General features: G+C 44.0%; 1 protein-coding gene and 1 long non-coding RNA gene across 3 annotated transcripts; one reads left to right on the top strand and one right to left on the bottom strand.

Moving 5' to 3' along the window:
* The first annotated feature begins 12,202 nt into the window (after positions 1-12,202).
* On the top strand, positions 12,203-26,901 carry LOC129342461 (uncharacterized). Its single transcript, XR_008598219.1, has 4 exons — positions 12,203-12,392; positions 18,217-18,467; positions 20,336-20,425; positions 26,547-26,901. It is a non-coding gene; the product is annotated as an uncharacterized LOC129342461 (long non-coding RNA).
* A 60-nt stretch (positions 26,902-26,961) lies between these two features.
* TMEM268 (transmembrane protein 268) lies at positions 26,962-61,200 on the bottom strand. Of its 2 annotated transcripts, XM_054998242.1 has the most exons (9): positions 61,145-61,200; positions 49,130-49,324; positions 45,431-45,540; positions 42,775-42,882; positions 39,385-39,534; positions 36,740-36,850; positions 35,143-35,223; positions 30,177-30,362; positions 26,962-28,783 (listed from the first exon to the last, which is right to left on the bottom strand). In XM_054998242.1, exons 2-9 carry the CDS (start codon positions 49,236-49,238, stop codon positions 28,604-28,606), a joined length of 1,035 nt encoding a protein of 344 aa, XP_054854217.1. In that variant the 5' UTR covers positions 49,239-49,324; positions 61,145-61,200; the 3' UTR covers positions 26,962-28,603. The 2 variants fall into 2 exon arrangements, with proteins under 2 accessions (XP_054854217.1, XP_054854215.1); XM_054998240.1 differs by lacking the exon at positions 61,145-61,200 and having other exon boundaries at positions 49,130-49,467.
* Between the last annotated feature and the right edge of the window lie 10,889 nt (positions 61,201-72,089).

The raw sequence follows: 72,089 nt of genomic DNA, 5'->3' as shown, positions 1-72,089 counted from the left end.
TGTAGAAAAATGTGGGGTGTGGGAGCCTGTGTTGCAGAATGTGCATAGGAAAGAGAAACAAACTTACACTCAGAGCCTTGGTTAAGCTTTAGAAAGGATCTGGGAGTTCTTTATTGTAGAAACTCCATACACGATAGGAAAGATGAGAGATAGATTTCTATCTAGCTGTTTAGTTTAAGGATGACAATGGATGGCAGGACAGGAGGTCTTGCATCCATGATGCCAAGATGGAGAAGAAAGCATAGAGAGGAAGATGAGGTGTGAAAAAGTGCAAGTCCTTGAGAATGGCATTCTACACATCAAAGGATAGTGCCAGATTTTGGTTTTCTCGTCGAGCTAATTGGTCCGAGGACTTTTCCATTATGAAATGATCCCATATATGGGCTGATATTATCATAAAGAATAAAACTACTCAATTGTAAATCTAGGTAATTAAGTTAAGCAATTATTTCCTTGACTATCATACATGGCTTCTCTTATGTGCACTAAACTACAAGATGGGAGGCATGTTGTTCATGTTGTTAATTGTTAAACTGTATTGTTATTTATCTGTTACTGTTGTTTTGAAAAAATTGAAAAAAATGAATAAAATATAAAAATAATAAAAAAAGGATAGTGCCAGGGTAGTAAAGAGCAAAACTCTTTGGTTTGTCCCCCTCTGAAACCTGAGTAAGGGAATGCTAAGTCATCCTCTTCGTACAATCTGCTTGTTGCATTATGACACACACTAACTAGAACTGAGGCAGGTTGAAAGAATATCTTCACAAGGTGTCCTGAAAAAAATATTACTCTCTTAGACCATGTTTGAAAGACTATGAGCAGAACTACAAGTGACAAAAGGCACAGATTGGACACTTGTCAGCTTCCCTCAAGTTTTGATGGGAAATGTAGGCATCCTAGTCTTGCAGCTTGGCTCTCCGACTGCTGTCCAATGGACTTTTCAACTGTCACTTGTCCAACATTCCACCAAGCTGCCTACATTTCCCATCAAAACTTGAGGGAAGCTGACAAGTGTCCAATCTGTGCCTTTTGTCACTTGTAGTTCTGCTCTATGTGTAACACTGCCATCTAGTGACAACTACCTTCTTTACTCTATTTTTTAAAAAACATACAGTCACCCTAATGGAGCGGATGTATTGCCTTGCAGAAGAGATCCGAATGCCGGGGTTTGTTTTGAAGGCATATGATGTCCGAATGTTCCTGAAGCAAAATTAATCTGGGTTTGGTCTATGCATGCCCACCCTGCGTGTGCCCACTTTGAGTTCCATGGAACGACGGAAGAATAATATAATGAATAAGTAAGTCTGACATGAAGGAAGCCGGTGGAACGATAAGGGAATGAAGGGATAGCCACCCCAGTCCTCTTAACTCTGGACACTGATCTCAGCCACTCCAGCGATCAGGCAGGAGGGACATGCTCCCTTTTTGTTTGTGAGACCAAAAGCTCTACCTGGCCCAAAGGCCTGGGATTTCCAATCTCTAAGTTCGTTCTGGGGTGTACTCACACCGAGTCATGAATTTTCAGCTTAAATAAAAATTAAGTTTATTAGCTTAAGGAGTGTTTGCCAAAGCATAAAGCACTCTTACACAGGCAATAGACAATTTGGTGTAGTGGTTAAGAGCAGCAGGACTCTAATCTGGAGAACCGGCTTTGATTCCCCACTCCTCCGCTTGAAGCCAGCTGGGTGACCTTGGGTCAGCTTCTTGGAGCTCTCTCATCCCCATATACCTCATAGGGTGATTGTTGTGAGGATAATAATAACATACTTTGTAAACTGCTCTGAGTAGGCATTAAGTTGTCCTGGAGGGCGATATATAAATCAAATGTTATTATTACTATTGAAACAAGAATACCTTACTGTTGCTACATAAAATCTGCCTATCTAAAAACTTAAGAGCTTGCTACTTAAGCATCTGCTTGACATCCATCAATTGCTTATCTCACCGTATATTAGAATATGAGCCCTCTCCCATGAACCAATCAGGGCCAAGCTGTTAATTAGCATTTCAGCTGTATGAAAAACTAGAGAGTGATCATAGAGCAACTCTAAGAGCCAAGCTACAAGTGACTTTTTTCACACGTAGAACACTTGATTGTTTTCACAAGTTTTCCTGGGAACTGAAGTCCAAGTGTCCTTCCCCTCTCTGTTAGAATCGCTGCCTGAAAAGCCAGAGAAAGCCGGCTGCAGCAGCAGCTTTTGCAAATCCAGAGCAGCTCCCCGGGAGCAAGACGCCCAGGGAGAAAACTGCAGCTGCCCGCCCCCAAAGATCGTTGAGAGCAGGCTTGTGACTGGAGGAAACGATTTGCAAAAGCTGCTGCTGCTGCCGGCTTTCTCTGGCTCTTCAGGCAGCGATTCTAACAGAGAGGGGAAGGAAACTGGGACTTCAGTTCCCAGGAAAACTTGCAAAAACGATCAAGTGTTCTATGCGTGAAAAAAGTCACTTGTAGCTTGACTCAGGGCCAAGCTACAAGTGACAAATGACACTTGAACAGCAAGTGGATTTAGTGGAGGGCAAGTGAACAGGGAGAAATACACTTGCCATTCAAGTGTCATTCGTCACTTGTAGCTTGGCCCGTAGAATAGTCTCCCAAGGTCGAATCACTGGGGTGTTCCACAGGTGTTATTAATCATCCCAGCCAGTACATGCCTAAACTAGGCCAGAGCCTGACAACCAAAGTACAGCCATTTTTACCAAAACCTGGCTTTGGCCTAATCCTTATAGCGAACTCTGTGAGATTCTGGCAAACCCCCAGTCCAATGTGAAACAATTGCGCCACAAGAAGACCCAGAACTGAAATGCCAGGTTTTAATTTTCCTCTAATTTAATGTATTGTCAGACTATTGTCAGACAGGACTAAGGGGGGAGGCTGGGAATGGGTGTTTGAAGTGTTACTTTCATTCTGTGTGTCATTTTCAACAAAATGTCAGACTATGGAATCCCAGTGATCTAGATTTCGTCTCCCCCCTCTGCAAGAAGCACAAGGTTTCTTGGTTTTAAAGGTTTATTGGAAGAATATGTTCAGGATACAGGTGTCCACCATCCAAGAGCTTGAGGCCCTTGGCTGAACGAAAGCTTTGTTGAGAATGACACATAGAATGAAAATAACAACAAACACCAGTTCCCAGCCTCCCCCCTTAGTCCTGTCTGCGAAGGCATGAGAATCTGAAGACAGCAAGGTCGTTGGCAGGAACGGACTGATAAGGATTCTACTCTCCCATGGATATATGCGGCCTGGGCACCACCTGGGCCTAGAGGGAGGCAAGCTAAACAACTACAGATTATAGTAGGTTAAAATGGCGTGACTCTGGCTAGAGCTCTGACAAGAATACCGACATTCTGACATATATATTCTGGTTTCTCTTCAGATATTTTGCTCATGTCCACTATTATGCATGAGCATAATATTAACAATGATGTCCTGAAGCCATTTACTCCAGAGTAAGAATGGAAGAATATCTATTTCCCTTGTTTCTGTATGCTGACATTGGGAATGATTTTGGCCTGCCCGTTTTCTTTGATGGTACTGAAGCTGGACCTGATGGTACTTCTTAACACATTTTTAAATGTAATTTATATGGAATTTACTAAGCATGCACAAGCAAGGATTTTTGGGTGTTGTTGCTGTTGAATACTGATGCCCCTTTTCAAGTGTCTCCAAATCCTGAGGGGGGAATTGGTGGAAACTGGTGCAACTTTTATAGACTGCAACTATATATACCGGCAACTTTTTAAAACAAACAAGTGTGGTCAGATACTCATGAGAAGAATGGATGGGAAGGTTAGGCCCAAACCAAGCGATTCATTCATCTATTCCTTGTCTTAGAGTTTTCCTCAGTGCTCAGAGTGGGACAAGATGCCGTCTCACTTCCTTTTCAATGGATGAAGACCATCCTGGATGGATATTGCTGAATGTTAGGCCATGTTTATCAATATTTTGACCTTTTATAATAACTCTTTTCTGGGTCATGATCAGTAAGTGACTGTCTTTATTTTGAAATGCAACTATCAAATTTAGACTTTTTGCAAATATATTATGCAGCAACAAAGCCTGCTGTGTGAAAAAATAGGAGCTCTAGGAAACTGCTGTTGGTGAATTTCTTTTATTTTTCATGAAACATAACAATCAATAAAGCTTACTCCGAAGAAACTGCCTTCAGCATTGCAGCCAGGCTTCTTTAGAGAGGGGAGAATAAGCTCCACACGATCCAGTGTGGACCCTTCCCAGGCAAGCGTGGACAGGCATCCAGTGCCACCAGAGCTTCCACCTTTTCCTCAACGACCCTTAGGTGAGGTGCAGGGAAGAGTGCTTCGGCCGTCAATTCTGTGGGCCCCCTTCTGGCAATGTGCCTGTGTGAAGATTAATTTGTGTTTTGCTCTTCTACCCCTCCGCACCCTACCACTCTGACCTTGGGGCCACTGCAAAGCGCCTGCTTGCCTCTGCAAGGAGGCCCAGCGAATTGACAGCCTGAGCACTCCTCCCAGCAGCAAGTAGGCACTTTGCAGCGGCCTGGAGACCAGAGTGCGAGGGCACTGAGGGGACGTGTGGTAAAGAGTGCTTAGGCAATTGATTCAGCACACACCCTCTCGGCAGCAAGTGGGTGCTTTGCAGCAGCCTCAAGGCCACAGTGCGCCTGCATGAGGATAAAAAGCGAGTCGTCACCAATACCACTTGCCTTTTATATAGCAGGATGGTGACTAGACTGCAGGCTAAACCCAGTCAGGCCTAATCTGAAACAAAACCACTGACTTGTATGTGTGTGTGGTGAGGGGTCTTCCACTTTAAGCATTTCTTTTAGTCTTATGTTCAGGAAGAAACCCAGATTTATTCATTCAAATGTAAAATGTTGCAAATGGCACCATTGAAAAACTGGTAATTTCATCTCTCCTGGAGGCTATTGTTTTCATGTCAGAGTTGCTGCTGTGTATTCCATGGCAAAAACAGTGGTGTTCTCCCCAGGACAGCTACGATTAAATTGGCCAGCCTCAAGCAAGCACATGGAAAAGACACAGTTGGTATAAGCAAAAGGAAATTCACTGAACTCCATCCTCTACTAATTATTTCCTATGGAACTAGAAAAGGACAGCTTGGCTTCTTAGGAAGCTAGAACTAATAGTCCAAGTGCATTCCTTCCCCCTTCTGTTCAAATTTAACTTCATATTTTAGAGAAAAAGTGGGAAGCCACCATTTTTGCAAATCTAACTCTATGTAGGTTGCCTAAATATGGGACTATATCACTCCAGTCTTTGTCCCATCTCCAATGGCTCTCAATTTGTTTATGGGCCCAATTCAAGGTGCTGGTTGTAATTCTTATAGAGTTAGAGACCAACATAACTTAAGAACTGCCCATTCCCATACAAATAGGGTTGCCAGGTCCCCTCCCAGTGGAGGGGGAGGACTTGGCACTTATCTCTAGTTTCTTCTCGCGCAGCGAGATCTAGATGGACAAATGCTTTGAGATGGTATAAGGCAGCTTAATTTGTCCAAAGTATATACAGACTTCAGAAGAAACAAAAACCAGCCAGTGAATAGCAGTTTCATGTGCCCATGAAAACCTTATTTGGTTAAACAGCACCAGTCATTTCAAAATTCACAGATTCAAAGTACAGCATCTCATGTGGTTGTTTTGACAGTCAGCATGTCCTGAAATGCTAGGAAGAGACTCCAAACATTCACAGATTGACCTAACCTCAGCAACCAAGCCACAGTGGTAACTTAAGTTTCCATTATGCCGATGCAGTGATGCTCAGCTGTTTACGGGAACCTCTCTCTCCGTGACACTAATCTCATCGGAAGTGACAGCGATGTACATTTGATGGTGAAGGTGAGGGATGGGAATTGCCAACCCATTCATTTGTCAGCACTGTGACGATTATTCAGATATTTAGAAGAAGAAGTGTTAATGATGGGAAGGAAACAACCAAAGTATTTAGGCCTTATCACGATTTCTGAGTATGTGCTGAACTAATGCAGCAAGTTGTCATAGAGAACCATTACTTAAAAGATTAAGGTCAGATTGACTCAGCAGATATGTGCTTGAAAGACACACTGCTCAGCCCACATTGACAAATTTGGATAGACAGGGGTGATGGGGAAACAGGAGGTGTACTGTTCCACAGGTGTAATGCAACTACCATTCAGACCCTTTTGATTATTACCATCTTGCTGCTTCTACCTAGTTGTTTGTCTTCCCCTGTCCCTCCACCAAACTCTTATTTCCCTTCTTTATCCCATTACCTGCACTTACACCTTTTCCTGTGGCCATCATATTCTGGTTCAAGTAAATGTCTTGTGGTTGCTAGGCAATCACAGGATGTGTCTCCTGGGAGATTGTAGCAGTTGTATTCTTTTTTGTTTATTGAGTGGTCAGCTCTCTCAGCCTCCCCATCTACTATTTCACCTAAAGGACAGAGGCTACCAGATACGCTATTCAGTTGTAAATAGTTTGGCCTCTGAGTTTTTGTTCCCTTGTTTTACAAACCATGGCCACAGAGCCAGCAAATCAAAGTGGATCGTCAGCACAGAAATGGTTAAGGATTCTTAACCATTTCATCTCATGTTGTTTTTCCACTAAAATTGCTCCCCTAGAGCCGCTTATTGACACACAAAGAAAAGTATATGGACCTCTATCTTTTCAAGAGGACATTTTGCCTGGATTATCTGCAGCAAATACAAAACTAATCACAACTAGTATTAGCAAAACTAATCACAACTAGTATTTATTAACAGAAGAGAGAAAAGATGCTTTCCTGAACATATTGCTGATTTTATTTACAACTTTACTGCTGTGTTTTTGTTTTCAGTTATTATCAATATATTTTGATTGTTTCAATAGATTATTTGGGGGGGCATCTGAAGAGCTTAATAGCTAAGAAATGGGTTACAAATGAATATACACATAAAAATAGATTAATTAAAAATATGTGCAATTCTTAACATGGCCCCATCTGTGGACACCTAAATCCAGAGCCTGGAGCCATGAATGGACAAAACCTGAGAAAAGCCCCAGGTATACAGAAAAATCTGAAATCTAAAAAAAAAAAAAAGCATCGGGTTTTTTAAACCTCCCACAACAACAGAAGCAGAGCCTATACTTTTAAGAAATGAATGCCATCTGAGATCTCAGTGGCCATTGGGGAGATGCTAGGCAACCTTGGTTTGTGAAAGTAAAAAGAGGAGGGAGGTGGCAGGTCCATTTCCACTCTACACTCATGGCCATCATTACATCCACTGTCACAGTTTCTTGAGAGTAAGCCCAATTGAACACGGTATGATTTATTAATTTTATTATTTATTTATTTACAAAGCTTAAAGCCCACCTTTCTGCCCAAAAAAAGGAGCACCAAGATGGCTAACAAATAAAAGCAAAACATTATAAAACACATGATAACAAACCAATTACAACAAAAAGAAAAAATACAGATATAAAAACACAAATCCAACAATTTAAACATACAGCAAGAAGGAGGGACCATTGAAGGGATGCTAGCCTATCAAAAACATCTTCATCTACTGGCAGAAGATAATGATAGAAGGGGACAGTGATAGAAAGGGACACACAAATGTGAGGGCATTCCACAATCATGAAAACACTTTTTCAGGCTATCTGCCTAACCTTAGAAGGCAGGGTGGGGTTACTAGCCAGCATCTGGAAACTGGTGGGCATCAGGGAGTGGGAACATGGGGGAGCACTATCAGGCAAAGGGAAAGCTGGAAGTGCCTCCACACGTCTCTAGGAATCGCTAGAAACTCTGTGGTAAAGTTTCTCCATGGTAGAGTTTCTGGTGGACTGATGTCACTTCTGGCATCACCTGGAAGTGATGTCACACTGTCAACTGATGGTGATTTTTTAGCATTATTTTTCTTCCATTGGCCACTGGAATAGCATTGGAGAACAGAAGCTGGGGCAAAGGACCCCCACACACACCTTTAGTTCAAACTTCTCAAGTCTAATGCATGGACACTTGAAGTGGTACTTCAGAAAATGAGTGTAGTAGTTTGGTAGATTTGTACATACAGTTACTGTTCCCCTGGTCATGGTGGTGGATCCCCCACTCCCATCCTCCTTTCCCCACCACCACTCACCTGTCCAGCAGGGGAAAAGGCACAGGAATGGGCCTCCTGGGTGTACTCCCAGTGTGGTACAATGATGCCACTCCCAGGAGAGATGTCATCATACAGGCCCCATAAGTGCTCCCATGCTTTGCGCTGGGCTGATTTGGACCATTTTGGAGCCCAAATCAGCCTGGTGTGAAGACCAGGAGCACTTCTGGGGCCTGCACAATGATATAACTCTTGGACCGCAGCTCTCCAAGGTCTCAGGCATAGAAAGGTCTTTCCGAACACCTGCTCCCTGAAGTGCCCTCAAATGGAGATTGAAACTGGGAGTTTCTGTGGCAAACCATGCTTGACTACTTCCCTCTCCACTCCAAGGCATCACAGCATACATGTACAGCTGGTCCATCTAGCTAAGTTCCATAATAAGAAGAAATACATGTTTGTGAGGATGTCTGTCCTGAATCTATTGGTAATGATCAGAGGTGGGCACAAACCAAAATATGAACTGAATGTCATGAACTGGGCTGGTTCATGGTTCATGATTGGCAGCTCATGGGAGCTCATTTCTCATGAATCGTGATGAATTTTAGCCCAGTTCGTCTGGTTCATATTTCAGTTTGTCACTGCAGACAGCCTGGTGCTGATCAATCAGTTTCCTAGGCATTGGGGGATGGGCTCTCTGCAGGTCTTCTGCGGACCCAGAAGTGACATTTTCACAAATCTAACAAACCAGTTCACGAACTGGGGCCAGTTCATGAAAGTTCGTAGTTCGTAGTTCATGAAACGCGATGAACCACGAACCAAATGGTTTGGAATTTTCCTGGTTTGTGCCCATCTTTACTGATGATTATAACATCCTGATATGCCCTCAAAGCCCATTACATGAATCAGCACTTAAACGTGAGCCATTCAGCCTCACTGCATCTAGATCTCTTCTAAAATACCAGATCTCTTCTAAAATACCACATGAAGTCATTGACACTGAGTCAGGGCAGTCTAAAGGAAGTACTCCTTCACACATTGTGTAGTGAAAGTATTGTATTCGTGTCTGCAGGAAATAGTGGTCATAGACACAATCTTCTTATTTTTTAATAGAGTTTCAGAGTAGGATGTGGGAGAGCCAGGTTTGAATCACCACTCTGCTGTGGAAGCCCACTGGGTGACCTTGATCCAGTCACACACTCAGCGTAACCTACCACTCAGGGTTGTTCTGAGGATAATATGGAGTAAGTTGTTTAGTGGGTTTGAAGGAGAGAAAGATGTAGGGAAAGGTGAGCATATGGAGCTTGCCAGGAGGAAGAGGAAATAGTGTGGGGAAGGGGATACAGGGAAAAGTGACGTACCCCCTGCAAGTCCTTGCAGGTTCCCCACCATGCAACTGGGCCATAGAGTAAAGGCTGCTGGGGGGCAGGAGGAGGGGAAGCTGAAGACAGTTTGATGTAGTGGTTAAGAGCGGCAGGACTCTAATCTGGAGAAGTGGGTTTGATTCCCCACTCCTCCACTTGAAGCCAGCTGGGTGACCTTGGGTCGGTCACAGCTTCTTAGAGCTCTCTCAGCCCCACCCACCTCACAGGTTGTGGGGATAATAATGACATACTTTGTAAACCACTCTGAGTGGGTATTAAGTTGTCTTGAAGGGTGGTATATAAATCGAACGTTGTTGTTGTTGTTGTCATTGAGCAGACAAAGATGGGTGAGAAGGAGGGAAGGAAGCAGGAAAAGTGGGAGAGGCTATGAGGGACAGGGAAGGGAAAGAGGACATGATGGGGTGGGGGGAAATGAGATGCCACCCACAAGTCCTTGAGGGTCTCCACCCATGTGTGTATTAGTGATGTACATTGTATTTACAAATGCTGTATAAATTGTATTCAATTGTAACAAAAATTAAGATACTGAATTAGAATATTTCTTGGATGGCATGATTATTTGAATGTTCTCGCTGTGGGTGTTTATAAAATGGTGGTTTTTAACCTCCAGCCTACCTATGCCATCATTTCCACACAGTGCTTCAAATTAAAGCCTGGTAATTAGTGTTCAAACTCCCCGGAAAACTAGTGTGACAAACCCCTTTAGGTAACTCTCTTCATTTTTTTTAACAGCTATCCCTCCTGTGCCTTTTACAGCCTCTGCTGGCTTGCAATAAAACCCAAAAGGAATACTGTGGCAGTGTAAAGATTATTTCATCAGGCGTATGAAGCGTATCCACGATTGGCGGATCCCGATATTCATGGGGAGAGAGGGAAAAATGTCAATTATGGGGTCAAAAGCCCAAAGTACAGAAAACCACGAGGGACATGGGAGAGTGGAGCGACAGTCCGTCTAGACTCTTATGTGCCCTGCCTCTGCTCAGTGACAGGAACCTTCTCCATGCACATCACTGATTTTACCCTGCCTTTCCGCCATTTATACCATTCAAGGCAGGTTTCAAAATGCTCACAAGACAGAAGGCAGAGAGTTTTTCAGTGTTCTCTCACCAGTCCTCACGGTCTCCCAGAACACTGCCGTTAAGAACAAACAAAAGTACTCTTCAAATATGGTACTGAATCCAAGTAGGGTGGAAGGACATTTGGCTGCTACCTGCCTTCCCCATCCATGCCCTTTGGAAGTTGGAGGAAAGGGGTCCTCGGCTGCAGCCAAACATGATGGAAGGGTGCCTGGCTCCTAAATGCCTCCCCACTGATGGCCCCGTCAATGGCACTTGGAAGATGGAGGAGGGGGAGCTAAAGTTGTTTTATAAAAATCTCATATTGTAAATAGATCCAGAGGAGTTAGCTGTGTTAGTCTGTAGTTGCAAAATAGTAAAGAGTCTAGTAGCACCTTTAAGACTAACCAGGGGTCATTTCGTAGAAAAAGAGCTGGAGGAACACATTAGCATAACTCATTAGCAAACTCATTAGCATATGCCACACCCCCTTGTCATCGCTGAAAGTGTGTCATTAGCATAACTGATTTGCATATGCCACACCCCCTGGCATCACCTATTCTGGCTGTTTTGGACCCAATCCTGGCCATTCACGACCGAAATTGGGCCCAAAATGGCAAAAAGGGGCTGAAAATGGCCGAAAAGGGGCCCAAAATGGTCAGGATCGGGCCACTGCGTAGTGGGAGAGTGATCCACCACCCGTCAGAGGTCTGATCTGGGCTGTTTTGGCCCAAATCCAGGCTGAAATGGGCCCAAAATGGCCGAGAGTCAGGTAGGAGGTGCCTGGACCTCTTTAGGGAACTGCCAGAACTGCGTTCCTGCGCGTTCCCCCTCGAAATGAGCCCTGAGACTAACCAACTTTATTGTAGAATAAGCTTTCGAGAAACACAGTTCTCTTTACTATATTGTAAATATACTAAAGAGAACCACAGTCCTGATGCAGGACTTGATTGTCCAATCCAGAAGCACTTTTTAAATGGAAGTTTGGCCAGTATTATACACTAATAGGGTCTGAACTTGTAGTAACTAAACAGGAAAAAGATCTTGAAGTTAACACCTTCAAGGAAAATCATAACTCAGCATGCAGCAGTGGTGGAGGAAAAAATCCTATAGATAGTTAGATAAAGGATTGTGAATAAAACCTTATTATATAAATTGACAGTGCAGATGCACTGGAAACACTGTGTACAATCCTGGCTGCCACATCCCCCCCCCAAATCATAGAGTTGGAAAAGGTGCAGGAAAAGGCAAGCTCAAGGTGATCAAGGGTTGGAGCACATTCTTTACAAAGGTAACCCTGGAGCTCATGCTGTGAGGCTTCAGTTACCAAAACAGTTTACCCACAGCTCTGCAAACAAATAGAAAACCAGAGTAATAAATCAGTACCCAGGGCCAGCTGGCAGGGGATGTTCCGCACAGGGGTGTACACCCAAGTACCATCCCACTGACTGTCATCCCATGGTGTCCGTCCCCCCCACTTAGCCTGGGTCTGAGGAGTTGTGGTCCATCAGCTGGCTGGCGGGTCAGCCGATGCTCGGATCTGTGCCCTATGCTCCTTGAGCTGTAAATCAATAAAGCTGTGGCCTCTTTAACTCCATCATAGTTGTCTGTGTATTTTGTCGCCTTGCCTCCTAGCTCTCCTCCCCTCCTTTATGCTGACTTGCAACAGTTTAGCCACAGCTCTGCAAACAAATGGAAAAGCAGAGTAATAAATCAGTACCCAGGGACAGTCTCATGTCTTGAGGACCCCTGTGCAGAGAGTGAGGGAAGGCAGCCTGGTCTAGCTTGATCTCGCCAGATCTTGGAAACTGAGCAGGGGCTTGAATGAGGGACTGCCAAGGAAGACTGTGGAGGAAGGCAATGGCAAACCACCGCTGCTTTTTTCATCTGCCTTGAAAGCCTCTTGAGGAGGTAGAGCTGGCAGGGTGCAGGGCATGCTGAGACTAAACAGTCCGAAGGAAACCTGCTTTTGCTTCTTTCTTCTCTTATTTGGAACACCCTTCTCCCCAGCTTTCTGTATCCTGTTGCTTTTATTCTCTCTCTCACACACACACCTTTCCTTTCATTTTTTTTTAAAATTTCCCCTACTCCTCTGCACTTGGATTTCTTCTCTGCATGTGTGTGATCCTGTATTGTGTTGCTTTTATTTTCTCTTTTCCCCACCCCTTTCCTTATGCATTTTTTAAAAATTACCATACTGTCCCCTATGCTTCAGTTTCCTGTGTGTGTGATTCCCCCTCCTGCTGTGTTGCTTTTATTTTCTGTTACCTTTTCCCTCGTGTATTGTTAAAAATTTCCCTTCCTGTCCCCTGCACTTGGGTTTGCTGTGCATGTGATTCCCCACCACCACCACCCGCCTTTGGCTTCCCTTCTCTTTTTTTAACCCCCCTTCTCTCCTCTCTAATGTTAGCTCCCTTCTTATGTAAATGTGTGTGTTTTATTCCCCGCTCCACACCCTTTGGTTTTCTCTCTCTCTTTTTGTAATTCATCCCCTTTTTTCTTCCTGCCCATTAAGTGCCAATATTAAATACTTCAGAGGAGTTTCATTCTATCCTCTCTGTTAAATCATGGCACAGATCTGATTTGAACTGTTGATGTAATGCAGACAGTTACTTTATGTAAAGTGCTTTACCTGTGCAGGTACCAGAGTGATATTTTTAAAACATAGTGGGAATTGCTTCTGACTAAACATGTTTGGGCTGCATGGCTAAAATGCCTAATTGTCATGGTTAGGGGTGTGCATCTAAAAAAGATTCTGGTTTCCCCGAAACGGAAAAACAATTCGGGTGTTTAAATGCTTTGCCAAAGCTCAAAGCAGCAGTCCCTCCTCCCCCTCCCATTGGCTGAAAAAAGGGGCAGAGAGGGAAGTTTGAAATTTTTCTTGCTGTTTGAAAATGAAGTAAGCATGGCAGCAGGGCAGAAGGGGGCACCCAGAAGCAGCAGGCTGGAAAAGGGGCCCAGCCCCATAAATCTGAAGTCATTTAAGCACCTGTTGGCCTTATACCCTAGACAGGATGATGTCCAGTATCTTTTAGAGGGGTTTACAATAGGGTTTCGAATCCCATTTCAGGGCCCCAGGACCCCTTTCATGGCAGCTAACCTGTGCTCTGTTGCTGGCATGGAAGGGGTGGTGAGGGAAAAACTAGCTAAAGAGTGTGCAGAGAGCAAGGTGTTGGGCCTCTTCCCCGTCCCCCCTGTACAGAATTTTCAGGTCTCTCCATTGGGCGTGGTGCCCAAAAAGACAGGTGAGTTTAGAATCATTCACCACTTGTCTTATCCTAGGGAAGGTTCCATAAATGATGTCATCCCCAAGCACTTGTGCTTGGTACGGTACACATCATTTGACTAGGCTGTCAAAGTTGTTCAGTGATGTAGGGCTGATGCAGACATGGCCAAATGTGACATTCAGTTGGCATTTCACCTTCTTCCAGTTCATCCCGAGGATTTCGAGCTGTTGGGTTTCTCCTTTGAAGGGCAGTTTTACATGGACAGGGCTCTCCCAATGGGTTGTTCCATTTCCTGTGCTGCCTTCGAGCATTTCAGCTCTTTCCTTGAGTGGGCGTGGCATCACTGACTGAGAAGCCAGGACACAGTGCACTACCTGGATGAATTCCTTTTTGTGGGCCCTGCAGGATCTGGCCAATGTGCCAGGCTTCTGAAAGGGTTTGTTAGTTTAGCACAAGAGCCAGTGGTCCCTTTGGCTCATGAAAAGACTGGAGGTCCTTTAACAGCCCTGACATTCTTGAGGATAGAGCTCAATACTGTGCAGCAAATGTCACGTTTGCCGCATGACAAGCTGTTGGACCTTCAGGCCCTCCTGGCATCCTTTAAGGGACAGAATAAAGTCTCCTTTTTGAAGCTTCAGCAGCTGCTAGGTCATTTAAACTTTGCTTGCAGAGTCATTGCACCTGGGAGGGTGTTTTTGCAAGGTCAATAGGGGCATGCCAGGAGGACTTGGAGGTGTGGGAGCAGTTCCTGGATTCCTTTAATGGAGTAACCTTTGGGAGGGAAGACTTGCTTTTGGAGGCTGAGCTCCAGGTTACCACTGATGCCTCAGGATCCACTGGTTTCAGGACATATTTCCGAGGTCATTGGTGTGCTGAGCAATGGCCTCTCAATTGGATTGACGGGGGTCTTAATAGAGATCTCACCTTCTTAGAATTGTTCTTGATCTTAGTAGCAGTTTACCTGAGGGGCAAGGACTTGTCTAGCCACACAGTGCATTTCTGGTGTGACAACCAGGCAGTGGTCCATGTTATTAACTCCCTCTCATCCAGGTCCCCCTTAGTCATGAGATTAGTTCAGCTGCTTATGCTCCGTTGCTTCCAATTGAACATTTTGTTCATGACTAAGTATGTCCCAGGTACTGATAATAGTGTAGTGGATGCTGTCTCACCTGAAGATGGAGCGTTTTTGGCAGCTTGCCCTCGAGGCCAACTACCAGCCAGCCCAGATGCCTCAGGAGCTGTGGGATCTTGGAAGATGGAGGCATACAGGGCTATTCACCTAGCCATGGCTCCCAGCACTCAGAGGGCATATGACAGATCAGTACGCCAGTTTGTTGGGTTTAGGTAGGTGATGGGACTGCAGCAGGCTTGGTCAGTTCCTGTGGAACGCCTGATGCAGTTCTGCATTGAGCGGAGAGATAAGGGCTTAGCAGTAAAGTTTATTAGGGAATATCTGGTGGCCCTTGCCTTTGCCAGCAAAGCCCACAGTCTTGCAGAGTCCACAGCTAATTTCAGAATTAGAAAAGTGCCGGAGGGTTGGTCCCAGGAGACCAGGACTCGTCAGGACAACAGGCAACCGATTTCCCCAGCCAGTCCTGCATGGGCTAAGGTCAGTCTGGAGTAAAGTTTGTAGCTCCAATGGTTGTTGGGGGTTTTCCGGGCTGTATTGCTGTGGTCTTGGCATTGTAGTTCCTGACGTTTCGCCAGCAACTACAATGCCAAGACCACGGCAATACAGCCCGGAAAACCCCCAACAACCATCGTTCTCCGGCCGTGAAAGCCTTTGACAATACACTTTGTAGCTCCAACTTTGAGGAGACTTTCTTCCATGTGGCATCTTTGATCACATTTTTGGTGCCCTATGGGTGAGCAAATTAGTTGCTCAGTCCCATAAGGATGGGTCAGAAAAGGGCCTTACATCAGGACATCAAGTTTTCAGGGGACAAAATTACTTTTAAGTTACAACATTCTAAAACAGATCAGAGGCAAAAGGGGGTAGTAATTGAGTTTGGCTCCTGTGCAGATAGGGTGCTATGCCCTGTACAGGCATTGAAGTGTTATGTTTGAGCCTGGGCTGATAGTGTTGGGGTGTTTTTTCACCACAGTGACAGCTCACCCCTTACTAAATACCAGTTTTGGTTGGGACTCACTCCTTTAGGATTGGGGCAGCCTCCACAGCAGTGGTGATAAGTTGCCCAGGGCCTGCCATCCAGAAGGGGGGCAGGTGGTGGTCCTCTACCTACCATGCACACATGCACCCTTTGTCTGGGTTGTAACCTCTTTTGTTGTTGTTTTCTTTTAAGAGCTGCCAGGAGAGGCTGAGGATACTCATCTGTGGGCACAGCAAGGTATTTTGGGCTGCCCGTCAGGCTAAGAGGACACAGATTGGGTCCCAGCTTGGTTTGAGTGAGTGGGCTAACATTGAATGGCAGGGACGCAGAGGCCTCAGATGGCCGGGCCTGTTGCTACTCTTGTTTGAGGGGAGGAGTGGTCCTCATGTTTTGGTCATCCACATTGTAGGGCAGTTTCATGTGTTCATTTGTTCTGTACATTCAACCTATATTCTAGTAGATTACATTACAGGAGATTATGTATCTTCACAAATAGGCTTTGTTCAAAGAAAGGCTTAAATTGGTGAATATTCAGGGTAAAGCCAGCAACTGTGACCCCAATCCTCTTCCTCCAATGTTCATTTCTACTAAAACTGAATGTCTGAACAGGGCTATCGAATGTAACTGCAGCCCCAGTTGATGACATCACTTATGGCATGTCTCAGAAGTGGCAGCATCATACCAGGGCAGACTGTTTAACACTTGGCCCAAAACATAGAGAAAGCACTATGTTTTGGGCCAAGTGTTAAAGAATCAGTCCTGGTATGCAAGAAGTGGCATTGTCAGCCGGGGCCATGGGTGTCCATGCACACATTTCCTTCAGCTGGTTTTCTCCTGCTAATCTGCTGATCGGCAGGCAGAGGCATAAATTTCTATCAAATTCACAGGGTTATAGAATCTAAACATGTTTATTGACCTGTGGGTTGGCAGTGCTGACTTGCATTCTGCTCCTTTGCATGTTTACTCAGAGATAAACTCTGCTGAGTTCAATAAAACCATATTTCTGAGTCACTGTGCATTTGAATCAGGCCTTACTAAACATTTGGAAGTTGCTCTTGTTTAATCTCATTGACCCCCACTCCTATATCTGTAGTATGGGGTTAATTCACACCTTAGAGTGCTAAAATAAATCAGTGTTCTGATTTTAATGGAGAAAACTATCCAAGAAATGCCCTGATTTTTCCCAAAGCAAAAAATATGTGCAGGAGTTAGTGAGGAATTGGGAGCGCAAATTCGTGTTCATCCAGCATTGCACAAGGCCCTCTTTTGCCCAATTTCCAGAAATGTGGACAGAAGCTCCGTTGCTCATGGAGAGCGGGTCGTAAGTCTCAGACCTTGGAGGGTTGATTGACAAAAGCCAGTGCTTGACTGGTTTGGCCAGTTCAACCATGTTCTGTTCAATAATGAATAGAGGGGACTCCAGACAAATTAAATGCAGTCATGCAAATCATATATTCCATTGCTCCATGTACACATTATTATTTCATTAAAATTATATTGTACTGTTATGTATGGCTACAGCCCTGATGCTATTTCTTACATAGGTGGAAGTACACTAAGTACATTTTCCTTTCTGGTTGTGCACTGCTGGATCCAAGCCTTGGTCTGGACTACTAAACACAGAGCTCTCTAGGCATAGCCAGTTAATTACAATAAGTTTGTATCCTGTACAGCTTTATTTACATATTGGGCTGGATCCAGAATAAATTTTACACCAGCATAAGGAACTCTCTTTACTCTCTCTTCCCATTGCAGCTCATTGATCTCTACAAAATACTGTTCCTAGGGGATGGAGGACCCTTAGGAATTACATGGGGGAGGGGCTGCAGTAGGAAGGGAAAACTGGCAGAAATGCAAATTTAGTCTGGACTCAACTTATTGTACTGTTATTAATTTCATCTATTGTCTCATTGTGAAAATCTTCCAATAAGGTTGCATCCTTATACAATGGGTTAGCACTAGACATGTTGTGGAAATATTTTGTAAGGTGCACTGCAAACAAAAAAATGTTGTTTTGCACCCTTGTTGTCTTCTGTTTGAAGTGTGAATAACCAACAGTAAAAAGAACACCAGAGTAGAGAAGACTGCTGGACTGACGCCAAAATCAGCAGCAGGTTCTAAGGGAAAACTTGGTACAGAAAAAAACAACATGCAAGAGATTACAGATGAGGCTGCATGCCAAAAAATAAGGGCATCTTTCTACATCCTCTCCAGGTTTGCCAGGATAATGTTCAGTCAAATGAGCATTGTGCCTCCTATGCTCAAAACTGAGTTAGATAGACCAGTGCCTGACACTGTGTAAGGATACTTCATATGATTATGAAAATGTTAAGCTTTACTATTGCAAAGGGACTATCCTTTGGCCCTGCCCTTCAATTATTACCTATTTGATCACAGAGCGCAGGTTCCGAGGCACCTGACCCAACAATGAGGCAAACATTGAGTCACAAAGCTCTTCCTGCTTGTCAGTCACCTGACTTGGGCTACTAGAGTAATGCCCAGGAGGGATGTTGCAATAAGAGAAGGAGGAAGAACCATTATAAACCAGCTAGGCATACGGGAAAGCGGAGACACTGTCTGCAGGAAAGAAAGGGAGGAAGTCAGACTGTCCGTGACCTAAGGAAACATGGTCTGAGTGATCATCAATGGTAAGTTAAAGATGGGCTTTCCTTAAAGCAATGCTATGACTGGCTGCCAAGAGGCTTCTGTGAAAACCAAGGCTGTGGGTCCATAACAGCAAAGGGCTTAGCGTTCCGACTGGCACTTTTCATTACTCTGGACTTTGCCCCACCAATAGGTCAAATTCTTGCTTCTTCACTGCTACTTGATGCTTCCCTTTTTATCGGGCAGAATTATAAGCCTCTTTTCTACAAGAATTGGTTCCCATAAGAACATCAGAATACCCTGTTGGATTAGACACATTGTCCAGCTAGTCCAGCACCCTGTTTTACACAATAGCCAACCAGGTGCCCCCGGAAAGTTTAAAAGCAGAGCACAGAAACCAAAGCCGCACCCTACTGCCGCTCCCTTCAGCAACTGATACTCAGAAAAATCTTGCTTCCTACTGTGAAAGTTCCATTTAGGTGTTCTGCTAATATGTATTAGTGGACCTTTCTTCCTTGAATCTGCTTAATCCTGTGTCTCTGGCAGTAAGACAAACAGCCCCCCCCCCCGGCCCTTTTCTGCTTGCAAAAGCATGCTGGGTGGAAAGGAGAGAATCACAAATTCCCTCTTGCAGCTGTACTTGTGCTCAGGAGTTAGGGTTGCCAGGTCCAGTTTGGGAAATTCCTGGAGATTTGGGGGGGTGGAGCCTGGAGAGGGCAGGGTTTGGGGGAGGGGAGGGACCTCAGCAGGGTATAATTCCGTTGAGTTGACCTTTCATAGCAGCCATTTTCTCTAGGGGAGCTGATCTCTTTGGCCTGGAGTTCAGTTATAATTCCAGGAGATCACCAGCTACCACCTGGAGGCTGGCAACTCTATCTAGGGTTGCCAGCTCCTAGTTGGGAAATTCCTGGAGATTTGGGGAGTGGACCCTAGGGAGGACGTGGTTTGGAAGAGGAGGGACCTCAGCTGGGACTAATGCCATAGAGTCCATTTTCCAAAGCAGCCATTTTCTCCAGGGGAACTGAGCTCTGTCACCTGGAGATCAGCTGTAATCCCAGGAGATCTGAAGCCAACACCTGGAAGTTGGCAATCCTATCAGGAGTCTATTTCCCCCCACACACTGTTTTGAAAGTGAGTGCCACTTATACATTCAGCACAAGTTCCCCCCAACTTGATTCATATTTAATCTTTTGTGTAATCAGACCCAACCCATACCACATGAGATACTGGGATTTTTAATGTATGTAACTCCCAGGGTTTTTTCTATCTTTTAAGTAGCTGTCATGAGGGTCTCTGTTCAGAGAAGGGCCATAGTGTGGTGCCCCCAAAAGTGTTTCAAGCCTTCCCCTGCAATGTTTTTCTTTGGGAGGAGCAGCAGCTTAGTGGTGGAGTATCTAAGAGCCAAGCTACAAGTGATGAATGACACTTTCCTGGCAAGTGAACAGACTCTCGTGTATGCCTCCCTGTTCACTTACCATTCACTTGCGCTCCACTTGATCAAGTGGAGCACAAGTGGAGCGCAAGTGAACAGGGAAGAATACACTTGAGTCTGTTCACTTGCCGGGCAAGTGTCATTCGTCACTTGTAGCTTGGCTCTAAGTGATGGCTCCAGGTTCCAGGTTCAACCCCAAGCATCTAAACATAGTAGGTAGCGGTTGATGTGAAAGACTCTGAAGAGTCTCAGGTAACAGGTCTGAAGAGACTCTGAAGAGTCTCAGGTAACAAGGGACAGCATTAGTCTTCCTCTTCTTATAACACAGACTCTTGTGCATAGGATAACTTTGCATCACATGACAAAGAACTGCTGTTTGTCTGTCCTCCTGAACCTTGCTTGGAGACCATACACTATGTACTCCACTGGTGTGTTCTTCATGCAGTGATTTACATACAAGTGTCTTTCCTTTGTCTCCAGCCTGCAGTTATGTTTGGGCAAGAATTACACGTGTGTGCTGCTGCAAAGGAGAGCAGGAAGAAACGGATTCACCCCAAGCAAAGGAACAGGGTAAAGGGACTTTGATGCAGGGACCTGTTTGTGGTTTTGGGGGAGTGGCAAGTTAGTTAAGATCAGGGCGTTTTTTCAGCTGGAATGCAGTGGAACAGAGTTCTGGCACCTCTTGAAAATGGTCACTCCCCTCTGTCTGGAGATCATTGGGCGGGGCCACCAGCCATGCGACCGTTTTCGCCGAGGGCGATTTAAACGTTTTAAAACTCACCCCCCCTTGTTTCAGATGACCCAAAGTGACGTCATTGCACGGTCTGAGAAGCGTGCGTGTACTTTGCATGTGCGCATGTGGTACCAGGGGCACCACCTCCCACCAGGAGTTGCCCCCTGTGCTGGCAACTCACTGAGTTCCACCACCTCTTTTCCCAGAAAAAAAAGCCCTGATCAAGATGATTCTCCTCTGAGATGTCAGCGTCTGATCTGCCAAAGTTATGTGCAGAAGAGAATCAATTGAATCAATCAGTTGAATCAATGCATTTGTACCCAGTTGACTGGAGAGTTAGTTAGGTGTAGTGGTTAAGAGTGCAGGGCTCTAATCTGGAGAACCAGGTTTGATTCCTCACTCCTCCACTTGAAGCCAGCTGGCTGACCTTGGGTCAGTCACAGCTCTCTCATAGCTCTCTCAGCCCCACCCACTTCACAGGGTGTTTGTTGTGGGGATAACAACATACTTTGTAAACCACTCTGAGTGGGCATTAAGTCATCCTGAGGGGCGGTATATAAATCAAATATTATTATTATTGTTATTATGAATAAAAATTTAAATTTTAAAAAAAACAATCTCCTCTGAGATATCAGGGTCTGGTCTGCCAAAGTTATGTGCAAAAGAGAAGCCAACGAAGACCAGGTAAGAAACCCCATCCACAGTGATTTCTGACACCCGTTGCCAGGTTGTTCAGCATCTACATGGTAGGATACTCTGGTACTCCCAAAATCTTCCCCTCCAATATTCTATCATCTCTCACATTTGAGCAGGCCAATTTCATCATTCATTTCATAGAGAAGGGTTATCTTTAAACTGGTTCTAAAGTGGCCTCAAACATTGGCTGCTTCCACACACGTTGGATAATCCACTTTCAATACTCTTTAGTGAACATTTGAAACTGATTTTCCATGTGTGGAACAAAAAATCCACTTCAAAAGGGTTGTGAAAGTGCATTATTCAACTTGTGTGGAAATGGCCATTCTGTGCCTCTTGGAGCTTAGCCTGTCTTGTTCGGGCCATCTTGGGGTGGTTTCCTTTCCCTTTTTCTTAATTCATGTCCATTTTTTTCTGCATAACTAGGAAGTCTCCCTTAAGTATGTATAGATCATTGTCTACGGGCATCTTTGTTTTTCTGTTTTTATGACTGACACTTTACCTTCAAATCTACTCTTAACTATATTTATATACATTTACACAAATTCCCACACATCCATAGCCAATTCTCTGCCCTGCTACATGTAAACCTTCATTTGTATCCTGGATACAGTTTTAAAAGTGTTTACCTTCCCATGTCCCCAGAGAGTTCTGAGTGGCATGTCTGAATTCTCCCAGTAGTGCCCCATCCAGGTAACAGATAATCCCTTAGCTTCAGAGATGAAACAAGGTTGGTATCATTCATTCAGGCTGTTCTCTGGACCCACTGCTATTGTTTATTGCATTAAAGAAATGTACTCCGTGCCTTTCTCTTGTTTTAAAAAATAGAACTTCTTCACAGGCTGAACTGCCATGTCCTACATCACCAACCACACCCTCTCTTTAGAATTTCCAGGTCTCTCAGGTGTGCGGTGAAGATATATTCTTCGGGCCACCTGATCCTCACAGGGACAGAACTTATATTCACCAGGATAGTTTCTCCTGTGTTTATATGCTACCTGGCACTGGTTTTATTACTCATTGTAATGCACACTAGAGTCAGGGGGAAAAACATAACAAGTTTATTTAACAAGTAAGCAAGACTGGTTCTTCTTCAACCTCTTCAGAGTTTAGTGTCATATAGTAACAGAGTAACTAAGAGAGCTGGAGAATGTACACATTTAAAATTCAAGATCTTTGAGAGGTTCAGACTGATAAACACAAAATAGATGTTGGACTTTTCACTATTTTTGTGAATAGCACTCAAACTGTGCCTATCTACCAAAACCCAACTATCTGCTCCAAACTCCCTACCTAAACAGAATATCCTAATGGTTGTTGTGGGTTTTCCGGGCTGTATTGCCGTGGTCTTGGCATTGTAGTTCCTGACGTTTCGCCAGCAGCTGTGGCTGGCATCTTCAGAGGTGTAGCACCAAAAGACAGAGATCTCTCAGTGTCACAGTGTCACTTAGAATATCCTAAGTCTGCCAGTTCCTCAGTGGGAGCGAATGATCCTCCCTCCCAGCCTCTGCCCACCATAACCACTCATCTTGTCGGCAGAGGGAAAAGGCTTAGGGATGGGCCCAGAAGTTACCTTCTTTGTCACTAGAAGGAAGGTTCCAGAGTGTGTGCATGAGGTAAGGACTCCAGGAGCATGTCCCCCGCCCCACAACCCCACTCCCCATTCCCCAGTTTTCAGGCCGGGGGACCTGGCAACTCTAGAAAACCCCCTAACCCCTCTGACTGTAAACTCTCCCTTTTCCCCCACCACTCCACAGTTGGTCAGCTGTCAAATTGCTTTTCTCCTTCCTCCAGTCTTCCCCCCTTCCCTTTTAGAGGTGGAGGCGAACTCCCACTTGTCCATCCCAGAGGCCCCCTTTTTTTTTTCTGGTGGGACCCATGTCTTTCCTAGCTTGATGACACACAGACATTCAAGAGAAATTTACACTGATAGAATGATAGGGGGGAGAACCATCTGCTGGGTTTCTCCTTGCTGTACTTCTATGAAGGGTGAAGAGACCACTGGAGCAACGGGACATACACTTGCTCTCCTTCCAAGTTCATCAAGGGACAGAGACACTAAATGTGTACTTGACAATCCTATCCAGCCTTTGAGATCAGAGGAATGGGTTTATGGATTGGGAATAGGAATGTTTCTGAAATTCTTTTCATCCACAGTCTCTCCAGATCTCGTATTTCCAGATTTACCTGCTCATGCAAAGTTTGCCACTCCATGGTTGTTGTGGGTTTTCCGGGCTGTATTGCCGTGGTCTTGGCATTGTAGTTCCTGACGTTTCGCCAGCAGCTGTGGCTGGCATCTTCAGAGGTGTAGCACCAAAAGACAGAGATCTCTCAGTGTCACAGTGTGGAAAAGATGTAGGTTATTTGTATCTACTCAGGAGGGGTGGGGTTGAGCTGAGTCATCCTGTAAGAGTTTCCCAGGGTGTGGAATGCTAATGGCGGGAGGCTTCACTGTATCCTGAGGAGGTTCTTTTGCATATGGATTGGTACTTGATGTGCTAATCTTCTCTGCAGGGCTATTGTCGGGTGTAGAGTGTTTTGTTAGCCTGGTGTTTTTCAGAACTGGCAACCATGCTCGGTTCATTCTTAAGGTTTCTTCTTTCCTGTTGAAGTTTTGCTTATGCTTGTGAATTTCAATGGCTTCCCTGTGCAGTCTGACAAAGTAGTTGGAAGTGTTGTCCAGTATTTTGGTGTCCTGGAATAAGATACTGTGCCCTGTTTGAGTTAGGCTATGTTCAGCCACTGCTGATTTTTCAGGTTGTCCAAGTCTGCAGTGTCTTTCATGTTCTTTTATTCTTGTCTGGATGCTACGCTTTGTGGTCCCGATGTAAACTTGTCCACAGCTGCAGGGTATACGGTATACTCCTGCAGAGGTTAGGGGGTCTCTACTGTCTTTTGCTGATCGTAGCATCTGTTGTATTTTTCGGGTGGGTCTGAATACTGCTTGAAGGTTATGCTTTTTCATAAGCTTTCCCATCTGATCAGTAATTCCTTTGATATATGGCAAAAACACTTTTCCTGTGGGAGACTGTTTTTCTTTGGTTGTTTGAGTCATCCTGGGTTTGATTGCTCTTCGGATTTCATTTCTGGAGTAGCCATTTGCCTGAAGTGCGTGGTTTAGATGATTAATTTCCTCATTGAGAAAGTGCGGCTCACATATCCGTCTTGCACGATCCACTAAGGTTTTCATTATGCCTCTTTTCTGTCGGGGATGGTGATTGGAGTTTTTGTGTAGGTACCGATCAGTGTGAGTTGGTTTCCTGTAGACCTTGTGACCTAACTGAAAGTTTGCTTTGCGGATGACCCAGGTATCCAGGAATGGGAGTTTTCCCTCGATTTCTTTCTCCATGGTGAATTGTATGTTCAGGTGGATGTTGTTGAGATGATTCAAAAACCCCATCAATTCTTCCTCCCCATGGCTCCAAATGATAAATGTATCATCCACAAACCGGAACCATACACTAGGTTTGTGGGGTGCTGATTCTAGAGCTGTTTTTTTCAAAATGTTCCATGTAGAAGTTTGCTATAACTGGGCTGAGTGGGCTCCCCATGGCCACCCCATCCATCTGTTCATAGAATTCGTTGTCCCATTGGAAGTAACTGGTTGTCAGGCAATGGTGGAATAAGGCTGTTACATCCTCTGGGAAAATCTGATTAATAAGTGCAATAGTGTCTTTTACTGGAACCTTGGTAAACAGGGATACAACATCAAAACTGACAAGTATGTCTTGTGGATTGAGTTTCAGAGAACTGATTTTGTTGATGAAATCTGCTGAATCTTTGATGTAAGATGAGGTTTTCCCGATGTGGTCCTGCAGGAGATCTGCCAGATGTCTAGCTAATTCATATGTCGGTGAACCAATGGCACTCACAATGGGTCGGAGTGGGACTGAATCCTTATGTATTTTGGGGAGTCCATATAGTCTAGGTGGCTGTGCTTCAGTCTTGCATAGTTTTCTGTGCGTGTCGGGATGTAGTGAGGAATTCTTGATCAGCGCATTTGTTAGCCTGGTGATTTTGCGAGTGGGATCTCGTTTTAGTTTTTTGTAGGTGGAGGGGTCCAGGAGTTCCTTAATCTTCTTTTTGTATTCCTCTGTTTTCATGATCACTCCATTCCTTCTGTTCAGCAACACCTGTTTCTTTCCTTCACATTAATGGCGTGCATGCACATATTGATAAAACATCACCCAAAGACTAACCTTTGTGCGATTTGATGATTGCTTGGATTGAGATAGTGCCATTTTACTGATGTGCATGTTGAGGAATATATTCAAACAGTGCTAAAAAGCAGTCATACTACTGGATCACATCAAGATTACTTTGATGCAATTTTGTTTATCAGTCGACTTGCACATTGATTATGTAGAGGAGGGCTGGCACAGAAGTTTTCTGAATGTGCACTTTGATAACATAGTGAAAATTTGTTGATCCCGAATTAAAGGTCCTGACATCTCCGAAGTTTCACTTTCAGTCTCACTTTACAAATAAATACCAGTGTTCTCAAACCCACAAAAGACTTGCACGTACCTGGGGGAACAGGTTCCTTAATCACTCCATAGCATTTCTAATCTAGCTCTCTCCTTCCTATCCTCCTGACACACATTTATTCTTTCCCAAGGACTCAAGAAAATCTGGATTTTTTTGCATCAAATCAGTGCCATTTCAAAGCTAAACAGCTGCTGACATTTTTTTAAACATTTACAACGTGTGTTTGATTATTTAACAAGCGATAAGTGTACATATTATAATTTGGTAATTAAGTAATTATTTGGCATTGCAAATAGGAAGGCGAGTCAAATGCTCTATTTTTAGTGAATTAACCTAGTTTTCAAGCTAAAGAATTGACAGAAAAACTGGTTTAAATGGGAGTGTATTGCTGTTTGAAAGAAAATCGAGGAATGGGAACCATTTTTCAATAAAATTAGTTGTTTGGGGGTAAATTTCTGCTGCCTGAAGTCTGTTCATTATTTTCTCCATTATGAATTGGCTCCATATTTTGGTGTACAAAGTAGTAAGATTTGAGGATTTCCATTTAGTTGCTATTGCTGTTTTTGCTGCCACAAAATGTGTTTCAATTAATTCTTGCCTGATTGGAGGAAATGCATAAGATTGCCATTGATTTAGAAAAAGGGTTTCCAGTTTCATTGGAATATCATAGCCAGTTATTTGTTTGGTGTGGTCTAAAATGTTTTCTCAAAATTCTTTGATATATTTACATGAACTGCTGACATTTAGTTTTCTGTTCTTTCTGTGCATTTCTAGGTATAAATGGACCAGTACGCCAAACGTCACCTAGAGGGAGAGGGGCCGTACCCTATCCAGTCCCAGAACGGCCCTGTGGAACATGAGGATAGTCTAGAAACCGTGAAGGGTTCTCTCTGGAACGGAATCCTGCACTGCTCTCCTCTGACAAATCAGGCCATCACCTAATTTGCAAGCAAAACTTCCTTTTGCATCATCACAGAGCACTATGAAGACAGGTTCACAAACTCCCATCCGAGTGGAGATGAACTTGTCCAAATGTCCCCCTGCCTGTGATAATCTTACATTTTTAAAATGCTGAATCAGAGTGAAAAACAAGCATACTGCAACCGTTAAAAAGATTTTTTGAACTGCTGTTGGTTATTCGTGGTCATTCTTTTTCTCTTAGGGAATTATCAAGAGCAGCCAGTACAGAGCTAAGCTTTCTGTCTTTCCCTCTCCCCGCATGTCTGAAGCAAGTTTTCACAGGGTCATTTGATTTCTCTGGAAGAAAAGTCCATTGGTAACAATGCTTTCCTCCTATAAATATCTGTTCATTGGTAGGCTTGGGTCAAGGAGAAATAGTTCCAAATCCCATGATGCAGCAGGGCACACCCAGCACACCCAAAGCACAACCAACTGCTTTGTCAGGGAAGGAGAGGAGCTGTGGTTCAGTGGAAGAACCTCTGCTTTGCACACAGAAGGACCCAGGTTCAATCCCTGGCATCTCCAGTTAAAAGGACCAGGCATGAGGTGATATGAAAGACCTCTAACCTGAGTCCTTGGAGAGCTGCTGCCAGTCTGAGCAGACAATACTGATCTTGATGAATCAAGTTCTGATTCAGTGTAAGGCAACTTCAAGTGTGAGGCCTCTCTTTTCAGACTCTAACACAGCCCAAACCAAGTTCACTTCTCCCCCATGTATGAACGAATGAAATTGAGCCAAACTACCCAAGAAGGCATTCTTTGGTTTTAAAAAGCAGGGCCATGGCACTGAAGGAGAGATTAACACTTCCCCTGGCACAATTTCCTAGATCAAAAAAAGCCCCCCATCTGCAACAGGATTTGAACCGGCTGGGGAAACAGCATTTTTTTACTGGGGGTATAGCACTGGAGGGAAAAGTTAACCTCGCGCCCCTTCTCTAACACTATAGCCCAAGTCCATATCTTCTCCCTGGAGTGGTTCTTGAATGTTCCAAATAACATTTCTAATGTAATGCTGGAGTTCCGGTCACTGAAGTCCAGCATTACATAGCCTGGCCTTAAGAATTTCTTTACATTCCCAGTTCTTAGACAAAAAGATGTTTTCCTTAAAGCCATATGTTGAGAGAAGGATTTCCACCAGCAAACCATGAGTTTCTCACTTCCCTCCTCCCAACATGGCCTTAAATGCCCCCTGTGGGACGGGACCACCAGGAACAGCAACAAGTTGGAGGACTGCTGTTGGAGGAGAAAATCAGTGCAAATGACCACCCCACCCCCCCTTTTGTCCAGAGAAAGGTCTGGCAGGATCTAATCCTTTGTTCTCTAGCTAACTCCATTTGATGCCCAGATTCCTCCAATTTCTTGGTGAGATGATGATTCCAGCACATGTTGAATGACAGATCTAGCTTGGTAACGGCAGTACAACAGTGGTGTGGGGATCTAGGCAAAAGGTTGAATAGTGTGTAGATCAAAAGTTTTCCCAATTGACAGTTCTCTCTCTCTCCCCACAAATGGTTAAGTGGGAGGGAGGAGAGGTTATAGCTCAATGATAGAGCATCTGCTTTGCATCTGAACGGTCCCAGGTAGAATCCCCAGTATTTCCACATCAAGGATCTCAGATCAGGCAAAACATTGCAGAGTTGCTGCTGGAGGGTTGGATAAGTCTTAACTTAGTATTAAACTGTCTCGCTCATGTCAAGACAGGGATGTCTCCCAAAAATGTCAGTTTCCTGTCTCTGTCTTAAGGAGAACAATTGGCTTTCCACCCCCGCCCCCGCCCCCCATTGCAGATGTTCTCTCCTTTCTCTGCTCATTGACGCTGTTCGCAGAGAGAATGGATCCAAGTTGAACTGGCAGCAGGCCACTTTTGTTTGTCATCTCAGCTTGAACGAAAACGATCTCTTCCCCAGCACTGTGAATTCAATAAATTGGCAGAGGCAGGGGATGTGGTTGAACATTATATGCCGTCTCACCGGGACCTCCGGCAGCTGGCCGCTTACCAAGAGCCTGACGTAATAGCTGCTGTAGATCGTCGTCAGCTGGTGGGCTATTACCTGGAACGAGACACCCACCACCAATTATATAGGATTTTTAGCCTGCTATTTCTCAAAGGTATCTGATCGGTAACCAGATGCAAAAGAAACACCAGGCACCTGTACCTTTTAATACCTACGGAAAAGGGGAAAGGGACCATAACAGAGCGCCAGCTTTGCATGCAGCAGGTCTCAAGTTTCATCCTTTGTCTCTCCAGTTAAAAGATTTCAGGAAGCAAATGCTAAAAAAGACCCTTGGTCACTTGAGAACTACACCTAGTGGGAGTAGAAAATATCAAGCAAGACACACCAAGCGTCTGCCTTACTATAGTATGTTCCAGCATAGATCTTGCAAGGGGGCACATCAGCACAGCACACTTTATATGGTTCTCGGTCAGGCTAACTGGATCAAACCACATTAAAACCCTCTCACAGTAATGGCCATTGCCTCTCTCGAAGAATCCTGGGAATTGTATTTTGGTGAGGGGGTGAGAATTATGTGAAAGCTTCCTTGCCCCCCATCACACCACAGAACTATCATTCCATGGAATCGGCTGCTTTGGATTAGACACGTGGAAGAGGGCGTCTACTGAAGACTGTCACTTCTAAAGAACAGTTCTTGGAGAGAAAACAGGGAGAAGAGTAATGGCTTTTATGCCTTGTTTGTGGGTTTCCCAGAAACATCTGTCAGGTCATTACTAGAAATCAGGCATTGGACTAGATGAACCAGCAGGGCTCTGGTTCCCCAGCAGGGAAGAAAAGTGAGAAAGTTTGTATGCATAAACACACAGTAATGCTGTTCTATCAAAAACTGTGTTTAATTTTGTACCCTCCTTTATTTTGCATGCCAATGTTCTCAAATAGTAAAAGCAAGATTAAGGATTAGAGAACTTCATGGATGACAGGGCTCTCACTGACTATTAATGATCCATTATATCCAAATGGAATATCCATGTTTAGAGGCAGCGGACCCACAAAGGCCAGCCTTTGCTGCTGGTTGGGCAAACCAGTTGCTAGACTGGATGGACCCCGGGCCTGATCCAGCCAGGCTCTTCTGAGGCTCTTAACTAAATTAATTCCTGCACTGCGTTTGCTCAGCAAAGGAAAGTTGTCTCTAGCTAAATGCTTCATGCCCAACTTTTCCTGACCATGATACAGTGTTTTTAAACGCTGCATCGCAGACTGAAAAAGGTGCTACTTTTCCTGGCATAGATGAGGAAGCTGGTGGCTGTTGAACTTCCTGCTTGTCAGTCAGCTTTAAAAGGCACAGGACAGTAACTGGTTCTAGAAGAGCAACAGCAACAACAACAACAAAAAACCAACAGCCGTAACGTCTGAGGCAGTTTCCTTGATGAGTCACAGTGGAAACAGAAGTCATGTAGTTTTAACCTCCCTGTTGCCAAGAAATTCTTACCTTAGGGGCTCCACCTGGGATAAGCTGAAGGAGCTCTCGACGTGTCAGGGCACTTTTGTTTTTATTCTCGGTGTCGGGCAGCAATGGTGACTCCTCTAAAGAGCTTTCAGCTTTTTCCTCCTGTGCTGGGAAGATTGCGGTCTCTGTTACAAGGCTGAGCTCATCCAGGTTGTGCTGCAAAGCAGACTGAAAAAAGGAAGAAAAGTGAGAGCGTTTGTATGCATAAACACACAGTAATGCTGTTCTATCAAAAACTGTGTTTAATTTTGTACCCTCCTTTATTTTGCATGCCGATGTTCTCAAATAGTAAAAGCAAGATATAGGCACCTTTCTCTCTTTACCCCGATGGCAGCTTATCTGAGAAAGTGAAGCGCTGCTGGCCCGTTCTCTCTGCTGCTCTGCAGCACCACCGCAGCCGATGGTCAGAGGATGGTATTGCAGCTGCCAACTAATCAAAGATCGGGCAACATATGGGGCCAATAAAGCTCCATTTATTTATTTACTTACTTATTTATTTAAAACATTTGTATACCACATTTCTACCCGAATAGGGTCCTCAGCAAACATTAAACAATTTAAAACAATATTTTGAATAGTATAAAAATAATTCAATAAACACACACAGACACCACTAAGAACAGGAAGGAGGGAAGATAACAGTTATTAGGGGTGTGCCAAACAAAACAAAACAAAAAGTCTTCACCCACTGGCAGAAGACTGCAATAGAGGGGCAGACAGATTCCTCTGGGGAAAACGTTACAGAGTTTTGGAATTAGTCCTATAAAGCTACGGATTCTACCCACACTCTTTTGTCTGAGCACACCTTTATGGACTATCTATTCCTATGCACTTGTTTAACTCCAGAGCACCAGCACTGACATGTGCATCTATTCATATTTTAAAAATAAAATAGTGATCAGTCTTAGTTAGGGATGTGCGTTTCGGCATTCAGAATGCCGAAAGAATGCCGAAATAAAAGTGTTTCGGCTTCTTTCGGGGAATGCCGAAACGTTTCGGGGAATGCCGAAACGTTTCGGGTAGCCGAAAGAAAAAAGCCGAAACGTTTCGGGATTCTTTCGGCTTTCTTTCGGCTTTTCAATGGGAAAATGCCTCCGTCTTCCCGGACATCTGGGGGAGGCATTTTCCCACCGAATAAGCCCAAAATTGGTGGGGACCTTCCTCTAACCCTTCTCTAACAACCACCCAAGTTTCAGACAGATTGGACTTTGGGGGGCCATGTTATGGCCCCCCAAAGCAGGTCCCCCCATCCTCCCATAAGAAAGCGAAGGAGCAGCATATTGTTAGCATGCTGCTGCTAATCTTCTTCATTATTTCCTATGGGGAAAAAATGAAGAAGCAGGCTTCCTTTGCCAGGGGTGGCATTTTGCATGCAAAATGCCCCCTCACCCTCAGGGGCCCTTCTCCCACCCCTCCTCCCACCCCCCACCAAGGCTCAGCCTGCTCCCACTTGGGGGGGCCATTTCATGGCCTCCCCAAGTAGGTGCTCTAATCTCTACCACTGACAGCTGGGGGAGGCTTGTGTTGCCAGGGGTGGCATTTTGCATGCAAAATGCCCCCAAGCCCTCAGGGGCCCTTCTCCCACCCTTCCCCCCACCCCCCACCCAGGCTCAGACTGCTCCTACTTGGGGGGGGCATTTCATGGCCTCCCCAAGTAGGTCCTCTCAGCCCCTAAAGTCCACCCCTTACAGCCCCACACAAACCCAATTCCCCCCCAGCTGCCACACACAGACCCAAATCCCCACATTAGCCCCTCACAGACCCAAATCCACCCCCACCTGCCCCACACCCATAACCCCAGGAACAGGCTGGCAAAGGCCAGCCCTCCCCCTTTGTTCCCTATGCTGGGAACTTCTAAACTCTCTTTCCCTGGGCAATTCTGCACAGCCCAGGGGTGCCACAATGGTGGGCACACTTCTGAGTGCCAGCTGGTCCCTGTGAAAGAGCAGCTGAACCACAGACACCCTCCCTCAAATTCCCCCACCACCTACAGAGATGGCTGGCCAGCCAGCCCCATTGTTCCCTATGATGGGAACCAACTGCACAACAAAGAATAAAACAAGAACAACACAAAATAAAGTTTTAAATTTTTTTTTCTCCCTTCCAAAGTACAAGTAGGCAAAGCATTATGACACATTACACCAGCAGTCCCCCACACAGAAAAATAACACAACTCACTTAACATCAGAGAATCACAAAGCATGATTCCTGTCAAAAACACTTTATTTCTTGAACAGCTTTAGGTTACACAGCAGGGGGGAACACCAAAGGGCATGGCAGCACTATCTTACACAAAAATAACACAACTCACTTAACATCAGAGAATCACAAAAACACAATTCCTGGCAAAAACACTTTATTTCTTGAACAGCTTTAGGTTACACAGCAGGGGGGAACACCAAAGGGCATGGCAGCACTATCTTACACAAAAATAACACAACTCACTTAACATCAGAGAATCACAAAAACACAATTCCTGGCAAAAACACTTTATTTCTTGAACAGCTTTAGGTTACACAGTAGGAGGGCACAACAGGGCATGATAGCAATGTACTACAAAAAATGATACAACCCACTTCACCGTTTTTGACAGCAATTGTGTTTGTGTGATTCTCTGATGTGAAGTGAGTTGTGTTATTTTTGTGTAGTACACTGCTTTCCTGCTCTGTGGTGCCTTCCTACTGTGTAACCTAAAGCAGTTACAGAAATAAAGTGCTTTTGACAGCAATTTTTTGGGGTGATTCTTTAATGTGAAGTGAGTTGTGTTATTTTTGTGTAAGATACTGCTTCCATGCCCTTTGGTGTTCCCCCCCTGCTGTGTAGCCTAAAGCTGTTCAAGAAATAAAGTGTTTTTGACAGGAATTGTGCTTTTGTGATTCTCTGATGTTAAGTGAGTTGTGTTATTTTTGTGTAAGATAGTGCTGCCATGCCCTTTGGTGTTCCCCCCTGCTGTGTAACCTAAAGCTGTTCAAGAAATAAAGTGTTTTTGACAGGAATCGTGTTTTGTGATTCTCTGATGTTAAGTGAGTTTTGTTTTAATTTTTCTGTGTGGGGGACTGCTGGTGTAATGTGTCATAATGCTTTGCCTACTTGTACTTTGGAAGGGAGAAAATAATTTTTTTTAAACTTTATTTTGTGTTGTTCTTGTTTTATTCTTTGTTGTGCAGTTGGTTCCCATCATAGGGAACAATGGGGCTGGCTGGCCAGCCATCTCTGTAGGTGGTGGGGGAATTTGAGGGAGGGTGTCTGTGGTTCAGGTGCTCTTTCACAGGGACCAGCTGGCACTCAGAAGTGTGCCCGCCATTGTGGCACCCCTGGGCTGTGCAGAATTGCCCAGGGAAAGAGAGTTTAGAAGTTCCCAGCATAGGGAACAAAGGGAGAGGGCTGGCCTTTGCCAGCCTGTTCCTGGGGTTATGGGTGTGGGGCAGGTGGGGGTGGATTTGGGTCTGTGAGGGGCTAATGTGGGGATTTGGGTCTGTGTGTGGCAGCTGGGGGGGAATTGGGTTTGTGTGGGGCTGTAAGGGGTGGACTTTAGGGGCTGAGAGGACCTACTTGGGGAGGCCATGAAATGGCCCCCCCAAGTGGGAGCAGGCTGAGCCTTGGTGGGGGGTGGGAGGAGGGGTGGGAGAAGGGCCCCAGAGGGTTGGGGGGCATTTTGCATGCAAAATGCCACCCCTGGCAACACAAGCCTCCCCCAGCTGTCAGTGGTAGAGATTAGAGCACCTACTTGGGGAGGCCATGAAATGGCCCCCCCAAGTGGGAGCAGGCTGAGCCTTGGTGGGGGGTGGGAGGAGGGGTGGGAGAAGGGCCCCTGAGGGTGAGGGGGCATTTTGCATGCAAAATGCCACCCCTGGCAAAGGAAGCCTGCCTCTTCATTTTTTCCCCATAGGAAATAATGAAGAAAGATTAGCAGCAGCACGCTAACAATATGCTGCTCCTTCGCTTTCTTATGGGAGGATGGGGGGACCTGCTTTGGGGGGCCATAACATGGCCCCCCAAAGTTCAATCTGTCTGAAACTTGGGTGGTTGTTAGAGAAGGGTTAGAGGAAGGTCCCCACCAATTTTGGGCTTATTCGGTGGGAAAATGCCTCCTCCAGGCGTCCTGGAAGACGGAGGCATTTTCCCTTAGAAAAAAGCCGAAAGAATGCCGAAATAATGCCGAAAGAATCCCGAAAGCCGAAAGCCGAAAGAGATTCTTGTTTCGGCTTTCGGCTTTAACGATAGAGAATCTTCTTTCGGCTTTCTACTTTCGGCTATAGCCGAAAATTTTTGGCTTGCACACCCCTAGTCTTAGTCATAATAGCACATGAAGAGTCAGTGTACCAGTGTAGGCATGTGCACATCAATAAAACATCACACACAAAAATATGCAATCATACTTACATGTTTTCTCAATGTGCACATGTTCCTCAGTGATGTAGCAGGAGTGGGGGGGGGGGAGATGAAAATAAACTAAAGGACTAAAAAAACTGGCGTAGATTGCACATGCATTGATTTTGGAATTAATTTAAGAAATTCTACACGTTCTTAGCAAAGCATCACGCAAAAAGAATCTCAGTGAAACCATGCATATGATCATGTCGCAATTGCTTGCATGTGTGTTTTATGGCGCTTCTGTTAATGTACACAAGGGCCCTGGGAATACAGAGCAACAAAAGAAATTTGATGCAATCATATATTCAATCTCATCAAGATTACTTTTTCACAGTGCAGTATCATTGCATATATGTACACGAGCCATGTAGAGCAGTGAACATTAATGATATGAAAAAATTGATATAGGCAGTACATTGCATATGCACAGTGCTTGGGAACTGCCGTGGATTCCTAACAAAGAATTCTACTTTGGGGGAAGAAGAGGTCACCTGAGTTCAGAATCTGGGGAGAACTTTGTGAAGCATCTTTACTTTGGGACAGAAACAGTCAAACAAGCCCAAGCATAACTTACCTTCTGGTTCTGCTTCATTGCTGTAATTGACTCTTCTAAAGACTGAAGACATGCTTTCACATTGAAATGAACAAACCATAGCTGAGGAATATGAGAAAAGGACAAGCACAATTTACTTATGGCTCCAGATTTTTTTTTCTCAAGTGGGACTCAGTGAGTTGTGTGATCTCAATGCCCAGACACCAAAATTAGGAACTGGGCACAGAATCAAGTCCTCCAAGACTCCCTGCTATCATTTCACTAAAAACACGCATTCCTTGATCAAGGTGTCTCCCCTGTCAGGAAGATATTTCTAATCCTTATGCTGGGGGGGGGGGGGGTAAGCTTGAAAACGCAATCCCTGGTGAGACCTTAGGAACTAGCAGCTATCAGAGGCAGCTTTCCTCATAGCGGCCTGTGCAATTTAATATAACTTGAACTACAAACACCATCATGGAGCGTAGCTATGGTACTTATATCTATTTACCAGGGACAGTCTTGGTTTTCCAGTCAGCCCTCTGGTAAATTACTACCCCACTCTTTTGGCAAGACTTCGCTTGTGTTTAGGGCTCCCTGGGCCAAATCAGCCAAGACATTGGGTGTTCTGTGATCAGAGCTCTCACCGCTTTTTAAAAAATTCAGTTATCAGGCACACAGGGGGGTTGATTCTGATCAGAACCATGGTGCAAGGGGATGAAGGGTTAAGCCATCTTCCATCCATGCCATATTTCCAACCCTTTAACTACTGCTGTGTCACATCATGGTCCTGATCAGAACTGATCTCCTGGACACTTGCATAACTTTTTAAAAAGAAAACTTGCAGCTCAAGTCATAGACGGTTAGTGGTTGATTTGGCCCTTTCTCTCCAGAAAGCCCTGTCCTATTGACATCCCACCACTTGGATGATATTAGTGATGGTCATAGATCCAGAGGAGTTAGCCGTGTTAGTCTGTAGTAGCAAAATCAAAAAGAGTCCAGTAGCACCTTTAAGACTAACCAATTTTATTGTAGCATAAGCTTTCGAGAATCAAGTTCTCTTCATCAGATGCATGCATCTGATGAAGAGAACTTGATTCTCGAAAGCTTATGCTACAATAAAATTGGTTAGTCTTAAAGGTGCTACTGGACTCTTTTTGATTAGTGATGGTGGTGATGATGATGATGACGACAACAATGACAACAACAACAACAACAACATCAGGGCTGTTTCCAGATGGCTTACCTTCTGCAGCTCCATGCCGCAACATCGCAGATCGTCCTGGGGCGAACGCAAAATATCGCGCGAGTTTTGTGCAACGTTGCGCAAAACTCACGCGAGAAAATGCGATATTTCACGTTTTCCCTGGCACGAGCCGCGACGTTGCGGCATGGAGCGGCAGAAGGTAAGCCATCTGGAAACAGCCCTGATTCCTCATGACAATCACCCTGTGAAGTGGGTAGGGCTGAAAGAGCTGTGATTGACCCAAGGTCAGCCAGCTGGCTTCAAGTGGAAGGGTGAGACATCAAACCCGGTTCTCCAGATTAGAGTCCTGCTGTTCTTAACCACTACACCAAATTGGCTCACCAAACTGATAAGCTCCCAGAGATAGACAAAAGCTGTTTCACTCAGAAAGCATACCTGTGGAATGCTGTGAAGTTGATCCAGTTTATCAGTGACTCCCACCAGCAATTCATGCTCCATGAAAACTTCGTTGGCAGCTGCCAGTCTCATGTCCGTATTCATATTCATCTGTTTACATAATTAAGGCCAGGAGTTGTTAATATTTCTGAACCACAGGACTCTCATCAATGGAGGAGGAGAGGCCGTTTGACATCACCAACACATGCTTCAGACACGGAATGGAGCTCCTGGCTAATACAGCATCATGAGCAATGAATTAGGAGGTCTTTAATTTGAATTTCATCTCTAGTATGAACTCAGAAGGTAGACTGAGGCGTATCTTTTTCTCTCAGCCCTCCCCCTTACTGAAATGTAGGATTGCCAGTAGATGACTGGCACCCAGCAAGGGAGGAGGGGGTGGGAATATGGAGAAGCGCAATATGACATCACTTCCAAGGGAAACAGGACGTGATGTCACACACAACACCTCTTTTTTAAAAAAACAAAATCTCCTGCCATCCAAAGGATTGACAGCAAGAAGAGCAGGTTGCTTTGGGAGATCACTCATCATAGCAGGAGAACTGGCAAACTTGAAACAATGGGAAATTCCACAGAATGTTGGGAAATTCCAAGCTAAGCATGCTCCTATGATTAAGGAAGCTGTTTCCAAACGGCTGCTTCCTGCAGGAGCAAAGGTGATACCTCTTGGACTCTTTTGAAATATTTCCTGCTCCGATGCGATGGAGGAAAACAAGGATTGGCTTTTTGCTTTGGAGAAGATAGGCTTTGGGAAAGAAGCAAATGGGTGCCAGGAATTACATCGGTGAGTGCCATGGTGCCCATGTTGGAGATCACTGATCTAATGGCTGAAACAGAATAACATATTTGAAAGTGCTACATAAGCCTACCTGCACATAATTTTACTGTTTCTGAGGCCTTTCTCTATGAGCCACTTCCCACTGGAAGTTTGATAGGTGTTCACAATAGGCCCTTTTTATCAGTGATGTCGAAACTGTTGGACCATTTCCTCAGAGAGATGTATCATCCAGTTTCCCTGTTTGCTTGGTTTAAGTCTGTTAAGCTAGTTTCTTTGTTAGCTTCCTTAGGGGCTTATATAAGCCCCAAAGCCAGAGATATGTTTTCAATAAAACAAATTAAATGAGTGCTAAGGATGTTGTTGATTAGAAGGATTTCTTAATGTTGTGCCTCGCTGTAATTCAGCTGTTGCTCTGGTGCAGCTTTTCAGCACTGCGAGTCAGCAGAGATAGACAGATTAATTCATAGTTTGGTGCAGAGGCATCGACTGCCGTGCTTGATCCACCACACACTACTACATCTTGCTTCTCTCCCATCCCTTACATCCACCCATAAATTGTGGGGAGTGACAGAGGCTTTATGGAGGAGACTAAAGGAAATTGCCACATCTCTGACTACCAATAAAAGGAAGTAGTATTAGATAGAGATCTTGGCCACTGTATTCTGTAAGCTAAACTACAAGAGACAAATTATGCGAGGTCACGCATGTGAAGGGAGTCACAATGTTAGCTGGGAAGCTAAGTTTTAAAAGACAGATCGGAAGGCTTTGTCAATTTCCCCTCTCTACAGAACCAGCAACAATGCTCCTCAGATGGTTTGTTAATTTCCTCTTCCCCACCCTGAAGGCTCTGTCAATTTCACCTCCCCTTCTAGGAGGAGAAGAGGAAATAAACCCTCTGAGCAGTGATCTTTGCTGCTCTGTAGAGAGGGGAAATTGACAGAGCGTTCTGATCTGTCTTTAAAACTCAGCTTCCCGGCTAATATTGCAACTCCCTTCATGTGATCATCCTTGTATAATTCGTCTCTTGTAGTTTAGCTCTGTTTGTTGTACTTCCAGGGCCACTGGTTGGCTAGTATGTGAAACAGTATGTGGGAATAGATTGATTACTGGTCTGACCTAGCAGGATGCCGCTTATGTTCTTAAATCCCAGGTAACCAAGCCTACACTTTATTTCTGTGATTTCTGAAATATTTTTTTTATTTAAATTCCTGATGCACAAGGTTGTGGGAACTAGGTAGAATAGTTTTGGTGGGGAGAAGTCACCAATTTGTATCAATCCCAGACAACTGATACTCAGGGTCTGTTCCTCCCCAGAAAAGGTACTGCACAACAGCCTCTGTTTCCTTATGACTGGACTATTCTCCAGGCAGCAGTCCAAGACCAGAAATCTCCCTATTGGAGATTAAAGCAATCTGGGGCAGGGGTGCATTTTTAACCAAGGAAACAGTCCTCATCCATGTGGTTGATTTTTGCAGCTACAATACACTGGAAATCTGATCGTTGGAATTAATTTAAGAAAATCTCATTTGAATCTGGAAAAAAGGAAGAGAAAAACACAACACAGAGCAACATTCCAAAACTATCAAGGAATGGGGGAAATACATCCACTCATCCTTATTCAATTTGAACTATTCAAAGCTGCAAAATCATAAACTGGTAAAAACAAAAATCCACTGGGAACCAGTTCCAGTTTGGGCCAGCCACACTTCTGCTGACACTTTTGCAAAGAGTCACTTGTCTCACCATTCCATGGGCAGCTCAGAGTGGCCAAAAGGACCTAAAGGAACCCTGGTGACCATCTAAGTTGCAACAGTCCCAAAACATGCATCTCCCACATTCATCTTACCTTCCCCTGCTGCTGATGAATGATGAACCTGATGGCCAAGGCAGCCACAAGGGCTGCTAAGGTAACCAAGATACTGATTTTCCAGTCCTGTCCTAAAGAATATATCTTCAGTGTGGAATAAAGGTTTATCCAGAGAGTTACATAGAACACCTGAAGAAAGATCCAGAGAGAGAATGAACAAAAGACCGGAAACTACCTAGAGAAAGGAGGACAGCCAACAAACAGGTGGCATTTACTTGCCCATAATGATTTTGGCAAAATTAAATGATATTTGTTTTGACATGATCATGTGCCCGCCAAAATTTACCTGTCTAAATAACTCCAGGCACAGGAGCTAGAAATGGGAGAAGAGCCTCTGAACTGGAGTGTGTGGCAGAGATTTCACAGGCAGGGACAGTTTACCACCAAGCAACTCAGTGGCCACTTGGGGCTTCAAACTGGCAGGGATGGCAGTGGAGGAGGCAGGTACCCCTGCATCCTCCCCCCATAGAGCCCCATGTCATGTGCAAGTAATGCTGCAGCCCATCTTGGATCTGAGCCAGACAGCCACAGCCTCGGCAGCATGTTTCCTCTACCACTGCTGCCCAACCGGTGTCCAAGATGGGCTACAGGGTACTTGAGTATGGCGGGCTTATTTCTCTTGCAGCCATTTACAATCAGAGCCCTAATCCTCTGAAGAGAAGGCCCTAAATGGGTTCAGCCCACTCTCCCTATTATTTATTTATTTATTTGTTTATTTATTTAATTCAATTTATACCCCGCCCTCCCCACAGATGGGCTCAGGGTGGCTAACCACATTAAAAAATACATTAAAATCACAAAAACATCAAATCAATAATAATTTTTTTAAAATCATTAAAATAGTCCTGGAGCAGACTACTTAAACAAATATTGGGAGTCCGTATATGGGCATAGCAGATGGCCGAGGGCAGCCCCAGAAGAAGTGGTGGTCTTAGATGGAAGAAGGAGGACACCCGCTGGCACTCAGCTGAAGGCCCGGCAGAACATCTCCGTTTTACAGGCCCTGCGAAACTGTAACAGGTCTCACAGGGCCCGGATTTCCAGCAGCAGAGCGTTCCACCAGGCCAGGGTCAGGGCAGAAAAAGCCCTCGCCCTGGCTGAGGCCAGACGGATGTCTTTTGGGCCAGGGACCACCAGGAGTTGCTTGTCTGCAGAGCGCAACACCCTGCAGGGAGCGTAATGGAAGAGGCGGTCCCACAGGTATGCAGGTCTCAGTCCGTGAAGGGCTTTAAACACCAAAGTTAACACCTTGAACCAGGGAGCCAGTGCAGCTCGCACAGCACAGGATGAATATGCTGTGCCAGCTGAACCCATTCTTGTAGCCCAGATTTTCCAATTCATTGAGACAAGAAGCAGTGGCCAGGAGACCTATGGGAACCATTTCTAGTAGTCAGGCCTAGAGATGGGCACGATCTGCATTACAATAGAAAAAACCCCACAATAATGACAATCGCGCAATCGTGACCCAGCAGATCGCCGTCGTCGACGGCGAACAATCCAGTGGTTGGGAGGGGGCTGGACCGGGGCGATCATGATAGGATCGGGAAGCCAGACACTCAGGTGCCAGCAATCTATTCCCCTGGCAATGGAGCCAGGGGAATGCCTGAGCTCTGTTTGCCCTCCTTCTGTCACGGAGGTTTCATGCTGCACACAGAGGTTTCATACTGCAGCACGGAGGTTTCATGCTGCACACAGAGGTTTCATACTGCAGCACGGAGGTTTCATACTGCAGCTTGAGGTTAACATTTTAGCAAAAGAAATTTAAGGCAAGAAACTTGATAATATTTCCCCTAGGAAGGAAAAGCAAACAGTTGTGAGTGAAAAGGTGGCTTCCTGAGAAAAATATAAGCAAAGTGATTGGGAGAGGAAGGGGTTAAGAGAGAGAGAAAACAAAAACCCCTGGCTTTGAGAGCAGCTATCAACTGAAGCTGTTTTGCGCTCCTCTCCTCCTGAGTTCATTCAGTGAGTTGAAAGAGTTAACACTGAAAAGAGATCTCTCTCTCCTCCTGGCTTCTCAGCCCAGTGGACTGCATCCCTTTTGCAAGCAGTTGAGAAAGAGATGGGGGAGAAAGTGTACAAAAGAAAATACAGCTGCCTTTAAACTCTCAGCTGGTGGAACTCTAATTAGACAGGTGGTACAAATGATTTGGCTTTTCCATGACTAGAAGGGTAATACTTGGTAAATAGAGGGCTCAGAGGAGCTGAGCAGGAGTGTTTGCATGTGCCCAGCGGCCACCACCACCCACCTTCCCATATAGCTGGGAATACCAGCACGCCCCGCTTTGGCCTCCACGATCCAGGAACGGGAGATGCTCGGTGCGAATCATTAATTTGGGATCATTGCCAGCGCCGATCCACGATCAGCCTGATTGTTAATTTTTTTTGGATCATGCCCACCTCTAGTCAGGCCTCTGGATTTAGACCTTAAATGCTGTGCAAAGCATGACCAGCAGCATTCAGAGTTACTGAGAACAACTTTCCCTTTGTACAATGAGCTAGAGTTGCCAGTTCCAAGTTGGGAAATTCCTGGAGATTTGGGGGGTGGATCCTGGGAAGGGCAGGAGTTGGCTCAGCAGGGCCTAATGCCATAGAGTCCACCCTTCAAAGCAGCCATTTTCTCCAGGGGGACTGATCTCTGTGGCCTGGTGATCAGTTGCAATTCTGGGAGATCTCCTGCCACCTCCTGGAAGGTGGCAACTGTACAATGAGCTCAGGGTAGCTTATGTGAAGATTTGCTCCATTTTGAACATTTGAAGCTGTCTTGAAGTGGTTCTCCAGGTCTCAGGTGGGGACCTTTCACATAACCTATAACCTGATCCTTTATAACTGGAGATCCGTGGGATTGAATCTAGGACTTTCTGCACACAAAGTGCTGTACCACTGAGCCATAGCCTCATTATTCTAAAAACAACTCAGTGAGGTGCATTAAGCAGAGTGAATGGAGCTGGGCTACAAGTACCCAATGGACTTTGTGGCATGAGAGGATTAGAACCCAGGTTTGCTTGGTCTATACTCAGTGTTCTATACCACACCAAGCTATTAGTCTTGGCATTCAACCAATTCAAACTGCAAGTGTATTGCAGACAGCAGCCAAGGGCGAAAGACAAAAAAACTCTCTGGACTCAAAGGACTTTGGTCAGATTCATCAAGGCCATTCTCCGGTTTGCAATCCTTTGCCAAAAGAACGTGGCAATCCTTTAGCAGCAGCAGAGTGTTGCCTTAATCCGCCCTGAGCCCGCTGATGTGGGGAGGGCGGAGTATAAATCCAATACATTAAATTAATCCACAATACTGTGTAGTTATTTTGGATCTCAGAAAAATGCATATCCACTCCCCACCCCTCCTTCATTGACTCAATTTGGTCCTCACCACAGTAACAACTATCCCAAATGCTCTGGAGTTGTAGAACATGTACTTCCTCACTTCTGGCTCCAGAACCGCAGACTGAATTAAATGTCTCCACTGGTCCGTTGTCATCTGTTTGGGTAAAAATGCTAGAGTTAAATATTTGTGTAACACCTCTGTGCTGTTTAATACCTACAAGGAACCGCTGGGAGAGATCATCTGGTGATTTGGAGTTGTTGTCCCTATGCTGATGACACCCTTCTTCTCTCCTTTCCATCAAGTTCCAGGGAAGTGGTGGACCAGCAAGGGGCGGAGCAAGGGTTTACCTCGCTTGCGGCCGGCCGGCCGGGCGCCCCCATGCGCGCACGAGCACGCGTGCGCACCGGCCTGCGTGATGACGTCACGCATGACGTTATCACGGGAGTGCACACGCCGCCACCGGCCCGATTGCTGCGGCGGGCGGCCTCTGAGCTCTCCCGCTCGGTTGCCTGCGCCGCCGCAGATGCCTGCCCGCGGTGGCTGCGCCTGGCCAGGGGCTTGTGCTGGCGGCGGCAGCAGCACGGGGTGGGAGGGATAGGAGGCTGGTGCTTTGTGGCGTGTGCTCCCGCCCGCCGAGCCTCCTCCGGCGCTCCCTCCGGCACCCCGCGCCTGCGGCCACCGCCTACCTGGCCTCAATAGGCCCGCCGCCCCTGGGACCAGCTTATCCAGAGTATGGAAGCTCTGGAGGAGGGTCAACAAAGTGAAATTAAATCCAGACAAACTGGAAGAGCTTGCATCCAGGGCAAATATGATGCAGGAATTGGTATTCGTCCTACACTAGATGGGGTTGCTCCTAAAGAAGTAGGTTCACAGTAGCTAAATTGTGCTCCTGGACTCTCATTAGCAGCAGATGCCAGGTGTCAAAGGCCACCAGGGGTGCCTTTTTCATCTTAGGTTGGGTCAGACTACCAGCTGCAGCCTCTCCTGGAAAAGGCAGACCAGAATGCAGTCACAGATGCCTTGATAATGGTCAGGCTGAATTACAACAATGCACTCTACATGGGCCTGCCTTTAAAGACTGTTTAGAAGCTTCAGTGGGTTCAGAATGCAGCCACCAGGATGCTAACAAGGTTTGGCCCCAGAGCATATCATGCCTATTATCTGTCAATTATGGTGGCTGCCAAATTGCTTCTGGGCCTAACACAAAACGCTAAATTACACCTGTAACACCCTACGCAGCTTGAGGCCAAGGGATCTAGTGAACTGCCTCCACCCTCATGTTCCAATTTAGGCTCTGAGGTTGGCCAAAGGATCATTCCACTGGCGGAAAGCGGTACACGAGCTCAAGATGCTCCTTCTCTATGGAACTTGTCCGCTCTGTACTGCGGGTGGTTTCCTTGCTCATGGCTCTCTGGAGTCAGTTGAAAAGGCCTTTATAAAAATGTTAAACCACACCAGATGCTTTTAAAATGCTTTTCAGTTCTGTTAACTGATAGCTTATTATACCTTAGCATAAATGTTTTGCATTATGTTTAAATTTTCTTGAGTGATTTAAATAGAACAGTGAGATATAAGTATTATAAAGTTTGTTTGTTTTTTTAAAAAAAGTTGAACACATATGAAGCTACCTTATACAGATTCAGACCATTGGTCCGTCTAGCTCTGTCTCCCTCGATTGGCAGAGTCTCTCCACTCTCTGAGGCAGAGAAGCATCTTGCCCATAACGGATATACTTTTAACTGGAGATACTGGGTTTTTATCCACTGACCCACAGCCCCACCCTACAGGGTGGGCGGGCTAGAAGTCAGGTAATAATTAAATAAATAAATAAAACGGTGCAGATTTTTTGATATGCACCCTATGGCGTATTAAATATGTATTGATATTAATATTAAATATTAATACATATTAATATTAATATGTATTAAATATGTATATTCTAAGATGACGATGAAGAAGAAACCCTAATTCTGTGTTGGATTGTATTGAGTTTCATATAATGTATTGGCAAGCACAATAGTCACAGTGCAACACACAGTAAAATATTTATTTAATATCCAGTGTGAGTTGACCATGGTGGCAGGGGGAGGAATTACACCACTCTTTCAATGGGTTGCATCCTACTAGCTTTTCCTTTGAAGAAAGTGTGAGAAGAGGCTTCTTCTGACTACCAAAAAGGATATGCCGGGAATTGTAGGATCCGTGTAAGCAGCATCACATGAGAGGTGGGCTGCTGCCAGGAGGGGAATAAAGCAAGATCAAGTGGACAAGCTGGTAAGAGCCAATCGAATGTAATTAATCCAATGCCATTAAATTAAACCAAATAAAAATAAACACAATCAGGAAATTTCAAAAAAACTGCAGTGAGTAATACAGCACCTTTAACTGTGGATATCTGGTCTCAAGGTCAGCTTCAATGGATCAAATCCCTGGATCTGATGTATGTGTGCGTGCGTGTCTGTGCACGCACACTTAAATTCACAGAAAGCACTCTGTGCTGGATGGCAGCCTATAAGAGCAACCAGGATGCACTACTAGAAGCTGTCAACCCACATAAAATGTCTACTCATGCACTCTAGCCTGGTTGGTCCCGATTTCTACAGGTATGTCGGCTAGATAAGCATGTGGCATTGCATCAGATGGAATTTCAAAACAGCTGAGTGTCTGTTCTGCAGGTTTTTACCAAGGCGTGGAACCTCACCTGGATTCCCAAGCTTTTCAGTCTCGCTGCACAAAGATTTGTATCAAAACAGGCAGGAGAGCAGGCCTTGCGAGCAGAGAGGACCATGAGGACTTGGCCGTTGAGAAGCTCTGGAAAGCATCAGTAAAGGAGACACGGCATCAAGATAACAAAATTAAATGACAGCTCATAGCCACCCAATGTGGGTGGAGGATTAAATCCTCCAGCAACTTAAACTGCAAAGAAAAAAGCTGACTGCCATCTTGGCAGTTAGTTTAGATGGCCCATATTATTTGCTGGTTCCTGAGAGGGCTTGGTGTTGTACTGGTAATCAGGGCTTTTTTTCAGCTGGAACGCAGCGGGATGGAGTTCCGGAACCTCTTGAAAATGGTCACATGGCTGGTGGCCCCGCCCCCTGATCTCCAGACAGAGGAGAGTTTAGATTGCCCTCTGTGCCACGGCGCAGAGGGCAATAAACTCCCCTCTGTCTGGAGATCAGGGGGCGGGGCCACCAGCCATGTGACCATTTTCTCTGAGGGCAACCCACTGAGTTCCACCACCTCTTTTCCCAGAAAAAAAAAACCTGCTGGTAATCCTTTCTCATAGTCTTCACTCCATACTTTCCTCTCATATCCTTCCTCCAAAGAGTTCAAGGTAGTGTAAATGCATGGAATTAGCCTACTGTTGTTGGGGTTTCCCCCCGCTTTGTAACAGACTTGTGATATAAGTTAGGCTAAAGTGACCAGTACAAACATAACCAGTGAGCTTCACAGTCCAAGGTAGAGAAGGAAGGATTCCAACATAGATCTCCTTGATCCATGTCTCAAGGAGCAAATCCAGCCATCCCCAGTTTCGAAATCTAACCCTAAACTCAATCCTGTCCCAGAATTGTCTCCAGTGAAATGGGAGGTACAGAATACTATAAATGCCAATAATCCTAATCCTGTCAGGAAAAGCTGCTCCTAAGCATACTCAGAAAAAGCCAGGCTATTTAGGAAGAGCTGTCTCCACTATGGGTTCCTTCCACACTCACCTTCCTCAGGGCCTCAATCAGCCCACTGTGAAGCGCAGGTGCACTCCCGGGCTGGCACGATGGCATCACTCCAAGGAGACATTTTGTTGAGCCACCCCAGGAGCGAGACCTCCCCCCCTGCCAGCCAGATGAGTGGTGGTGGAGGGTGGGAGCAAGGGATCCCTTGCCCCCATCAGGGGATGTGGGATCCCTACTCCACATGTTGTAAAGCAAATTCGCTCAAAATGGACTGACTGTCAAAGATGGCGGGGGGAGGTAAGATTGTCAAACCAGGCTGGGAAATTTCTAGAGATTTGGGGGCAGAGCCTGGAAAGGGTGAGGTTTGGCAAGGGGAGGGACACTGGCAGAATATAATGGTTTAGAGTCCGCTCTCCAAAGCTGCCATTTTCTCCAGGGATGCTGATCTCTGTAGTCTAGAGATTAGTTGCAATAGTGGGAGGACTCCAGGCCTCACTTGGAGATTGGCAGTCATAGGGGGAGAGGCTGATCTCCCCTGCAGTTAGCAGGAAAAGCTCAGAAAGACCCACATTTTTTCACACATTCTCTGATAATTTTCTAAAAACTGAATTTATTCTGAGATGAGCGGGAGTAAGAGGGAAGAAAGAAGCTAGTATAGCTTCAGTATGTTCAAGCACAGCACTCTGAGGAGGGGCAATAACAGGCAAAGCAGTCCTTCAGTCTCAGATGGCTCCCCAGAAAAATTGTTGCTGGCCAGGGTAAGGTGAATGGAGGTCCACCATGAGAATTTTAGTCTATTTAAGATGGGGAGTTGTAAGGGGAAGTATTTCGGCCTTGCAAGGCACCTATCATGTTGGATCTCTTATTTTCAGTCTTAATGCAGCAGGAAAAGCAACCTATACCTTGGCTTCCTCTCTCCTAGGACTTTTCATGCAGAGTTTTGTTTTGTCTTTGATTTCTACTACCAATGACTTTTTGTGCAAGGGTACTACAGTTGCTATTTATTTTATACTGTGACTTTATCACTGTGCTCTGACAATCTTTTTATTGCTTGTTATTATACACAATTGAGTTGCCTTGGATACTTTTTTTCAGAAAGAGGAAAGTCAGGATGTAAACTGCCTAAATAATTATATCCAGCCCCCCCCCCCTGCAAACAGGCTCAGGGCGGCTCACAACAATAATATAATAACACAGGCATAACACAATAAAATTACACCGAATCAAAATTAACAAAACCAATGATTTAAAGGCGTCCATCATCAAATTCTAAAAGGCTGCAATAAAAATTACAGGTGCAGCCATGGCAGCAAGCTATAGAGCACAGCAGTCAGGAGGGATGTCGCCGGTCCCTCATCCAAAGGCCCGGCAGAACATTTCCATCTTACAGTCCCTGTGAAACTGTAACAAATCCCACATGGCCCAGATCTCTATTGGGAGTGTGTTCTACCAGGCTGGAGCCAGAGGTGGTTGAGGCCAAGTGAATGTCCCCTCAGGCCAGGGATCACCAGTAGCTGCTTATCCACATAGCACAAGGCCCTCCAGGGGACATAATGGGAGAGGCAGTCCTGAGAGTATGTTGGGCTTTAAATACCAAAACCAATACCTTGACCTGGATCTGGAACTCGATTGGGAGCCAGTGCAGCTGGCACAGCACTGGATGGATATGTGCCTGAAATGGGATTCCTAAGGACACGTGCCACTGCATTCTGGACCAGCTGCAATTTCTAGGTCAAACCCAAGGGCAACCCTGTGTAGAGCAAGTTACAGTAGTCCAGTCTGAAGGTGACCATTGCGTGGGTCACTGAAGCCAGGTTGTGGGACAAGAGACAGGGCACGAACTGCCTGATCTGCCCAAGATGAAAAAATGCAGATCTGGCAACGGCCATGACCCGGGCCTCCATTGAAAGCGTGGCATCCAGGATCACGCCCAAGCTCTTCTCTGTCAACAAAGGCATTAATTCCACTCCATCAAGGGTTGGGAGCCAGAGCCCCAAACCCACCATAATAAATTTGGTAGAACATTCTTCTTGGTTCTTCACCAAGCTATCAGATGCAGCCTGGCCACGTAGCTCTTTTCTTTTTCTTTAACGACAACTCCCTATTGAAATATGTCACTTGGCTCAACGCTAATACAGCAAATTTTAAAACATACATAAAAGTAGCACAACATCCAGAAAATGTAAGAAGAGCCCTACTGGATGACGCCCAAGGTCCACCCAGTCTAGCATACGGCTTCCTAAAGTGCCCCCTGGTAGCCCCAATGCAGAAGGCAACACCCCTTCCCTGTTGTTGTGCTCCTTAAAAAATCCCCTCATATTCAGAGGTACACTGTCATTGGTAATGGATATTCCACTACAATGGCTAATAGTCATGTGTATAGACCTTTTCTCTATGAATATGCTTTTAAAACCCCTCCATCCCAATGACCCTCTCTGCCCTCTGGAGCAGCCAACCCCACCATTCTGTTATTCGAAGTTCTGCTTCTTCCCTGTCCTTAACAACCTTGCCCATCACCACTTACTTTGAGTGCTCCCTACTATCACTGGGAAGGGAGACAAAGTTCTCTCTGTCCACATTCTTTACCCCATGTGTCGATTTCTAAATCTCATATGCCAACTCTAGCAATTTACTACGATGCAGAAAATAGATCTCGCTTAGCTCCATTCTACCTTTCTGTATATTTTTTTTTCCTCCTGACAACTGGCAGAGCAAGTAATTCACGTTACCTTTCCTCCAATGAACAGAGTGTTCTTCTGCTTGACTCCGACAGTAAGAGACTGAGAAAGACAGCTCGTCTTTTTTGTCTGTTCCCGCTTGATTTTTGCCAGGGGCCATAGTGATTAGAAGGTTGACTCCACAATTCTTGCTCTAGTACAGAAATAGATCCAACCCTCCTCATTCACATCTTCTACTCTGTGTTTCTGGAAAAAACAACAACAATTGCATCACACCTTCCCCATCCAAGAAGTGGTAGACTGAAGTCAGAATTGGAAGATGGGCACTCTTGGCAGAAGGCCCCATACAAAAGCAGATCGAGGTGATTCAGGTCTCTTCAGCAGCCTCATCCGAGCGTTCTGCCAATGGGTTTCTCTTTTTCTTTTCCTCTCCACGCAGCCTCTTTGAGTCATTCTCTGAAGCAATATTATGCTCAGAACAGCAATGGGTGGGGCAAAATCTGGCCAGGAGCCCATTGATGTATGCAAGGAAGGACTGAGAACTGCCAACTTCAGAAAATCCAGAGGATTTCTAAAAGCAGGTGTTTCAACCTGAAATCTCTGCTTGCGTTTATACTTGTGCACATCACAGCGGTGGTTCTTTATATCTGCCCTGTTTTCTGTTTTCTCATGCTCAAAAATGATTTTTCCCCCCAAGTTGCGTGTCAATAAAATGGAATGAATTGATGCAGCACACGTGAATAACTCAGGAAGTGTTTAATGAAAAATGTCTTTCTATATAGTATGGACATGAATCATGTATTTTTGGAAAAAACCTACAATGTACACATGCAATACCAACAAATATACAGAACCAAGGACTGGATCCAACACAGTGTTTCCACACGGGTGCAAGGATTTCCACCCATTGAGTTCAAGTTTCTGAGCAATTCCTCCTTCCATGGCAGCCCCAAATGCTGCCCTCCAAATTCTATTCCTGGGGAAAATCCAACCCCAGCTGCAGGGCGGGGGTGGTGGTGGTGGGGGAGCAGGAAAATGAACCTGTTAACCAGAACAGTAATGAGTATGAAATGAAATGAAGACAATTTGCTCAATCCTCCTTACAACATGTTTGGTTGTGACCTCATGTTAGGCTGAGAGGGAGTACCTCATCTAAGGTAGGGTTGCCAAACTCCCGGTGAGGCCTGGAAATCTCCTGGAATTACAACTTATCTCCAGATGATAGAGATCTGTTCCCCTGGAGAAAATGGCTGTTTCAGAGCGTGGACTATATGCCAATCACCACTTTGAGAAGCAATCTTCCCCAGGCCAATTTGGCTAGGGGTCCTCCTGACATAGCAGTAGTGGGATTTGAACCAGTAGAGTGCTGATTCACAGTCAAACCACTTAACTACTGTACTACAGCAGCTGCCTGGGTGGACTGTATGCATTATACTCTGCTGAGCTCTTTCCCCTTCCCAAACCCTGCCCTCATTAGGATCTACCTCCAAAATCTCCATGTGTTTCCCAACCCTGAATTGGCAACCCTAACTCACAGTCATTTACTAAGCTTTATGGCTGAGTGGAGATTTGCACCAGGGTCTTCCCAGATGCACTCCAATGCCACTGCATTGCACTGCATACTTAGTATCAACCTCCTCCATTGTAAAATGCCAATTGCTCTTAAGAAGTCACTGTACAAGAACCAGAATGGACTGAAGGGAGTTCAGAGAGATCAACATCCTGCTTGCCTGCTGGCTATTCTTTCGCTTTGGCAACCTAAACAAATAGTGAATGCTTCGTGTCACAGCTTGCCTCACCATTCTCAAACAAACAGAAAGGAACAAGTGGGGACCTGCAAGGGGGGGATCTCATTTCCCCCTCCCACACCATGTTCTCTTTCCCTTCCCTGCCCCCATAGCCTCTCCCCTTTTCCTGCCTCCTTCTTTCCTTCCCACCCCACTTTGTCTGTTCCCCTGTCTTGACCTCCCCCCACCAGCAGCTTCTCCCCTATGGCCCCGTTGCATGATGGGGAACATGCAAGGACTTGAGGGTGTTGGTTCACTTTTCCCTGTATCCCCTTCCCCTACACTTTTCCCCTTTCCCTCCTCGTGGCAGCCTCCATATGCTCACCTTTCCCCAAGTCCTTCTCGCCTTCTAATCCACTAAACAACTTACTTTTTATCTGACCGCAATCTTCAACTATATTTCTTAATTTGCTTCATTTATATCCTGCCTGTTTCCACAATGGGGACCCAAAGCAGCTTACATCATTCTCCTTGCCTCCGTATTACCTTCACAACAACCCCGAGTGGTAGGTTAGTGTTGGGGAAAACTTTAATTACCTCTTTTTCCCAATTACGAGATCCCCCTTCTCTCCTTGTCTGAATAATAAATCAAGGTGTCATACTTGGTGATCTTAGAAGCAGAAAATATTTATTATGAGAAGTTCTCAAGTAAGCCTGATGCACACTGCAAATAACTCCCCCTGGCTATGCAGTCCTACACCAATCTCGCTATGGCAGCCAGGGTGGAGGAGTTGCTATTATTCTTCATGAGTCCTTCAACTTCTGCAGATCTCCAGTACAAGCTGTGGGTGGTATTGACTGCATGTCCTTGTCTCTGGGAATTAAAGATAGACTGGGTATCCTGCTTGTTTACAGACCACCCAGCTCCCCCATAAGCACTCTTTCTGAGGGCCAAGCTACACATGACGAATGACACTTGAACGGCAAGTGGATTGAGTGGAGGGCAAGTGAACAGGGAGAAATACACTTGCCATTCAAGTGTCATTCGTCATGCGTAGCTTGGCCCTCAGTCGGCAGAGCTGCTAGCAGACATGGTGTTGGAGACACCTAGACTTATTGTACTGGGAGACTTCAACATCCATGCTGAGTGTTCAAAGTCAGGCCCGGCTCAGGAATGTATAGCTTCCCTGGCAACCCTGGGCCTCTCGCAAATTGTGTCAGGCCCTATACATGAAAGAGGCCACACACTAGACTTAATATTTTGCACTGAGACTTTAAGAGAAAACCTTGTTTCAACATTGGAGGTTCGGCCTGAACCATGGTCTGATCTGTTGGAAATTGCAATGTCTGGTGTACTGCAGCAGCAAGAAAGAAAGAAGAGCCTTCCGTGCAGGGGGCAGCAAGGATCACTTAGTTAGGACAGTGAGAGCAGCATCTCTCTTGTTTCCCGGGGGTCATTTCCTTGTCTTGTCTCCTATTGGGCTAAACTGGGCAATATCCTGCTTCTTCTCCCTCCTGCTTTCATTCATACTGTCTACAAGATGTAGTCAGATAGCAAGGACTCTATCCCTGTCTCTCCCTCTTCACTCTCTCTCTCTCTCTTTTTTTAAAGAATTTTATTGGATGGGTCAATATATATAAATCACCATACATACTTTTTAACAACCATCACATTATATTATTCCCACCCATCCCTCCCTTTTCAGTTGACTTCCAACAGTTTCCCATTCCCTTCATTTATATTAAGTCACTATCTCCTATTATATAAATTCAAGTATCTACATTATAATATATACTATATAATATAACATAACATAACCTCTAATATAATATAACCATAATATACTCATCTCTATCTATCATATTCCAGATATATCTCTAATATTTATTTCAATATTACTATATTCTTCTTAACATATACTATCATATTTCCATCACTAATTACAAACAAGTAAAGATCTATTCTCCCCTTCTAGCAATTATCCAAAGACCACATTTTTCCTTTCATGTCCCACTTTTTTCCCACATAATTCTTAAATTTCTCCCAATTCATAACATAGTCCAAAGTATCTTGTTTTTTTAACTTCCTTGTTAACTTGTCCATTTCTGCCATATTCATTACTTTCAAAATCCAATCTTCCACTGATGGTATTTCTTGAATCTTCCATAGTTGTGCATAACACATTCTAGCCGCAGTGATCATATAAAACACCATCATTCTGTCCATTTTATCAAATTCTTCTAGGTTCATACACAATAGCATCAATTCTGGGGATTTATTCACAATTTTCTGTAAAATATCTGACATAACTTCTATTATTTCTCCCCAGAACTGTTTAGCTTTCTCACATGTCCACCATATATGGTAAAATGAACCTTCATGTTTCTTACATTTCCAACATTTATCTGATATTTGACTATTACCGTTGGCTAACTTCTTCAGTGTTAAATACCATCTATACATCATTTTATAAACATTCTCTCTTACAGTGGTACATGCTGAAATTTTAACTGTATTTTTCCACAACTTCTCCCAAGCTTCCATTGGTATATCTTTGTTACAATTTATTGCCCATTTTACCATTTGAACTTTAACAGCTTCCTCTTCTGTAAACCATTTCAACAAAATCTTATATACTTTAGATAATCATTTCCCCCCTCCCCTTGGAGTAAACATTCTTCTAATTCCGAATGTACCATCCTAAAACCTACTTTTCTACAATCTACATCATACAAATCTTTTATTTGTCTATATTGAAACCAACCATACTGAAATGGCAATTCTTCATTATTTTTAAGAGTATATACATTCTGATTAACTTCTAAAATTTCTTTATACATCAACCACTCCTCCCCAGCATATTCCGTCTTTGGATTTACAGCTTCTGCAGGTATAATCCACATTGGTGTTTTCTCTTCTAGGTATTTCTTATATTTTGTCCATACCATGAATAAACTTCGTCTTACAAAATGATGCAAAAACATGGCATCTGCTTTCACCTTATCATACCATAAATAAGCATGCCATCCAAAACGCTTGTTATATCCTTCTAGAGCCAAAAGCTTATAGTTTTTCAGCACCATCCATTCCTTCAACCAGACCAAACATATAGCTTCGTGATATAGTTTTAAATTTGGTAATTGTAATCCACCTCTTTCTTTGGCATCATATAGTACCTTCATTTTCACTCTAGGTTTTTTCCTGGCCCACACAAACTTCAAAATCTTTCTTTGCCATTTTTCAAATTGCTTATTATATTTAACAATTGGTATTGTTTGCAGTAAAAACATTATCCTTGGAAGTACATTCATCTTAATTACTGCAATACGCCCTAACCATGAAAGATTCAGCTTATTCATTTCACCATGTCTTTATCTATTTGTTGCCATAATTTGTCATAGTTATTCTTAAATATATCAATATTTTTAGCTGTCAGTCAATACCTAAATATTTAACTTTGTGGAACACTTCACACTTTGTCTTCTCCATCAATTCTTGCTGTTGTTGTTTAGTCATATTTTTACATAATATCTTGGATTTATATTTATTTATATAAAATCCTGCTAGATCTCCAAATTCTTTTATTTTTTCCATTAATTTTAACATATTCTGAATCGGATCTTCTACTATAACCATCACATCATCTGCAAAAGCTCTCACTTTATATGAAAATCCTCCCGTCTTTAATCCTTTTATCATATCCTCTTCGTATTTGTCTAAGTAGAACTTCCAAAACTATTACAAATAATAGGTGGGGAGACTGGACATCCCTGTCTCGTTCCTTTTCTTATTTCCAATTTTTGGTTGTCTCAGAATTAACAACTATCGTCGCAGATTGATTTTTATATATTGATTTAATTGCTTGCGTAAATTTCTCTCCCATCTGCATTCTTTCCATCGTAGCAAACATGAAATCCCAATTTAAATTATCAAACGCTTTTTCAGCATCTACAAAAAAAATCCAACCTGTTTACCCTGGATTCTTATCATAATATTCAATGGCGTTCAATACTATTCTTAAATTGTCTTTTATTTGTCTATCAGATAAAAAGCCAGCTTGTTCGTCGGCTATAAATACCATCAACCACCTTTTGAGTCTTTCCGCTAATATCTTTGCAAAATCTTATAGTCATTATTTGTTAATGATATCGGTCTGTAGTTTTTCACATTACTTAAATCATAAAGTTCCTTTTGGTATCAATGTAATATATTTGCTTCACTCCATGTTTCCGGTATCTCCTGTCCTCCCTAATAATTGCATTCATTACTTTCTGCATCAGTTGTTTTAAATCTTCAGCCATTACTTTATAAAAATTTTAGCTGTAAGTCCATCTGGCCCCGGCGCCTTTCACACCTTTGTGGTCTGTATCACTTCCAAAATTTTCATTGTTGTAATTTCAGCATTTAATTCCTCCTTCAATTTTATAGGCACAGCTGGCATATTCAATTTATCAAAGTACTCTTTTATTAATTTATAATCCACTAATTTTTTCTGATATAATTTTCGCATAATATTTATAAAATGCTCTCTCTATTAAACTTTGATCATACAACTCTTTTCCATCCTCCTTTATTTTACTTATTATTTTCTTTTCTCTTCTCTTCTTCAACTGCCAATGCTAAGTACTTCCCTGGTTTGTTGGCTCCTTCAAATGACTTTTGCTTCAGTGTTTTCAGTTCCCACTCCACTTCTTTATTTTCCATTATTTTTATTTGTTTCCTGCAATATTTTAATTCATATATCAGTTTCTTTTTACCTTTTCTTTTCTTTAATTGCTACTCTATTTTGCGCTATTTTCTCTTGTATTTCCTTTAATTTCCTTCTTTATTTTTCTTGTCTCTCCCATTTAAATCCATCAAAACCCCTCTAATTACTGCTTTGTATGCATCCCAGACTTTAATATTGGAACTCCTTTATCCACATTGTCTTGAATAAAACATTTAGTCTCTCTTTTTAATACCGTCCAAGCTTCCTTTATTTATTCTCCACCTCCGCTTTTTACATTTCATTCCAAATCTCCCACATCACTGGATTATGATCTGAGCTAATTTTTGGCAAGATTCTATCTCCTTTGTGGCTACTGCCAATTCTTTAGATGCCCAGATCATATCTATTCTTGAAAACGACTGGTGGCTCGCTGAAAAATATGTATATTGTTGAGTTTTCTGGTTATATTTCCTCCAAACATCTTCCAAATTTTCTTGCTTTTGTAATTCAAAAAAAGACTTTGGCAATTTCCCCATTTATTTTTACTCACAGCTGTTTTTTTTTGTCCATCTGTAAGTCCACAACATTCAAATCTCCAGTCAAAATTATTTGTTCATAAGTCCATTGTTCCATTTGACTCATTACTTCCATAAAAAATTGCTCTTTAGATCCATTTGGTGCATAAATTCCCACTATCAGCACTTTCTTAGCATTAGATTGAAATTCTACTGCCAGGTATCTACCATCTTTATCAGAAACAATTAATTTTGGTTGCAGGTCTTCTCTAATATAAATTACAATTCCTCTCTTTTTTTGCTTTTGTTGCCGCAGAAAATTGTTTTCCCAGTTTCTTATTTGATAATATTTTACATCTTGATCTCTTATATGGGTTTCTTGTAAACAAATCAAGTTACATCTTTGCTTGGCCAACCAATGAAATATTGCTTTTCTTTTAGAGGGTGAATTTAGTCCATTAACATTCCACGATATTAATTTGTATTCCATATTTAGGATTTTACTTGTACTTGGAAGTCTTTTTCATTGTCCATCAAAAACACCTCCATTGCATATTTTGATTTAATCACCTGTCTCGCAGACTGAAATTCAAAGCTCAAACCTTCCAGGTAACTCCCATCTATATCTAATATTCATTGATTTCAATTTCTGCATTAAATCCCTATATTTTTTCCGCTCTTGCAAGACCTTCCTTGGTAACTCTTTCATTATCTGAATCTTTGTCCCTCCAATCTCCAATGGGGACTCAAAATGCTTTCTAATAATTTCCTCTTTCATTCTCTTTGTCGTCAGCCGGACAATAATATCTCTTGACAAGTCCCTTTTGTAGTGCATATTTTGATTAACTCTGTAAGCTATATCCAAATATGTCATCACATCCTCTTCCTTTTGATCTAGGAATTCTGCTATTATATCTGCCATTTGCTTCAAGGTTGCTCCACCCATTTTTTCCAGAATACCCCTAAAACGCAGTTGTTTTTCCATTGCTTTGCATTCCATCACCATCTTATCACATACACCAGTCACATCCACTTTCAACCTTTCTGTCTTTTTTTCTACATCTTGTACTTTTTGCTGTGTCACTTGGAGCTCCCATCCTTAATTCATCAATATCCTTCTTTACCTCCGCCACTTCTTTTTTTAATAACATCTCTAATCTCATTCATTAAATTTTGTTGTAATTTCTGCACCATTTCTTGAGTCTCTTTATTACCTTCTGTTATTTTTTTTGTCCAAATTCTCAATGGCAATTTGCCAATCTTTATCTTTTTTGATGCCATCATTGGACTTGCCTTTGCTCCCCACGAGTCTGCTCTCTTCTCAACTCCGTTGTCTCAATGTTACTTTAATCTCACTTAATTAACTTGAGCTCAATAATTTGCAACAAGATGCAGATAAATTTAAAAAAAGGTTTTGCCCTCTTTCAAAATGTCAGGCGTCTTTTCTCTATTGTATATCAATAATTCCGCCGTCAATCAAAATGGCGACTCACGCTTCACTCTGACCCATCTCCTGCTGCTCTAGTCACTTCTCACTCATGCTGTAAACAAGCTGCTTCTTGCGATTCTTCAGTTGCTTCCCACCTTTCCCTGGCCACTCAAACAGGCAGTTATCCATCCGCTTAATTAAAAAAACATTTTCTAGACAAACTGATGTGTCCAATTATCTACCACTACACCAAACTACACAGCAAGGCCTTCATGCTATTACAACCAAAATACAGATTGGATGAGGGGCGATGAGCGCAAAGGGAGAAGAGTTCTTTAGTCAATTTAGAATACATATAGAAAACAGCAGAGCACCGCCCAAATTCCCTAATAGACAGATAGTATGTAACTGGATGAAGGTCTACCCAGTGAGCTTCCACAGCAGCTTGGTTATTCGAACCAAGAGCTCCCACATCGTACTCTGAAAAACAACACTGGCTTGGGGTGGGGGTGGGCACCGCTGTTAAACAGTAGGAAGCAGTCAGGGTGAGTCATTGAAGTCACGTGGTATCAAGCCACCCGGTGGTTCCTTCTGGGCCTGGCCCTGATGAGACCTCCTTCAAAGGCCAAAACAGCCCTGGAAAGCACCCTCCCCCTGTCTTTTATGGACAGAAACTCAGGTATGTGGGAAGATCTGGCTGGTCCATGGTTCCAGGCTCCAGATTTAAGTATCCTCAGATCAAGGCCACTTGGCTATTAGTACATAAGATGTCAATGCAAAGCTGGGATTTGTACAAGCGACTGCATTCTGGGCTGAATCCACACTTCCCTACCTTCTGGTTTTCCTGTGCATTTATTGCGCTGGATTCTATCCCGCAATGTCCCAGGCTGTGTTCACATTCCGTTCCTTATTGAGTCAGTGTTGCGCTATGCTTCGTTCACATCCCTGGGAGAAAAGCGGGATAAGGGGCGGATCTAGATCCACCATTGCCAATGATGACATGACTTTTTAAAAAAAAATAATGAGAGAATTTCCGCTATATCGATTTTCCGCTGTATTGCAAATATGTTTGATTCATAGAAAACACCACGCTGCATCACATGCTCAGGCAATGCAAGACAAAGTAGCATTTTCTGTTGGTCAGAGAGCCCCAGGAGGAACATAATGGGTCACTGAAAAAGTTTGCAGACATTGGTGGGACACAGGTGTTCATATGGCCAATTGCCACAGACTACTGTGTTACCACTCAACTATATTTATAGGATAGCAATTTTTCACTATACCGATAGTTTTAAATTTAAAAAAAAAAACCATGGAGTCAACCTTTGCAGCCACAGTCCCGCTTATCGGAAATTACCTAGGCTGTCCTTCAACAGTAAAACATTATTCACTGTAATAAAAATGGTGCCCCCCGCCAACGCCTCCACAGGCTTTTTACAATGCCATTTCCCAAACCGCTTGGGAATTGAAATGGGATTGAGCAATAGCACTAGGAAAGCACCCTTAAAAAAAAAAAACTAGACGGAGGTGTGGGGCATGCCTCAGACAGAGTTGGGACCATAAGAATTGTTTGTCAAAGAGGGACAGAGCTCAAAAAGCCAAGAAACAAGGAAGTGGGGGTGGTTAAGGGGGGCCGTCTCTTTGTGAACCGCTTTTATTTATTCACATCCATGGTGAGAACTGGTGCAAGAGAAGTATTTGAAAGCATGACAACCTCGTCTGAGGCGCAGTGCAACACATGCGAAAGAATGGTGGGATTGAGGTGAGAGTATGTGAACAGCCCTCTGAGAAGTGCATAAATGGCGGGAAAATTGAAGCAAACTTGAGCCGTGTGGATTCAGCCTCTGTTACCTAACATGGTCTGTGCCCCCAGCATTCAGGAACTGGAACTTGAGAGGGTTTTTTTTCTCTCTAAAAAAGTACCCACAAGGAGGCCACAATCTGTATCAGAGCTGCTGAGCAAAGTGAGGTGAGCTCCCCAAGGCTTGTTTCTCGCACTGGAAATAGCTCTCTGGACTGTTTTGAACCCTAAAAAGGGGAAGACTCAGTCAAGAGTACCAGTCTCTTTTTTTGATGAGGTCAAAGCAACCTGAAGAGGGTATACGGTTGCCAGCCTCCAGGTGGTGGCTGGAGGTCTTCTGGAATTACAATCTCCAGACAACAGAGATCTGTTCTCCCAGGAGAAAATGGATGCTTTGGAAGGTGGGCTTTATGGCATTATATCCCACTGAGGTTCCTTCCCTCCCAAACCCCACCCTCTCAGGCTCACTCCCCAAATCTCCAGTAATTTCCTGACCTAGAACTGGCAATTCTATGAGAAAGAGCATTTTCCAACTGGAGAACCAAGGGCCCGATCCAGATTGCAAAACCAGCTCCTGGAAGCTGCTTTTCAAGCCCAATTATATTTCTGGAATTATTTCTTTAGATATTTCTCCCCAATGGAGATCCAAAGTGGCTACATCATTCTCCCTCCTCCATTTTAGCCTCACAATGACCCTGAGAGGTTGGTTATGGTTGACCAAAAAAATGACTGGTTAGAGGTCACCCAGCAAGCAATCCATGGCAGAATGTGATTTCAACTTGGATCTCCTAGATCCTATTCCAGTGCTCTAAGCATTACACCATGGTGGCTCTACTGTGAGCCAAGCTACAAGTGACGCCTGACACAGGTTGACACATGTCAACTTACCTCAAGTTTTGATGGGAAATGTCAGCATCCTGGTCTTACAGCTTGGCTCTCCATTTAATAGAAGTTTACAGACCCCCCCACACACACACACACCCAGCAGACGGGAAGGGGGGTGCCCGGTGAGAACACGACACGTGCACTTCCCTGCCGACTGCATGTTCTCCCTCCCATAGACTGCTGCTCTGTAAACTTCAATTAAATGGAGAGCCAAGCTGCAAGACCTGGACGCCTACATTTCCATCAAAACTTGAGGGAAGTTGACAAGTGTCCAACCTGTGTCAGGCATCACTTGTAGTTTGGCTCTGTGTTTTAATAGTAGAACCCAATGTTAATATACTGCTCAAATTACAATACACTAAATAGACAAGGAAGGAAGGAAGGAAGGAAGGAAGGAAGGAAGGAAGGAAGGAAGGAAGGAAAGAAAGAAAGAAAGAAAGAAAGAAAAGAAAGAAAGAAAGAAAGAAAGAAAGAAAGAAAGAAAGAAAGAAAGAGAAGAAAGAAAGAAGAAAGAAAGAAAGAAAGAAAGAAAGAAAGAAGAAAGAAAGAAAGAAAAGAAAGAAAGAAAGAAGAAGAAGAAGGAAGGAAGGAAGGAAGGAAGGAAGGAAGGAAGGAAGGAAGGAAGGAAGGAAGGAAGGAAGGAAGGAAGGAAGGAAGGAAGGGAAGAAAGAAAGAAAGAAAGAAAGAAAGAAAGAAAAGAAAGAAAGAAAGAAAGAAAAGAAAGAAGAAGAAGAAAGAAAGAAAGAAGAAGAAAGAAAGAAAGAAAGAAAGAAAGAAAGAAAGAAAGAAAGAAGAAAGAAAGAAAGAAAGAAAGAAAGAAAGAAAGAAAGAAAGAAAGTTTAAAGCCAGATCTGCCAAGTCTTGGGCCTGATTACACCAGATTATCTTTTCAAATATCCAAGGCTGTTAAAAAATAGACCCCAGAGTATTTTCTTCCATGCAATCCACTCTTCTTTAGTTCCTGACTATTTTAGGCTTCTCATTTCATTTCCAGACTTACCCCTCTTGTGAAACTCTCAGATCCCATTGGCTGTAGGAGTTCAAAGACATGCTTCTCCTGACTCATTTGGGGAGGATGCGTTCTGTTGCCTTTCACAGAAAGAACGGTTAGACCCACTCTACCTTCTTAATCAACACCAGTCAGCCAAAACGGAAACAATTGCAACAGAAGCATCACTTGGCGGAAGAAGAATGTTGGCCCTGAAGAAGAGGAAGTTCACTGTTAAAGGAGCAAGAGTCAAAGTCTGGCATGGGGTGTGTGTGCATTTGGCATGCCTACCTTCGAGACTCTAATGGTTCTTTTGCTGCTGCTGCTGCTGCTAGCCTTTCTTTGGATGCAAGTAATATCAAATTGCAAAATATCTCATATACATGCAATTTTTCTTTCAAAGCTGTAAGGACACTGGTATTCAACTGAGTCCCAAATTTGTTTTCTGTCTGTCTGTCTGTCTGTCTGCTCACCACCATTATCATCCCCTCCTTCACGCCCTTGCTCCAGATTAAGGTTGCCAACCTCCAGGTGGAGCCTGGAGTTCTCCTGGAATTTCAACTGATTTCCAGATTATAGAGAACTGTTCCCCTGGAGAAAATGGTAGCTTCAGACAGTGGACTCCCTCTCCTCCCCAAATGCTGCCCTTCCCATGCACTATCTAAAAATCTCCAGGAATTTCCTAAGCCAGAGTTGGCAACCCTACCAAGTCCTGTGACACAGCAACGCCCTTCCCCATGCAAGAAAGCCCCGTACCTCCTGTGCCCAGTGCAAAAACAGCCAGCTGCCATTTACTACAAATAATTAGTGCCCTTTCTCCATTCCCTTTGTCAAGTTTCACTTTGTCCACTTGCTGTTGCTACTGTGATTTCTTTTCTTTATGATTGATTATGCAGACAGGTTCAGTCATTCAAAGTACAGAATGATACAATTCAATAAATAATAATTAACCAAATAACCAAGATGCTAAATACAAAGTATACTGGGCAGGGGGTTGGACTAGATGGTCTGTATGGCCCCTTCCAACTCTATGATTCTATACAAAGTATAAAATATCTCATTAGGAGAAAAAAATCATTAAAAAACAGATAAAAATTTTGCCACAGCAAGAGTTACACTCGAGTCAGTAGCAGCTAAAAGCTTTGTAATGACTTCTTGGCCGTTTTCACACGTCTTTACATAGCGCAAAACTCATGGAACAAGGGTGTCTTCAGGGTGCAATGACGTCAGAAATCACGCCAGGAAGATGCCCTTGTTCCTTGAGTTTTGTGCTATGTAAAGATGTGTGAAAATGGTCATTGTTTCAAAACACGTTCCCACTTCTGAATGTGTACGGATATCCATATATCTCTGGCGAGTACGTGTATCTTACAGTCAGTAAAAAGGTGCCAAATAGTATCTAGATTCCCTGATTTACAGTAAAAAAATTGGTCAGAAAAGGGAATCCCTAAAAACCTGCCTACTCACGCCTCTAGTGGCAGTTTATGATTGATTATCTCCATGGCTTTTTTTCTGGGAAAAGAGGTGGTGGAACTCAGTGGGTTGCCGTCAGAGAAAATGGCCACATGGTTGGTGGCCTTGACCCCTGATCTCCAGACAGAGGGGAGTTTAGATTGCCCTCCACACTGCTCGGCGGTGCAGAGGGCAATCTAAACTCCCCTCTGTCTGGAGATCAGAGGGCGGGGCCACCAGCCATGTGACCATTTTCAAGAGGTTACGGAACTCCGTTCCACCGCGTTCCAGCTGAAAAAAAGCCCTGATTATCTCTTCAATTGCTGCCAAATTAAAGTTTAATTGGGAGTTCTGATCACAGATTTTTTAAACATTAAAATCAGAAAGAAGCCGCCCCCCCTCTCGACCTGGGGCAACATCAGGTCCACAGTACTGGTGGACAGTAATTCAACTCTTTCCCCCAGAACTTTTTCCTAACGCTGATGTTTTTTAAAAAAATATTTTTAACTCTGATTTTTCATTTATAATTACAATATACAATATGAACAATAATCACATTTACTTTATTTGTTCCGCATCTTTCTCCCCAATGGGGACGCAAAGCAGCTAACATTACTCTCCTCTCCTCTGTTTTATCTTCACAACAACCCTGTGAGGCAGATTAGGCTGAGAGTATGTAACTGGCCCAGGGCCACCCAGCGAACTTTCATTGGTCGCCTAGATCCTAGTCCAACACGCTAATCACTACAATCCACTGGCTCCCAAAGGCAGCAAGTCATTAACACATCACAGTAATGTACCTCTGTTCACAAACCACCAAACCCACATTTATTTATTTATATTTTTATTTACTTTATATATACACTACCTATCTCTCCTGTGGGGACCCAAAGTGACTTACATCATTCTTCTCTCTTCCATTTTACCCTCACAACCACCCTAGGAGGTAGGTTAGGCTGAGAGGGTGAGACTGGCCCAAGTCACCAACATGCTTCCATGGTAGAATGAGAATTTGAACCTCGGCCTTCTGAGTCCTAGTCCAACAATTTAACCACTATGCCATACTGGCTCTAATCTTAACAGATAATGGTGACCACGTATAACATTAAAACCTAACACAGTGCAATCTTAAGAACAGTTCCCTGAGAGTGAGCCACATAGAGTTCCAATAGCAGGTATAAAAAAATAATAATTATAAGACTATATTTTAGGGTCTTTGGTGATTATACATCAATAATATAAAATGGGGGTGAGGAGGAATGAAAAGAAAAAAACCCAAAACACCAGATCATAAGAGAGCTAGGTAGGTATAAACTTGGATAATCAATAGCGCATTCCTAAGAAGAGTCAATGGTGAAGAAATCAAGTATCAACATTTGTCATCTTTACCATATCATTCTTTATTTTTGGGTATATTTGGTTGTTGTGGATTTTCCGGGCTGTATTGCCATGGTCTTGACATTGTAGTTGCTGACATTTCGCCAGCAGCTGTGACCGGCATCTTCAGAGGTGTAGCCACTGAAAGACAGAGCTCTCTGTGGGTATATTTGTTCCCCCTTCCCGCATTGTGCTGCTATTCAAAATTTCACTGCAAGTGTGAATATAGAAATTAATCCTAACATATAGATTCAGATTCAAAATTTCTAATGTAAGCAGTCAGCACAGCCTCCGCCATCTTTAATAGCCATTTTAACATGGTTACCTGTGATATAAAATCACAAGGCCTCTGGATTTAAAATGGCAGTTTGTATTGCAGCCAGAGGACCTCCAGCTAACAGTTGCTGAGTCCCACCTGGGGAGACCCAGGCATGAATGGAATGCCGCATAAGAATGCAGAGTGATCGTGGTGATTGGATTTACAGGCTCCCCAGCCTCTAAGGAATCCAGTGCAACAAAGGTCTCACAGAGTCATCCCCACTTAACACATTCCTTTCCCTCCCTCCATGATGAGATGTCCTGTCCTTGATTGAGGAACTAATCAAATGGCATTCATAAGTATTTACAGTTCATTCCTGGGAAGGTACATTCCCCAACTAAATTCATCAACTTAGCTCCAGTGGACTTCATTAACAAACTGCCCTATTGTGCAGAGTCAGGACAAGTTTTGCATTTTCTTTCACATGCCCTGGCAGCTACCAATCAAAGTAGTCAAACCTTTTGTTACTCTCAGGAACTAACCATTGGGGTCTTTGTTCTAATAGCTAGGTGGGCTACCCCTCCTCAGGACACGTTTTACCCTATAAAAGTAGTGCCCTGCCCCCATTCAAAGTGTGCAGACTTATTGGATCCAAAGTGCTGCTCCCCTGAGGTTGCTCCAAGCCTCTTTCTCTCTTGGCTGAGAACACTGGCATTTGAAGCTCTCCCTTTGCAGACTTCTCAGCTCTTCGGATAGGTAATTATGGCCTTGCAGTCCCTCAGATCTATTCCACCTTCTCCACTGTTTTTTCCTAGGCCTCTTGCGTGTTTGCATGCAATCTTGTGTGTGTATATGCATTTGTCCCTCGAATAAAAATTACCCTTTAATTAAGAACACCAGCTTCGTGTGTGTATTCATGGGAAAGGATTCCGGAGATTATAGGTGAAAAAGATCCTGTAGTTACCGGCCTCTCGCATAGCTGTCATCCATGCTTGCTAATTTCCCCCCACAAATTCTTATACTCGCAAAGAGACTAATTCAGGTAACACTAACAGTATTACACATGACTCTAATAGAACTGTATACTAACTGCTTTTCAAAGCTGGTATTACTGGGAGAGCTTTCTTAGTCTTACCAACCTCACAGGGTGATTGTTGTGAGGATAATAATAACGCACTTTGTAAACCTCTCTGAGTGGGCGTTAAGTTTTCCCCCGCTCTCCACTTTTTGCCCCCCATCACCGTTTACCTGGCTGGTAGGGTAAAGGCAGAGAACGGGCCTTCTGAGTGCACTCCTGAGAAGCTTCCAATGCTTCACAACTGGCCAATTTGGACCCCAAATGGGCCAAACCTGTTTGGGTCCCAGATCAGCCTGTAGCAAATCACTTACACATTCCCCAGCACTGTGCAATGATGTCACTTCCTGGAAATGACATCACACCAGTGTGGGGCTGCACGTGAGCAAGGAACATCCCTAAGCACCAGGAAAGTAAGCACTGGGTCCCCCCCCCCTCCTGCTGGAAGGGTAAGGGGACCTGGCAACCCTAGCTGTAAATAAATCCAATTCACAGGGTGAAGATGCGTTGACTTCCATGGCGCTTGTAAAAACTTGGGATTCTTTTGCTCTTCACCAATTGTGGGGAAATGATGCAAATGTTTCAACATGCTCCAGTGGCATGTAGCAAGAATTTGCAGGGAGAAAAACTCAGGACTTTCCTGAGACACTAATTGTCACTAGGAACAAAAGGATTTTCTGGGTAAATAGGAACATTTAGAGGGTATGAGTGGGACTAAGCTGCAGTTTAATGAATAGCTTTAAAAAGGGATAATTTTGAAGTTCTCATCCCAACCCCAAATTCTCCTTTCTCTTTTGCTTTCTCCTCAGTGAGAAATGAACCCGTGATGCTTTATTTTTGCCTCATGTTCTGTTTACTCACATGGAATTTTTTCCCATATGCATTTTTCAGTGCTATTTGCACAATGATAAATCAGCATTATATAAGGCAAACCAAGCTTTTTAAAAAAAAAAACAGCAAAAAATGGAGGATCAAAAATAATTGACAAAAAATTTTAAAAGAAAAGTAATAGAGAACAGTTGTCCCATTCCTAGTTAGAAGGCAGTGAGTATGTTACAAGTTAACCTCAGCTCTATCTTTTTTTACAACAGGACTTTAATTAGGACAGCCTAACAGACTTACTGACATTACTGAGACTGTTTAACCTGTTGCTGAAGAGTAGTGTATACACAAGGTTGACTTCTAGCGAATCAGACCTGTGGTGTATTAAAGTAAATATTGTCTAATCTGACTGGCAGTCAATTGCCAAGATCTTTCATATCCTACTATATAAAAGGCTAAGCGTATTCAAGACAACTCATTTCCTATCCTGGTGTGGCTCCAGAGGATGCTGCTGTGGAGGTCAGTAAAGATGAGACAGCCAGACCTCCAGATAGCATGTCATGGTGGGAAACCCAGGCAGGATCAGGCATTGAGCAAGCCTTCACCCAGCTGGGATCAGGAGCGGAGCAGGTGGCAATGCCCATCCTATGTGTTCACCTAGCTGGGATCAGGAGTGGAGTAGGGTGGCAATGCCTGCTCCCTGCCTTCACCCAGCTGGGATGAGGAGCAAAGCAGGTGAAATACCCCCCCCCCCCGACTTCACCCAGCAGGGATCAGAACTGGAGCAGGTGGCAATTCCTGCCCCTTGCCTTCACTCGGACAGAATCAGGCACAGAGCAGGACTCAATACCTACACCCATCTTCACCCCCACCAGGATCAGGAGCGGAACTACCAATAAGGACTCATCTGGCCAAGATCAGGCACAGAGAAGGTGGCAATACCCACTCCTTCACCCAGCTGGGATCAGGCGTGGATCAGGTGGCAATGCCCACCCACCTCTTTCACTTGCCTGGGATCAGGCGCAGAGGAGGTGGCCATGCTCCCCCCCCCCCGCCTTTATCCAGCTCAATCAGTGATAGAGGAAGAGGGAATGCCCGTCTGCCCACCCTCCCCTTTCTAGAGCCCATTGTATTTTTCTCACAACGGGCTTTGTTGCTAGTCACCTATAACATTTAAAATTGGTTTTCACTGAATGTGCTTCTTTTGCAGATCCAAAGACTGAGAGCATAGGTTCATCCATAGGCAGAAGACACACCACTCACTCTCCTTGCATCAAAAATCCAGGGAAGCGATAGAAGTGGCATGTGGGAACAGTGAAAGACTGGCTCGGGGTTATTAATAAAATGAGGCTTAATCCAAGCAAGATCGAAGGCTGTGAGTGGGGACTGACCTGACCCCCTTGACCAGTTAAGAGAAGAGACTCTATTGAGGGGACCTCTATATACCACTGGATCACAAAATTCCACAGCTGGATCCAGGGCAAAACTTTTAGACAGATAAGGAGCTACATATATTTATCCTACAGCATCAGACAATTCTACCCTGCTCTGGCCAACCAAGTTTGAGAATTCAGTAGAACTGAATGGTAAGAGCAATTTCATGAAACAATGCATCTGTATTAAAGAACAGGAATGTAGGATAAAATAAGACAGATACTAAGTTGTGTGGGAAGTTATAGCTCTGTGTTTAAAAAATGCATAGTCAAAAACAAAGATATCTGGTGTGTCATCTGCCTATGGATTTGCAAAAGCAGCATATTCACTCAAAACTGATTTTAAATGATGTGTGGTTCTGATCATGCCCGCAGGGCACACACTGTACCAGCAATCCAATAAACGGTAGTATACACACCACAGTCCAACCAACAGCCTATTATAATGCTGAACGGTAGCAACTTTTGCCCCACAGAAGGTATGTGAGCTCAAAACACCACTCAATTTTAAATTGTGAACACGACAGCTCATATACAACATGCTCAAGTCAAATGAAAAACAAAGTCTGCAAACTGGGGGAATTCAATTTTTAGTCATATTATTTGAGAAAATCCCAGCATAGCTAAAACCTTCACACACATACAAATGCTGCCAATTTTCGTTCCTCATTCCCCCACCTGCCAAACTTGGGCCGCTTCTGGAACTCGCACCTATTTTCTTTCCTGTTCTATGACCCACCTCAGCATCCTATTACTCAGCTTGATCAGCATAAGCTATTTGAAAAGAGGCAGCGGAAATTGTGAAGCTTAAAATAAAGGACCACCTTTTCCTGGAAAATCCCCGTGTTGGTAAATTTCTCTCAGTTGCTAATATAATCCCTACCTTGTGCTCATGATTCAGCATCTTCCTCAACCACAGATGAGCAACAAGAGTTCATGAGGGGAAAACAGCTTACAAATTACCTCTATGTTTTGTTATCGGTCTCCAGTTCCTGGTTGCTACTGAGGGAAGCTAGTGGAAGAGTATTTTTCATAGAATCATTTTACTATTAAATTGGAATGTACCAGAAAGAAGGGGGAAGACAAAGGCAGTTTAGGTTAAGGCAAAGAGAAGACCAAGTCTGAGATCTTGATACATCCCCCTGCTCTTAAACCTGGCCAAGTCAAACAAGCCGCAAAGGAATGCAATCATGTGCTCCTCAAATCCTCAGGTTTGGTTTCTTCCTCAAAACTGCATCACCAAGCAGGGCTGGAAGCCAGCACAAGCTTGGAATAAGTTATTTTTGTTTTAGTACATATTCGTTGTGTTCTCATCCCATCTATTTTCTTTGCTAGTCTTCCCATTACATTCATTTATTTTGTAGTATTTGAATTGTATTTATATGCTAAAAATGTTGATTTTACCGTCAAATTTCATTATTTTGCTTGGGGAAAGTATGTCCCCAACGCTGCTGAGAGTACAGAAGACCCATCAAAGAAACTCCAGAGTTAGAATTAAACCAGAGGAATCACAAAATTCAGACACATCCCTAGAAGACTTCGGGACCTCTCTCCCATCATGGAATCATCATATATGCTGTGCTGTCCAAAAGAACAGACCTTGTTTTTTCCGGTACCTAGGACCATAAATGCGGTGTTCAGATCCTTTTTCAGAGATGAATCTCATTGGCCCACCTCGAGATCACCCTCTTTCAGACTAACCTAACTCACTGGGTTGTTGTAACAATAGAGACGAAGGGCCAAGCTACAAGTGATGAATGACACTTGCCTGGCAAGTGAACAGACTCACATGTATTCCTCCTGGTTCACTTGCCATTCACTTGTGCTACACTTGATCAAGTGAATGGCAAGTGAACAGGGAGGAATACACGCGAGTCTGGTCACTTGCCAGGCAAGTGTCATTTGTAGCTTGGCCCGAAGAACCATTTATCCTGCTCAGAGCTCCTTGGAGGTAGGGTGGCAAGTACCAACATGTGAAAAGTAAGCCCAGAGCCAGTTCAGAACAGCTATTCAGCAGGGACAGCCTTTGTTTTTTTTGGCCCCTGTCCCTAGTACGTGATTGCTCCTGTTTTGGCTTGGGAGGATGACTTGTTTAAAGTGCATCAGCTTTCCTTCCGCTGTGTTAGAAAACATTAAAAGGATACCATTGTGATCAGTTTCTAACACCTCTGCTTCAGAAGCCAGCACCCAGCAGGCTACTACAGATTAGATGAGGACCAACAGCCAGAGTTGCCAGCTATACAGCCTGCCCCTGTGGCTGTGCCTTTCACAACAGCATGATTGCAGCAAAGCGCAGGTAATCACCTTCTTTCCATGCTGGGATCAATCCACAGGCCAGCAGCAAGGGGCTGGGATTTTTTTGTTTTTTAAAAAAGCTAGCAATTCTACATACAGCAGGCAGAGGGGTAACAGAGGAAGCATTGTGTTTGCAATCAAGTCATCCCTGGTAGAAGAACAGGGAGGTTAAACAGTGTACCAGAGTGTTTCAATTAGCTGGATGTTGGAGGGTATACGTTTCCTCTATCACTGCGAAGAAAAGCAAACAGTCCTGTTTCTGGGCATTTCCTAACTGGCACACTATCCTTACTGCTTGGGGAAAAAAATGTCATGTATGTCTCACTGTGGGAGGGCTTCCATCAAAGTATCTCTGCTCAAGAATTTTATTTCTATTTGTTTATCTACCTTCATTTATACCCTACCTTTATCCCCAGCAGGGACCCAAAGTGGCTTACACTAGTCTCTTCGCCTCCATTTTATCCTTCCCGCAAGCGTCTAAGGTAAGGTTGCCAGCCTCCAGGTGGTATGTAAAGAATAGATGACCACACATGTAGGATGGCATAAAAAATCAAGACTAGTGAAAATCTCAGTAAAAGTGTACTATAAGAAGTATGATATACTCAAAACCTTTTTCAAGCATAAACTCAAACGTAGATATATACAATAATCAGCATTGACTAGGAAGACAGGTAAGTACATTATACAACTGGTGCAGTACAAAACTGGGGGTTGGAAGGCACCCAACAGCTAAGTTCCCACAAAATCTCAAGATCACAAGATATCCGATGTTTCATTGTAATAACCTGTCCACTAGAGGACGCTGAGACTGATTCATTTACTTGCTGGTGCTATAAGATGTTCTTTATACTACGCTTGTTTGGTGGACCAAGTCTTCGCCCCTGATGAGGTTATTACAACGAAACATTGGGTATCTTGCTGGCCCTGAATGTTAGGCGACACGGGTACGTTGGCATCCCGCAACCATCGGCACCACCTATAAAGAATGCAATAAGGAAAATTAAAATATTGGACATGAAAATGAACATACGATACTTACTTTGCTTTTGAGATTTTGTGGGAACTTACCTGTTGTATGCCTTCCCACCCAGTTTTGTACTGCACGAGTTGTATAATGAACTTACCTGCTGGACGTCTTCCTAGCCAATGCTGATTATTGTATTTATCTAAGTTTGAATTTATTTATGATTGAAAAAGGCTTTGAATATATCATGCTCCTTATAATACAATTTCACTGAGATTTTTACTAGTCTTGATTTTTTGTGCCATCCTACACTTGCAGTCATCCACTCTTTATATACTGCATTTGTGGTAGGAACCTCTTTATATTTTTAGCTTCCAGGTGGTGGCTAGAGATCTCCTAGAATTACAGCTGATCTCCAGGTGACAGTTCAGTTCCTCTGGAGAAAATGGCTGCATTGGAGTGTGAAATCTATACCATTATACCTGGCTGTGCTCTCTCCCTCCCTAAACCCTGCCTTCTTCAGGCTCCACCCCCCAAATATCCAGGAATTTCCTAACCTGGAGCTGGCAACACTACTCCAAGGTAGGGTAGGCTGTGTGATTGGCCCAAGGTTATACAGCAAGCTTCCATGGCAGAGATTTGATTTAATGGCTGTCATTCACTGCCTTGTGAATTTTTGAATGTGGAATTCCTTCCCAAGTCATGTTCAAATGGCACTTGCTGGATCCAAGAGTGTCCCTTTCCATCTTCTGCTCACCGAAGGGCCCTTGACATCTCGTGCTGGAACATCCCACAAAATAACTAAAGCCAATACTGTCTTTCCATTCGACAAGAGATTGTAGAACTTTTTGCACAAGGAGAAGCTGGAGAACTGCTATTAAACCTAACAATGACTGTACCTAATGATTATTTATTTTCTTCCACCTATGTCTTTTAATTTCTAACGCTATAGTAACAACTTGGCGGTGCCAGAGAAAACCGGTCTTGTTTTTTCATACTGTTGATCATGCATAGATCAGATCTCGGATTCCTTGATCAGGTTTGGGCACTACCTTTCCAGACAACTGGCAAGTTGGAATGAGTCCAGAGGAGGCCCGTAATGAATGAACTCCATGCTGCTATTTACTGTTTTTTAAGGGCACATGTTGAGAGGATCTTAGCTGACCAAACTCCAGTTGGACAGGTCTTTTTAAGTTTTGATGATTTCACACTTACATAGTTGCCAAGTAGTTTGAGAATGGGTGGGGGGGAAAACAATGGAAAACCTCTCTCTGCTTCAT

The sequence above is a fragment of the Eublepharis macularius genome, chromosome 14 (genome assembly GCF_028583425.1).
Source record: "Eublepharis macularius isolate TG4126 chromosome 14, MPM_Emac_v1.0, whole genome shotgun sequence".
Classification (NCBI taxonomy): Eukaryota; Metazoa; Chordata; class Lepidosauria; order Squamata; family Eublepharidae; genus Eublepharis; species Eublepharis macularius.
The sequence above is the reverse complement of the archived record's forward strand: the minus strand, read 5'-3'. Positions and strand labels throughout refer to the sequence as shown.

Coding starts and splice junctions, on each gene's coding strand:
- TMEM268 (XM_054998242.1), bottom strand. CDS start 49,238: ATGGCCCCTGGCAAAAATCAAGCGGGAACAGACAAAAAAGACGAGCTG. Junction 42,883..45,430: donor TGAAAAGCTTGGGAATCCAG/GTGAGGTTCCAC, acceptor TTACCCAAACAG/ATGACAACGGACCAGTGGAG. Junction 36,851..39,384: donor TTCATCAGCAGCAGGGGAAG/GTAAGATGAATG, acceptor TTATGTAAACAG/ATGAATATGAATACGGACAT.